Below are 72089 nucleotides of genomic sequence, written 5' to 3'. Positions count from 1 at the left end.
TATCGTTTCAACTTGGAGATATAAAGCCATATACAGGATCTGTTGGAATGTTACTTAGAAATAGAAAGTTCACAATTGGGAACGTGAAATCATCTTTGTCGTTAATATTGGTTTCAACCGACCATCGTTGTCAATTTAACATTACTACAAAAAATGACTTCAGAACGCTAATAGTTCAATATTTGATAAAGAGCCAGAGTCATTTTCCCGTGAATTCTTTTCATTCGATAAGATATGTAAATCATTGTTTTTGTAACAGATTAGTGTTAACCTGTTCCCGTTGCCAAAAGTTTTCCCAGGTTCCCTAATAAAATGACGAATATGAGGGTATAGATGTTTATTCTGTGCTGTTAAGTTTACATGTATTTTTATAGTTCACATTATCAATATGATATAAATATTCGGAATACGAACCAAGAAAACTAGATAAAGTACAAAAGGCATATGACAGAGAGAAACTTCGTAACATAAGGTATCTGCATACAAGGTATGGAACATGAAGGTCGTCTACCTTCCGAAATATAAAGCTGAACGATTTACGTTAACGTTAAACAATGCAAAATTAATTGAAAATGCTGGTTTCAATTTCAGGTATTAGTGATAAAAAAAAATTGAAATGTTAGATACAATGTATGTTGTTTTAAATACTTTGCATAAGAACAAAAAAACTATTATTTTCTATTTTATCATCAGATCATTTACTTTCAAATAGTCATTCATTTACAATAATAGGAATTGCAAAATAATGCAATAATAATATATATTTATTCTTTTTATTATTGACACATTTATTATCACTGTGAAAATCTCTACAATTTTAATCGTATGGCTTTTTTTTTTTTTTTTATCTTCCTCTACTTTATATAAATTTTATGCAATTGCTTTTGACATGCACTAGTTGTCACGATCATTGAAATTTACACCCCCTGTAATTCACCCCGTGTCTTCTGTTGGTGTGGTATCGTCTGTTCAGAAACAATTAACAAAGCTCATCTAACTATCTCATGGCACCCAAAACACTTGCGTTACCGAATTAGACTATTTACCGACTTTGTAATAACATAAGCAACACGACGGGTAGCACATGTGGACCGGGATCTGCTTGGCTTTCAGAAGCACCTGAGATCACCCCTGGTTTTTGATAAGGTTCGTGTTGCTGTTGTACTCCTATTTGTGTCATTTTTACCTATTGTGTCTGTTGGTTTGTTTACACATCGTTTGTATATAATTTGATGCGACTGTCATACAAGTGAGAGGTTAGGCTTTAAACCCAGGTTTAATTCCCCTTGTTCTACATAAGAAAATTCCTGTACCAAGATAGGAATATGACAGTTGTTATCCATTCGTTTGATGTGTTTGAGCTTTTGATTTTGACATTTGATTAAGGACTTCCCGTTTCAAATTTTCCTCGGAGTTCAGTATTTTTGTGATTATACTTTTTCGTTAGGTATGTATAAACAAGTTTTCATATGTACAGAAATAAATAACTATAGGTATTCCAATTGGTACTTATTTTGCATATTAACCTTTTGGCTTATTTCAGTAAAATTGAAATTTCAAATGACACTACCGAACCAATCAGGTCTGCTTACTTTTCTACATTGGCTAGAGGTATAGGGGGGTTGAGATCTCACAAACATGTTTAACTCCGCCGCATTTTTGCGCCTGTCCCAAGTCAGGAGCCTCTGGCCTTTGTTAGTCTTGTATTATTTTAATTTTAGTTTCTTGTGTACAATTTGGAAATTAGTATGGCGTTCATTATCACTGAACTAGTATATATTTGTTTAGGGGCCAGCTAAAGGACGCCTCTGGGTGCGGGAATTTCTGCTGTTGTTTTTTTTCTATGGTCGGGTTGTTGACTCTTTGGCACATTCCCCATTTCCATTCTCAATTTTATCAATCTGTGCCGCGGTATCGACACAGCAGGGTGACTTAAAGCTATAATTGGTTACAAAGTAGGTGATTTCAACTTTCCAAATGTCATGTGTCCATTGTATGATGTTTATGATCTCTATTAAAACATTCAGTTGTACATTCTGAAACTGTTGCACTTCTTTAACAAGGGTGTTCTACTTAAAATTAACCTTTTCCCAAAGAGTATTTAGAAAAAAACGAATGAAATTGGCCCTACATAACTTTGACGGTCACCACTACAAATGTGTTGCCTTATACGCAGTGTCTGTATCTAGAATAATTTTCCGCATCATTTTGCGGACTTATTTACCAGAAGAATATAATCGTCTTGTCAGTTTATTAACTGATTGTGACATTTTAAATGAAAAAAACTATAAACGGTTCCATTTTTACGAAAATTAATTTCGACAATTTAAATCCCATCAAAGATGATCGCTGCCAAAATATTCGAGAGTCAAAAAATTTAAAGAAATTAATTCAGATCTTATAAAACAAAAAAGAACAAATAGAATAGATCGTGGAGGATGCACAATACTTCAGAGCAGATTAGCAGATAGCGCTTACCCTGGCGGAGCATCCAGTCTCGTTCCATGCAATTACCACAGTTTTGTTTACTTTAATTTGAGCATTTTAATGGGTCTATGAGATTCCAACATCGGTAGATCTTCACATCAAATACATTAGATGTTAGATGTGACCTGATTGGTATTTTAGCTTTAGATACATGATTTTTCATAAATTGCTATCAGCTTTGCACTAGCTGTCAATAACTGCGAGTACTCGGAACGTTTTTGTTATTAGTATATATGAATACACTGCGAAAACTAGTCTATGTTTTAGTTACTGGTTTTTCTGCTTTCTAGCAATCCCCTTTCAATAAATTTGCCGATACATAATGTAGGAGTCTTTAATTCACAAGTTGTCGTTTGTAATTTTTTTTTTGCAGCATTCCAGATTTTTTCGTTTACTGTTGTGTAAATTTATCAGACTGTTATATTTCTTGTTTTAATTGTTTATCATTTGTCATTTCGGTATGAGTTTGGCTCAATATTGAAGACTGTACGGTTGCATAGTTGTAAGCTACTTTGACAGTTGGTCTCTGGTGGAGAGTTTTCTTATAGGCAGTCATACAATATTTTTTTCATTTTATAAACCTACTTTTAACGACGCGTTTACGTAGACCTTATTCGAGATAATTAACTTTTTTCTTTCATTGATTACATCATTGATTTTAAAAGACATATCCATATCAGAATGTTGCACATGCGCGATTCAAAAATATTTTTACCAGGCATTTTAAAACAAGTAGTTAGATTGATATAAAAAGTTTTGTTTATATCCTAAAATGTTGTTTCATTCTGGATACAAATGAATTTCAAAAAGAATTAAAAACCAATTGTTCAGAGAACAATTGATGGTCTTTCCACCAGTAAGGATCTTTTTTATATGAAAATATTAAAATTCGGTTTTAAATGTCAATTTTAGCGTCAAATGACAGCTTATTGAACGCTGATTCCAAAAATGTATGGTTTCTATACAAAAACATATAAATAAGGAGATCATTTTTTACTTCCGGTTTAAAAGATGTTACTTTCGGTATGTTTTGATAGTTTACTTGACACTGATTCCAAAAATAGATGGTTCTATATACTTTTACATTAAATTAGTACAAAAAATGTATACTTCCGGTTTACAAAAGGTCACTTCCGGTTGGATTTTTCAAGGTCACATTGTTTGCAACTTTTTGACAAAAGTCCCATGGCTTTTATCATGTATATATAAGAGGAAAAAGCAAAGGTCAAAATCTAAAACGTTAAATTTACCTATGACCTTGAGCTCAATTTCAAGGTCATCAACCAAGGACCTCAAATCAAAAGATTCTAGGCCTCTACTTTATATTGTTAATGAGTTATATTACCATTCAACTAATATTAGATATAAAAAGGGGCAAAACTCGCATTAAATGTTACGTACCCTTTTAAGTAAAATTTACATGTTACGACATGTCGCAACTAACAATTGTCTGAAAATATTTTGTCGATATCTTGTATGATTTCTGAAAATAAGAGATAACAAGCCAAAATAAAAAATTTGAACATGACCTTGACCTCATTTTCATACTTTTTTACCAAGGGCCTCAAATCAAAAGACCCTAGGCCTCTATCACTTATGGTTTTCCAGTTACAAATATATTTCATTTATTTCAATATAAAAGGGGAAATAACTCTCATATGGAGTCTTCGTAAAGCTTCGGTCAAAATAAAAACTAACATTCTGAGGATATAACGAGCAATTTAGAAAAATAAATTTGTCGGTTTCTTTTACGGTTGCGGAGGAGATCTGATAACAAGAAAAACAGTGTTTGGGGAGATAACTCTTACAAAGAAAAGTGTTCGGTTAAACAGGGTGAGTTTCAAAAGCCTATAAACTGTATGATATCATATACAAAAAAACTAAGCGACATCTTTTGAAACTTTTTTACACCGCAAGAAAAAAATTAGGCGGAAGAAAAAAAAAATAATCAGAACAAATTCAATAGGTCTTTCCACCAGGAAAGGTGGAAAGACCTAAATATATATATATATTTATAGCCTTTAACAACAACGCTATTTAAAATCACACAGGTAAGCATTAATTTTAAGATTCGTCACGAGGAAAGTGCAAATATGGCCGTGCTTGTCGCCAAGTGTATAATCTGACTGTCGATAAACATGTAATTTGGAACCGTGTACAAAGATTGATAGACAATGGTGCTTAAGATTATAAGCACTGTGTGTTTCAGACAACTAACAAAAAATAATTTTGTTGGAAAATAACCCCTACCCCCCAAAAAATATACTTCAATTTTCAGCCTAAATCCATAGTGTTCTGTAGATGTATATAATTCCTCTATTGTCCATGTCTTTAAATACCATTTGTACAATAAATACATGCGGAACAGTCTCATTTTTTACAACATAGTTTATTATTACATCTGTTGCAAAAATAAATATGCACATGAAGATATTCAATTTTCTGAAAGTACAATAAAACATTTCATAAAATAGATATATGTCGAGTCATGTTTTGAAACTTTATCTGTAGTCAGAATTGTATCCTTCAGATAGGTCTAGCTACAATTTACACTTGCAAAGTAAATACATCCAGAGTTTATTAGAATTAATATAGAATGAAAGTTGGATAACATTTGTAACAATCGAAAGATTGTTGTTGAACTATTTTGAGTATTTAGCTGCGCATATTTAAAAACACATGTGTATTTAGGTGTGTAAACGAAGGAATACAGATCAAAAATATTAAATACCTTTAAATTCATGTCTATTCATGCATGGTATTCAATTGTGTATAATATAGTGAGCTGTGTGAATTTACTACTACAGTTTAATTAAATGAACTTCATTGCAATTGTGAAACAAGCAATATTTTTTTTCAGTATTTAGAAAATGATGTGATAATGTACTTTTATAAGAAATTTGTTCACACGTTATGGAAATGTCTGTATGAATTGAATAGTACTTCAATTGACGTTTGATCAGCCTTTCCCGTGCCTTCATAATATGAATATCAAAGAAATTTCATCATATATCATATCAATTCAAACATTAAGTGAAATAATATATATTTAGGAATATATTAACTGTAATGTCATTTCAAAATTTAGACATCAAGGCGATAAATCATTACAATAAGTTTCTTTGCTTTTTTGTGTGTTATTTTTATGTTGTGCATGTACTGATTTTGTGTCATGTATGGTTACCTCATAATCTTTTTTTCCGTTAAAAATGATTTTAACTGAATAAATAAAGCACGGATATAATTGAAACTGAAAAAGTCAATGTCACAAAATATACAATGGTCAAAAGAAGGCAAAATGTAATGTTTTCATATCAGCAAATATGATGAACATTCTAAAATAAACTTTTCATGATTTTGATGATATATATTCAATAAAATTTTATAAATGTCATCTCAGAATCAGGCTGTCTTATAAGTTATTTTGATATCAAAATTTATATAATATCTTATATAAAAAATCTAGCATTGTGCTGGTCGATTCAATTATTGATAGCTTCGTAGAACATTATTTATACATTGCAATTTGCTTTTAAATAGCTACCAGTAACTACAACAACTCTTATTTCCATGCATGACGTATATTAATTTTATGTTTGTTGTTTTCGGTGTCACGGAGCGATCTTTTGATTAAAGTTTTTAAAGTTTTTCTTACGATTTACTATTACACCTCTGGCCGAGGTAAGTAGATGGTTGAGGGCTCATTAATAGTTATCCCATAAGGACGCGGTGTGTCAGTATAAGATCATCCCGATGGCCGGAGGCCAGATGGTGATCTTACACAAACACACCAAGTCCGAATGGGATAACTATTTTACATCCCAGCTGTTTTAGATTAGACGAAAAACCATTTACAATTCATAAAATCTAGTTTAGAACGCCACACAACCATTATAATGTACTTTATATATTGCTATATGATGTATACCCTTTATGACCCCCGAACACGATGAGTAGATATCAAATAATGTCAACTCGCCCCACTGGCTAATCGGTCCACACTATATCGCCACTTTATGAAAAATTGCCCCACTCTTGTAACCGACTCGCCCAACTTTAAAAAAGTGTAAAATCAAATTGAACAATCAGTCTGACAACTCATTTATTTAACGAAAAGGGTTTAAACCCCACTGAGGAAAGGTCTGCCAACTCGCCCCAGTTATAAAATTATCTTGCTTCCTTTAAGTATGTTAAATTTCTGATAGTTCGTATCCAGTCGTCCTGGTGAAGTGGTATGTGTTTTTGCTTGATATGCTAAAGGTCTTGAGTTCGAATCCCAGCATATACACTGGATTTTTTCTAAGTGATTTTGATAGATAGTCTTCTCCATATAATTAATTATAAGTTTTATACTGGATTTCACATTCCCTCCAAAATGTTACAGAACAAAGGAAAGCATGCATAACAAAGAAACTTAAACTGGGGTGATCTGGTTGGGGTGATCCGGCTCAGATCACCCCTGTTAGAACAAAGGAGCTGGGATGTAACTAAAATGTTCAACCCTGTCATATTCTTTATGTGCCTGTCCCAGGACAGAATACTGTAGCTCAGGTGTTGTCGTAAGTTAATATCTATTAAATTATTGTTCGATAATGTTTTGCTTTAAAGAAGATCGGTAGTTTTCTCGTTTAAATTGTTTCACATTTGTCATAGCCGACTATACGGTATGGTTTTTCTGACTGTCGAAGTGCGTACGGTTGCTTTTATCTACACACAGAAGTGTTATTCACCTTGTATATATGCTTTTCTAACATTATATTTGAATCAAACAAAACTGTGTTCTCCACAATATAGATTTGTATACAAACCATAAGCAAGAAGAACAAATTGTTTCAATATTATGTAATAAAAGTTCTAAAGAAAATTCAAAACATTTGTTAAATGGAAAACATAAGATTTTAATCACAACAACTACGGTTTGAAAAAAATCAATAACTAAGTTCGGAAATGTAGGAATCAACCCAATTTCTATTTTAATAAAGGCAGACATTATAAAAATAGTCCAGTCGATTTGTGCAGATTTTTGAAAAATTGCTCAGATTGTGGAAAAAGCATGAAATTTGGCATAGTAGTAGTATATGTCATGGACAACATTTCAAGCTATGGACCCAATCTGAAAATCGAAATTGGCGGAAGAGGCGGCCATTCTAAAATGGCGGCCGTTTGATCTCAATAGATTAATAATAGAAAATCATGAAAATGATATTAGAGAAGAAATTGACATGCAATCTGGTTGATAGAATAACAGTGGTGAATCCAATTGTCTTGTAGAACAAAAGTTTTGGAAATATTACCCATATTGAATGGTGGCCATGTTGAAAAATCTTTTTTTTTAAGCCAAAAAATATTTTTTATTCGATATAATAAAAAAAAATGCATTGTGGAAGATATATACAAATGTATTTGTTTGAGCTATATAAACAGGACAAAAAGCTAGCCTATCCCCCTCCCCCGAGTTATTCTTCTGTTTTGTATTGGGTACAAAAGCATTAAAACGCGGACACGAAGAGGATCATAAAATGAACTATTACTCTGAAAGCAATATTCGTGAAACCGCTTGTTCAACATAGAATAACAGGAGAATTTTATTTTATATGTAGAAATAAAGCAAGAAAATATTTGTATACCTGTCGTTTATAATAGTTGGCTGATTACTGGATAATTCGTTTTGTTGATATTGTTCATTTAAAACAACTTTCAAAAACCTTGATTGCAGACATCATGAATGTTATATCATACAAGTAATGTTATAAGAACATCAACTGCTCAAATGTTCTCAATTGACGTTAACAATATCTAACAATTAATGAAATGTACATGTACATGTTTTGTCAAACCACACTCTGTTTATCATATTCTATCACATTGTCCTCCACATTAACATAGAGTAGTACAACTTAATACTGCCTTTACACATTTGCAATTCCTTAGTAACCGTGTTCACTTTGACTTACAAGTTAAGCGCTTGCTGCAGGAAATTATTATATAGTCATATGGTATATTCATCACAATTGACAAGGACTGTCATCTGAGGACTTGATATATATTGATCTTTTGGTAGCCATCTTGAATGATGGCCATTTTGAAAACATGATTTCCAATATATCATTATTCGCTAATCTTATTAATTCACTGTTTGCATTCATACTTTTTTTACTAATTTATATTGGATATTCACAAAGAGGTCAGATAAGGCATGCACATGTTTACAAAATTAAGATATCAGTATCAAAATTACACGTTTGCCTAAGTAACTTTTTAAAACATAAATTACGTATATTTAATATAATTTATGACCGAAAGTTTTTTTTTTGGAAAAGATCAAAATTGTAGATTTCGAAAACACTGGAACTAGATATAAGAAAAACATAATGGGCAATTATACTGGAAGGAATGTGTGAAACGGCAAGAGAGGACACGTAAGGGTTTGCAATGCCAGGCAGATACAAACAGAACAGTCATAGACATTTGAACTGGCAATCACTCTTTTGATGCAAGCATATGAATATGTTGGGTCTTGAATTGGTTTTCCTTTCGCTCAATTCGAAACAGTTGAATGAGGGCTATGGAACTGCAGAAGCACTCCAGAATCACAAGGCAAAATGGCACAAACCATGTCAAACAAATTTTCAGACCTCAAAATATTTCATCAGAAAAAGGGAAAACATACTTCTGATGTTGAAGATAAGTTGCCAATTGAAATGAAACAATAAGTAACCAGACACTGTAAAGTGGAACTGGATAAAAAATAACAATGACTGCAATGTATTTTTTCTGTTGTAATGTATCTAAAGATCTCCATGATACATCGACATTTTCAAATCGACAAAAATAGGGCATGACTGTGAACTTGTACTACGAGACATATTCCCTGCCAAAGTAAGAGCTGGAGATGTCAAATCACTATTACCATGCTTGATGATTGATGAAACTTGGCAACATAGCAAATAGGCTAAATAAAAGACACAGAAAGAAAGCTAGGAATCTTTTATCCTTGGAGTTGTGCTTTCCTAAATAATGAAATACATTGATGGCACACGGTCTGGAAGAAGTATTGTACCAATCTTCAAGCTTGCAAATCACGCTAAATTGTACAGTAAACGCCTGGAAGATCTTGGGGTTATCATGGAAGGAAGAACTTATACAACGCAGTTAACAAAATTGGAATGTAGCTGCTATAGGATATCTTTAAGCATACAAGCAAGATAAATTAGTGCTCTTGATTTTCAACAAATGTAATCGTGAAGCTCTGAAACAGACCTAATAAAAAAGGTAAAAATGAAGGCATCACCATAGCCATAGCAGGCAAAATATATATGCTTGATACTAAGAATAACTTTACAGGGACACTCAATAACAGCTGTTGACACAAAACAGTTCAACAGACATAATAAGTAAGTTAGTAAGAATGATACAGAATGGCCAAACATCAAGACACAGTCCAGAAATATCGTTGAGTGGCAGACAAGACTTACCATTTCTCAGCTATAATAGTTCAATTGTGCAACTCGTCGTTGAAAGGATACAACTGCAACTTATCAGTCCTCAGATAGAGAGTAAGATGTCTCAAAGATTAAGGAACTGATTCATTTGGAAAGCCTACATTGAATGTCCCTGTAAACCTTTTTATAGTAACAAGCTTAACTCTTCAAACTTTTCTAGTTACTTTGACTATGAAGAGGCCTTCATCATCACGACTAAAAGACATGGCCTGTTTCAGAACTTCCCCAACATATTCGTTAAAATCCGGAGAAAGACGCAACTTTTCATGTGTGCTTGCATATCATCTATGGCAGCTAGTATTCAATTTTTCAGAAGTGTTGTATTAATCATTCCTTTCATGACAACCCATATTTACTAAGAACGTTTACCGTGCAAAACAATATCTGTTCCATAGTGTGAGCCGTCACTGTTGTCTATCAATTTGGTGAGCCCCATTCCATGGATAACAGTTTCTTGACTTTTTGTCTGTGTCTCGAATTCTGTCTTATTGCCCTGTCGTGCAGTTTTAACAAACATTTAGCATGATATCTTCTCCTGAAATATTAATCTCCAGCACTGAGTCTTGCTAAAAGAACAATGGTTAGTAGTTCAAGTGACAGTCACATACTCTATTGTCGATCATAATTGTCGAGGCTTTATGATGATAGTCAGATACCTCATCACAATGAAAGAAAAAAATTCCTGCAATCATATTGGTCTTGTTAATTCATCACAACCGTGGCTGGTTATTTTACTGGTATTTTCATTCCGTGACTCGTCTTAGACTTTTTCGTTTTTCCTGACAAAATATATTTTGATCTTAAGATTTGCTTTGACAGGATAAGTACCTTTTGCCTTGTGATTCTCCCATTACATTGCCTTCATCAACTTGGAACAGTTGTATGCTTACAGAAAATGACTGATTACCAGCTCAAATGTCTATGTCTGCTCTTTTTGTATTTGATTGACATTGTAAATCCTCATGTGTCCTCTCTTGGCGTTACGGATTTTTTTCCAGTCTATTTATTATTTTTTCAGCTCCATTGACTTAATACCTACGTATTATTCCTTTTCAACATACAGTGGTCATAACTTATATTGTATATACGCATTTTTGGTGGTAAAAAAGTAACTAAGCCCTACATGCTAAACTGCAATTAAAAGAATTTACGCATATTTTTTAAATACATTTATTAGTTAACATATGTATGCCTTATTTCAGCACTTAGTGAATATATCCTATATGAATAGCAACAGCCATATAAATAATTTATAAGAAAAACTAAATGCATATAAAACTTAGTATTAATTCCAAAAACAATTTAGGATAGCGAATAATGATATATTTGAAATTAACGTTTCCAAAATGGCCACCATTCAAGATGGCCACCTAATACTTCAATAGTCCTCAGTTGATATCCTTTGTCATAAAATAGACGAAAGTTTATCAAAATTGGTAAAGTAATATATTTTTCATATTTTTTTTAATAATTTTTATTAATTTTTTGGACATGATTTCAAAACGGCCGCCCAGAGCCGCCATTTTGATTTTCTGAATTGGGTCCATAGCTATAAATGTTAGTTATGACATCAACTAATACTCTGCCAAATTTTATGCTTTTACCACAATCTGAGCAATTGTTTCACAAATCGATTGGACAAAAATCTATATAAATCAGAGACAGTTGTGCAATACATTAGAAGGCGAAAGTCTTTTCGTTTTAGATTGACCAAATATATATATAAAACACATACTAAAAAGTTATATAATGTCTTACGTTTTGTTGCATTAATTGAAAAAAGCTTCCTATATTATTCTTACAACAATAAAACCACAAATCTCATATAAGATTTTACTAAAGTTTTTTTTAGAAAGGAGTCATTTGAACTGATGTCATGTGACTAACTTTACATATAATGACGTTTATCATTAATAAGCTATGTATACAACTGTATATACATATAATTTTTGTTGTATTTTATATTATTTGTTTTTAATATTTTTGTATCTATAAATGTTAATAAAAAAAATCCACACGGCAATACTTTTTTCGCCACTAGGTGCAAAGTGATTCTAAGTTGCTAAGGTATACTTGAGAGAAAAAAATCACAATTAAATGTATAAATTGTCAAACGCACGAAATTAAACTGAGATACTTTATTAAATGCTATTTTATGACATCACGTAATGCAATCATTACTTCCCTTTACCATTTGCTGTGGATTCTATTGAAACCTTATGTTCTTATCAAACTGCAAATCGGATAGGTCTATAATAGTTTTGATATCTTGTCTGGTAATAGCTTTACTTTAGTCTTTTTTTGGTTTATTCAGCTCCTCAAATTTTACTTAGGCATTACTGAAAAAACTTTCATTGTCGAAATGCACATCAAGTACAACACAAATGTAATAATAAATTCTAAATAAAGGCAACAGTAGTATACCGCTGTTCAATAAAGGCAACAGTAGTATACCGCTATTCAAAACTCATAAATCCATGGACAAAAAACAAAATCGGGGTAACAAACTAAAACTGAGGGAAACGCATTAAATATAGGAGGATAACAACGACACAACATTTAAATGTAGCACACACAGAAACGGACTAAGCATTAGACAAAATCCTATGAGAATAACAAATATAACATCAAAACCAAATACATGAATTTGGGATAGATAAGTACCGTGACAAATAAAAGGTGATAAATAATTTTACGATCATTAAAAATAAATCAGACATATTGATGATACAAGTGGCAGAATATTGTTTATTTGAATCAGAGTAGTATTTACAATGTATGATCCCTTCTCAAAAAAGTATATGTATACATCATTGTTATTTAAGACATATCTATATCAAAAAGTTGCACATGCGCGATTCAAAAATGTTCTTATCAGGCATTATAAAACAAGTAGTTATATTGATAGAATATGTTTTGTTTATGATCTAAAATGTTGTATCATTCTGGATACAAATGAAATTAAAAAAAAATGTATTGATAGCCTTTAACAACAACGCTATTTAAGCGCACACAGGTAAGAATTAATTTTAAGATTCGTCATGAAGAAATATCAAATATGGCTGTGCTTTTCCTCACAATATTTAATCCGACTGTCGATAACCTGTTATTTGAAAGGAAATCAAGATATTTCTGGACCATGGTGCTTTAGATCATATGCACTGTGTGTTTCAGACAACTAACAAAAATGACTTTGTTGAAAAAAAAACCCACCCGAAATATACTCTAATTTACAGTCTGAACCACATAGTGTTGTTGATATATATTTATAGTACCTCCATCGTCAATGTCATTCAATAACATTTTTACATTAAATACATGAGGGAAATATGTTTTTAAAGTTATCTATAGTCTAGATATGAACCTTGAGATAGGTCTAGCTACAATTTACACTTACAAAGTAATTAAACCCAGAGTTTATTAAATATCAAATGTAACCACAAGTTTAATCACATGTGTATTTAGATGTGTAAACGCAGGAATAAAGAAAAAAATTTAAATACCATTAAATTCATGTCTCATGATGCATGGTATTCAATTGTGTATAATATAGTGAACTACACGTCTTTAGTGTGTGAATTTACTACTACAGTTGAATGAAATGAACTTCATTGCAATTCTGAAACAATCAGTTTTTTTTCAGTATTTAGAAAATGATATGATTATGCATTCTTATATGAAATTTGTTCACACACTATGAAAATGTTTATATGAATTAAATACTTCGATTGACGTTTGATCAACCTTTCCCGTGCCTTCATAATATGAATATCAAAGAAATTTCATCATATATCATATCAATTCAAACATTAAGTGAAATAATATATATTTAGGAATATATTAACTGTAATGTCATTTCAAAATTTAGACATCAAGGCGATAAATCATTACAATAAGTTTCTTTGCTTTTTTGTGTGTTATTTTTATGTTGTGCATGTACTGATTTTGTGTCATGTATGGTTACCTCATAATCTTTTTTTCCGTTAAAAATGATTTTAACTGAATAAATAAAGCACGGATATAATTGAAACTGAAAAAGTCAATGTCACAAAATATACAATGGTCAAAAGAAGGCAAAATGTAATGTTTTCAAATCAGCAAATATGATGAACATTCTATAATAAATTTGTCATGATCATGATGATGTATATTCAATAAAATTTTAGAAATGTCATCTCAAAATCAGGCTTTCTTATAAGTTATTTTGATATTTTTTTTCTAACATTTTGCTGGTCGATTCAATTATTGATAGCTTCGGAGAACTTGACTTATTTATACATTGTAATTTGCTTTTAAATAGCTATCAGTTACTACAACAACTCTTATTTCCATGCATGACGTATATTAATTTTATGTTTGTTGTTTTTGGTGTCACGTACCGATCTTTTGATTTAAAGTATTTAAAGTTTTTCTTACGATGTACTATTACACCTCTGGCCGAGGTTAGGAGATGGTTGAGGGCTCACTAAAATGTTCAACCCTGTCATATTCTTTATGTGCCTGTCCCAGGACAGAATACTGTAGCTCAGGTGTTGTCGTAAGTTAATAACTATTAAATTATTGTTCGATAATGTTTTGCTATAAAGAAGATCGGTAGTTTTCTCGTTTAACTTGTTTCACATTTGTCATAGCCGACTATACGGTATGGTTTTTCTGACTGTCGAAGTGAGTACGGTTGCCTTTATCTACACCCAGAAGTGTTATTCACCTTGTATATATGCTTTTCTATCATTATATTTGAATCAAACAAAACTGTGTTCTCCACAATATAGATTTGTATACAAACCATAAGCAAGAAGAACAGATTGTTTGAATATTATCTAATAAAAGTTCTAAAGAAAATTCAAAACAACCCAATTTCTAATTCAATAAAGGCAGACATTATAAGAATCTATATAAATCAGAGACAGCAAGTTGTGCAATACATTAGAAGGTGAAAGTCTTTTCGTTTTAGATTGACCAAATATATATATAAAACACATACTAACTAAGTTATATAATGTCTTACGTTTTGTTGCATTAATTGAAAAAAGCTTCCTATATTATTCTTACAACAATAAAACCCACAAATCTCATATAAGATTTTACTAAAGTTTTTTTAGAAAGGAGTCATTTGAACTGATGTCATGTGACTAACTTTACATATAATGACGTTTATCATTAATAAGCTATGTATACAACTGTATATACATATAATTTTTGTTGTATTTTATATTATTTGTTTTTAATATTTTTGTATCTATAAATGTTAATAAAAAAAATCCACACGGCAATACTTTTTTCGCCACTAGGTGCAAAGTGATTCTAAGTTGCTAAGGTATACTTGAGAGAAAAAAATCACAATTAAATGTATAAATTGTCAAACGCACGAAATTAAACTGAGATACTTTATTAAATGCTATTTTATGACATCACGTAATGCAATCATTACTTCCCTTTACCATTTGCTGTGGATTCTATTGAAACCTTATGTTCTTATCAAACTGCAAATCGGATAGGTCTATAATAGTTTTGATATCTTGTCTAGTAATAGCTTTACTTTAGTCTTTTTTTGGTTTATTCAGCTCCTCAAATTTTACTTAGGCATTACTGAAAAAACTTTCATTGTCGAAATGCACATCAAGTACAACACAAATGTAATAATAAATTCTAAATAAAGGCAACAGTAGTATACCGCTGTTCAATAAAGGCAACAGTAGTATACCGCTATTCAAAACTCATAAATCCATGGACAAAAAACAAAATCGGGGTAACAAACTAAAACTGAGGGTAACGCATTTAATATAGGAGGATAACAACGACACAACATTTAAATGTAGCACACACAGAAACGGACTAAGCATTAGCCAAAATCCTATGAGAATAACAAATATAACATCAAAACCAAATACATGAATTTGGGATAGATAAGTACCGTGACAAATAAAAGGTGATAAATAATTTTACGATCATTAAAAATAAATCAGACATATTGATGATACAAGTGGCAGAATATTGTTTATTTGAATCAGAGTAGTATTTACAATGTATGATCCCTTCTCAAAAAAGTATATGTATACATCATTGTTATTTAAGACATATCTATATCAAAAAGTTGCACATGCGCGATTCAAAAATGTTCTTATCAGGCATTATAAAACAAGTAGTTATATTGATAGAATATGTTTATGATCTAAAATGTTGTATCATTCTGGATACAAATGAAATTTAAAAAAAATGTATTGATAGCCTTTAACAACAACGCTATTTAAGCGCACACAGGTAAGAATTAATTTTAAGATTCGTCATGAAGAAATATCAAATATGGCTGTGCTTTTCCTCACAATATTTAATCCGACTGTCGATAACCTGTTATTTGAAAGGAAATCAAGATATTTCTGGACCATGGTGCTTTAGATCATATGCACTGTGTGTTTCAGACAACTAACAAAAATGACTTTGTTGAAAAAAAAACCCACCCGAAATATACTCCAATTTACAGTCTGAACCACATAGTGTTGTTGATATATATTTATAGTACCTCCATCGTCAATGTCATTCAATAACATTTTTACATTAAATACATGAGGGAAATATGTTTTTAAAGTTATCTATAGTCTAGATATGAACCTTGAGATAGGTCTAGCTACAATTTACACTTGCAAAGTAATTAAACCCAGAGTTTATTAAATATCAAATGTAACCACAAGTTTAATCACATGTGTATTTAGGTGTGTAAACGCAGGAATAAAGAAAAAAATTTAAATACCATTAAATTCATGTCTCATGATGCATGGTATTCAATTGTGTATAATATAGTGAACTACACGTCTTTAGTGTGTGAATTTACTACTACAATTGAATGAAATGAACTTCATTGCAATTCTGAAACAATCATTTTTTTTTCAGTATTTAGAAAATGATATGATTATGCATTCTTATATGAAATTTGTTCACACACTATGAAAATGTTTATATGAATTAAATACTTCAATTGACGTTTGATCAACCTTTCCCGTGCCTTCATAATATGAATATCAAAGAAATTTCATCATATATCATATCAATTCAAACATTAAGTGAAATAATATATATTTAGGAATATATTAACTGTAATGTCATTTCAAAATTTAGACATCAAGGCGATAAATCATTACAATAAGTTTCTTTGCTTTTTTGTGTGTTATTTTTATGTTGTGCATGTACTGATTTTGTGTCATGTATGGTTACCTCATAATCTTTTTTTCCGTTAAAAATGATTTTAACAGAATAAATAAAGCACGGATATAATTGAAACTGAAAACGTCAATGTCACAAAATATACAATGGTCAAACAGAAGGCAAAATGTAATGTTTTCAAATCAGCAAATATGATGAACATTCTAAAATAAACTTTTCATGATTTTGATGATATATATTCAATAAAATTTTAGAAATGTCATCTCAAAATCAGGCTTTCTTATAAGTTATTTTGATATTTTTTTTCTAACATTTTGCTGGTCGATTCAATTATTGATAGCTTCGGAGAACTTGACTTATTTATACATTGTGATTTGCTTTTAAATAGCTATCAGTTACTACAACAACTCTTATTTCCATGCATGACGTATATTAATTTTATGTTTGTTGTTTTCGGTGTCACGTACCGATCTTTTGATTTAAAGTATTTAAAGTTTCTCTTACGATGTACTATTACACCTCTGGCCGAGGTTAGGAGATGGTTGAGGGCTCACTAAAATGTTCAACCCTGTCATATTCTTTATGTGCCTGTCCCAGGACAGAATACTGTAGCTCAGGTGTTGTCGTAAGTTAATATCTATTAAATTATTGTTCGATAATGTTTTGCTATAAAGAAGATCGGTAGTTTTCTCGTTTAACTTGTTTCACATTTGTCATAGCCGACTATACGGTATGGTTTTTCTGACTGTCGAAGTGAGTACGGTTGCCTTATCTACACCCAGAAGTGTTATTCACCTTATATATATGCTTTTCTAACATTATATTTGAATCAAACAAAACTGTGTTCTCCACAATATAGATTTGTATACAAACCATAAGCAAGAAGAACAGATTGTTTGAATATTATCTAATCAAAGTTCTAAAGAAAATTCAAAACAACCCAATTTCTAATTCAATAAAGGCAGACATTATAGGAATCTATATAAATCAGAGACAGCAAGTTGTGCAATACATTAGAAGGTGAAAGTCTTTTCGTTTTAGATTGACCAAATATATATATAAAACACATACTAACTAAGTTATATAATGTCTTACGTTTTGTTGCATTAATTGAAAAAAGCTTCCTATATTATTCTTACAACAATAAAACCCACAAATCTCATATAAGATTTTACTAAAGTTTTTTTAGAAAGGAGTCATTTGAACTGATGTCATGTGACTAGCTTTACATATAATGACTTTTATCATTAATAAGCTATGTATACAACTGTATATACATATAAGTTTTGTTGTATTTTATGTTATTTGTTTTTAATATTTTTGTATCTATAAATGTTAATAAAAAAAATCCGCACGGCAATACTTTTTTCGCCACTAGGTGCAAAGTGATTCTGAGTTGCTAAGGTCTACTTGAGGAAAACAAATCACAATTAAATGTATAAATTGTCAAACGCACGAAATTAACCTGAGATACTTTATTAAATGCTATTTTATGACATCACGTTTTGCAATCATTACTTCCCTGTACCATTTGCTGATGATTCTATTGAAACCTTATGTTCTTATCAAACTGCAAATCGGATAGGTCTATTATAGTTTTGATTTCTTGTCTGGTAATAGCTTTACTTTAGTCCTTTTTTTGGTTAATTCAGCTCCACAAATTTTTCTTAGGCATTACTGAAAAAACTTTAATTGTCAAAATGCACATCAAGTACAACACAAATGTAATAATAAATTCTAAATAAAGGCAACAGTAGTATACCGCTATTCAAAACTCATAAATCCATGGACAAAAAACAAAATCGAAGAAACAAACTAAAACTGAGGGAAACGCATTAAATATAAGGGGAGAACAACGACAAAATATTAAAATGTAACACACACACAGAAACGGACTAAGCATTAGACAAAATATTTACAAAATATAACAAATATAACATCAAAACTAAGTACATGAATTTGGGATAGATAAGTACCGTGACAAATAAAAGATGATAAATAATTTTACTATCATTAAAAATAAATCAAACATATTGATGATATAATTTGCAGAATATTGTTTATTTGAATCAGAGAAGTATTTACAATGTATGATCCCTTTCCAAAAAAAGTATATGTACTTACGTACAACATTTCCCCCCATACAGATATGAAAGGTTCTTAGTAACATATGGGTCTTTGAAGATTGACGTTGCATGAGTGTTCACAATGCCATCTTATTATCTCAAAAAAGTAAAGAAAAATAAAATCATCAGAGAAACCAGGCTTTTCGTTTTAAAAATATCCCTTTTCAAAAACCAAATATATATTGGAATTTAGTTTCATTTTCTTCACCTTTCGAACAAATGTAAATATTTGTGTTTCATGTCGTCTTTCAATACAAATTCTTGCAAAAACATGTAAAACCTGCAACAATCACTCAACAACTTTTATTGCGTTGCATATCATTTTTTTTCTGTAGAGGTAGTAGGAAAAGATAACCTTAGCTATATTTTTCAAAACCTTTCGGAACTTTAGGTCCTCAGTACTATTCGACTTCGTACCTGATTTGGCCTTTTTAGCGTGTTCATCTGAGCTCCTGATGAGTCTTTTGTAGAGAAATGCACGTCTTGCATACACAATTTCAATCCTAGTATCTTTGAGCGAGCTAACATTGGTAGTACTTAGTAGCTTAGTAGTTAACAACTGTAACGTCATTGTAGTAAATCCGTAAAAAGGACATCGACTTGAGAACAATAAAAAGACGTCGATTCCTATTATTAGGTATAGTCTATGAATCTTATTTTATTGACGTCATATTTTGGACGTCGACTTGAGGAACGGACGGGACCGGGATTCAATCTCAGTCTAACACATATATATATCTGATATAGATTTCTAGTCTAAAAATGAAAACAACAAGTTATGGACTGTAGGCATCCGAATCGCTTTTCTAGATTTACATTAATCAGGAACACTCATCGTCGTTGAAATGATTTAAAAGTAAATTGTTTTGTTTAACCGTGTTCATTTAGCAGTAAAGATACAACTCATTAATGAAATATACTGAACGTCAAATTGATTGGACCTGTTAGATACAATCATTTACGAAGAAATAAAACTGTAAAGATAGAGTATCCAAGAGATATCTTTCTCTCGAATATATTTTAGTTGTTTAACGTTTGTTCAAAAGAAAACCATCTAAGTACATTTATAATGTAATTTCTTACGTACTTACGTTTGGATTAGTAACTATATACACTATAATACACTATTGATGTTCATTTCAGGAAAATGGCAGAATCACGCACTGCTGATTTGATGTTCGGTACTAAAAAAAAAAACTTCGATAGGTTGATGTCACTGTTCCGCACTGGTACAGAAATTAAGCAACGATTACTTGAATATTACATCAGTAAAAAAGAGTTAAATTTGATTGATTGGCTTTCTGTTCTAAGCAACAACTTTCTACAATTTGAAGATGTAAAACGAGCGCATAGAAGATCATCAACTGTACAATCGATAGATCTTGGAGATAATACTATCAATACCGTTTTCATGTGTTACTGTTTTGACATTTTCTGGGATTGTTGTTTGTTTGATACTTGTCTTGAAGGTTTTCTTAATATCCACAAGGATGAGTTATACAGAAGTTATGTAAATTCACAAAAGCAGACCGAATTACCTTCAGTGTCATCAGCACCTTATAGCACATGCTCAACAGAAAATAGTATCCCAATCATAACAAAAGACCAGTGGGAGTTTCTCTATAAAAATGACGAAAACGAAAAATGTCTTTTAGCATCTAAAGGAATAACAGTATCCTGTTTAGACAGTTATCAGAATATTTTCATTCTAAGCATAGTATGCTCATTGTTCAAAGCACTAAAAGCTGTCTCAGAGTGCCAAATTGAGATATCGAAAATCGCAGCCCTGCAATGTTTCTTAACTAGCAATAAGTTTGAAGAAATATGGACAAAAATGAAGAAACACGTAGTGACTATAGGTGAAAACTGCGCAAATTCCGATATTTTCCAGGGTAAATGCGAACGAATAAGAGAAACTACCTATAACAGAAGTTTAGTGCAAGAGAATCGAAAATATATTTTACAAGAAGCGTTGAATAATCCACATTTTATAAGGGTAAGATTTTAACATTCAGTGCAACGTGTGCAGATATGTGATGGTAATCTTACAACAATGAAACAAGTTTTAACCTTTTTTATATCTTTACCATGGTTGAGTCATCAATTTTAGTAAGTTTATACATTGAGCTTCTTCTTTCGGTCTTATGATATTCTTATGTTTATTACCTTTTTGCTATAATTTATCATTCGACTAACCTTTACAAATATACTTGAAAATGTGCAATCAAGTACGAGACCTACCTAAAAAATCCTATGTTCACATTTGTATCTGTTGTTCATTATAACAACAATATAAACCAAACAATTTAAAATTTCTTTACTTAATTCAAAACTTATTAGCTGTAGATGAAACTTTGAAAGTGCCTCCACAACAATTTTTCTCAGAGGGACAGTTAGACGGGGAAAAAATATATCAGACATATTACTGACATATGAAAACAATTTATTCGATTACCTTGACTTAAATTAAAACTCATAAAAAAAATTAGTTACTGATACTAAACTAACAGAAGGTATAACGGTATTGTTGATGATCGTTTAACTCCACCAAGTTTCACATCTTCCCTGAGTTAATTACAACAGTAATACTTACTCTTAATATAGAAATAATGGATAATGTATGATAACCAACTAGACAACTTCCTACAAGAAACCAATGAAACGGAATGGTTGTAAAAAAAATTATTTTACTTAGGTGTTTCCACTTTTCTGTGGAAAGACCTATTGTATTTGTTATGATTATTATTAAAAAAAATTCGCATGTTACCTTCAATTTGCACCCAAGGTCAAAGGTCACCGAATGCAAAAAAAAACAACAAATTACGCTCCAATTTCAAATTTGCATATTAAGAAAACGATAAGAGTTTCATGACTGTATACAATGTTGGGTTTTTTTTACGAGCACTTCATTTGATACATTAAGCTAAATATGTCCGACCATCTGTTCAAAAGTTAAAACAACATAATTCTCAAAACTGTTATAACATGTGTATATCTTTAAAAGGTAAAGGTAAAATGATCAGTACTTCAAGACCTTCAGTTTAAGGTCAATGTCAGGTCATAATGACATTTAACCTTGACCTTCAAAGTGTACTTTGACCGTGACATTTGAAAGGTCATGTGGTCTGAGTTAAATGGTGGTAGTCTCATGTCTCAATGACTTACGGTGTTCAAGTTTGGTATTGCATCATATATTTGATTATTCATTGTGAGCTTGATTACCCTTGCTTGGAATCGTCCAATAATCAGCAGATTAGAGATATCTTAGTTTGAAGTTTTGCTAGCTGAGGCATGTATTTTAAAAGCAACAACAGGTTACCACCTGATATTAAATGAAGTTGGAGAGTTTAATATGGTTATATGTTTGACCAAATACAGAACATTCAATGTAAAAAAAAATAATAATTTGAAATGTTTATGTTTTGCATTGACTTTGTAAATTTCATAAGTTCTAATTATATATTTATATATATAATTGCTATTTTACATTTGGGAACTTTGCCGAATGGGGTCATTTGGTATAGCAAATTGAAGGTCTCTACTCAAAAATGAAAAAAGAAATCCAAAAAGGCTCCTGTACAGGCCGTTTCTAACATGCAATCAGTGAAGGTAAAGAAAACACCTGCTCTAAGAGAATAGAAAATTTTCCCAAGTGCCTGAAAAGTAATAGGAAGACGTGGTTTTGGATTATGCTCTCCTTGTATACGTTTGACGGCGCGCATTATCATGAGGAGTCTATGGAGTGTCGATTCATTTGTATAATCAAACTGATGGTCACAGTTACTTTGGATATAATAAAACCGAATTCCACATACATACAATTTAATGGTTGTATGTAAAAGTCTCAAGTTTTTGTAACAATGTGCGACAAAATAAATAAAAATATCCTCAGAAATCAGAGGCATGGGTTTACCTAACCAGACAGCTTCGTTATTAGCCAGAAATGCAGTATAAGCTCGATATCCAACTTTATACGTCTCTGAGATGATCTTGTTGATAACACATCTCGCCATACATCCGACACTGTAAACTTTAATGCCACATTACTCGTGAGACTGGCGGTCACTTGTGAGGTACTTTGTCCGCTAAAGGTGCAAGTCTCTTGAAACGTTCTAGCTGTAAACGAGAAAAATATTCCACTTCTGATCGGAAATTTAACAGAAGTTGTCATAGGATTAAGGGGTTCAATGAATTCTAACACCAATAGGAATAATTCTACTTCTTCTTTATCAGCGGATTTTTTCGGGAATATACAAAATACAAGACGAAATAGATTTCAACAAGTACTCACAGAGGATGTTTCTCCTAGTGAGAGCAATTGCGTGATAAATCCCACCCTTAACACTTCTACAGCTACTATTAACGGAGTGCCATCACCATCTGTTCCCTTTTTGGATATCATTTCACCAGCGCTTAAAAAGCAAATTATTGAAGGTAGGGACGTTAATCTAGCCGGATTAGTTATGAAAGATTATGAATCCGTTCAGGCAGCTAGTCCTTTGCTTACTAGCAGTGGTCCTGAAATTAATTTGCCAGGGAAAAAGGATATCCGGCTTCATAGAACGCTCACTATTCGTATGCGCTTTTGACAAATATAAGCGCATCATGTGTAGGGTTTTTCCTCAACGCAGCGAAGAATTAGATTGTTACTTAGCTAACATTTTACCTATTGAATCAAGCAACGGTGAAAATTTTTACGAATATCATAAGCTTTTTGCTCCTAAAGCTGCAACTGCACTTCGCGATTTCAAAGCTAAATTTGACTGGGGAGTAAATAAACCCATCATAGATAAAAGACAATGACATTTTTACGCTTTTAGCTCCTCATGGAAGGCCAGAGATTTGTAGACTTTGTTATGCTATTGATCACGGAACAAATTTTTTCCCTCTTTCTTCTCAATCAGTGGAATGTAGTACTTATTCTAAGAATAGTCCATCTTCCGATTGCGTCGATAGGAGGGGCAGAACACGAATTTTGCACGATGGGAAAGAGGTCTGCAATAACTATAACACGACAAGGGGTGTGCCAGACCGGGTTGTTCTTTGGCTTATATTTGCAGTTCTTGTTTCGGTTTTCATTCTGCCTTTAATTGCAACAAAGACACTCAAAGGAACAAATCTTCTAGAGGGTCGACTTCAAGCAACGAAGATAAAAACATCATTAGTTACAATTCCTGTTATCGAAAATTCACCTTTCAATGTTAATTTGTTACGTGATTTATTGCAAACGCATCCAGATATAAATTTTGTCAATTATCTTTGTGGTGGGATTAACAAGGGGTAAACTATGATTAAATGAACTGAATTACCGACACTTGAATGCAAGAATAACTTTTCAGCTTTGCTCTCAACCTATATCCGTGCGGGAGCTTATTAACAAAGAATGTGAAAAAGGTTTCTTGTCAGGTCCGTATAAAATTCCACCGTTTAACTATCATCGAGTCAGCCCTTTGGGACTTGCTGTGGGAAAGTACTCCGGAAAAAAAAGCGGCTTATATTAGATTTATCAGCCCCACATGATGATGATGATGATGATGATAATTGTAGTATTAATGACTTGATCAGTAAGAAAGATTGTTCAATGACGTATGTCAGAATAGACGATGCGATCACAGTTATACGAAAATTAGGTCGTTTTTCATTGTGTTCAAAGTTCGATATAGAGGCCGCTTTCAAACAATTAGGTATTAGAAAGGACCAGTGGCATTTATTTTGCATTAAATGGTGTAAAGAATACTTTTTCTTTAATAGTAGAGTTTGGTTGTAGGAGCTCGCCAATTATTTTCGATAACTTCTCAAGAGCGATTTGTTGGATTGCTACTAATATCTACAAAATTGAATATATATTTCATCTTTTAGACGATTTCTTGACTATAGATAAACTCGATTCTTGCGCAGAGACAACTATGGCATTAAAGACTACTCTTTTTAAAAGACTTAATATTCCACTGGCTAAACACAAGGTTGTAGGCCCTTGTACAGTTATTAAATATTTGGGTATTATACTTGATACTTTTAACGGCTATGGTCTGACCGCTATCTGACTGCTAAGCTATATATATAATTTTCGACGAGACACAGAAACAAAAACACACACCCGAAAGTCGTTATGGATCATTAAGAGAAGAACTTCTCAAACGAGCAATAAAATGCAGCTTTCTAAACAATTATAAACCAAATTATATGCTCTATATTCAAATGATATAACAACATTACAAAAACATGACTTTTACAGGAAAGACCTTTCAATTGTTTACAAACAACTAAGACAATAGTTTGATTTTGTTTTGATAGAGGTTATCAATGCAAGTTTTTTTTAAATTTTTTTTATATATTTTAAAATATCTGTTTTACAGGATAGGGATTTTTGCGAATGCGTGCGGAAGGAACTTGACCTGATAACAGATGAAGAAAATTTAAATCTTGCTCGAAAACTGTGTGGTACGTTTATTTGAAAACAAAACATAACAAATTGGTTTTAGCTGATTTACTGTCATTTTGATCATCTTTTATACCTTCTTTAAAAAGAAGGAGAAATAACAAGCAGGGCAATCAAAATAAATCTGAAAAAGAAAAACCCCATGACAAAAAAGATAATACACGAAAGGATTAAAAAATAAATTATATCACCCTGCACAGAAAACTAAAGATTGAACCCATGTTACATGTACCATGTAGGGTTCTGTGTCTTTTTCTACTTAGTTTTTTGTCATGTAGTTTTCCCTTTATCTCGATTTTTGAGTGTCACCTCAATATCTTCCGGTTTTTCTTTTTTTTAATCAATCATATGGATTGGTGTAAATAAAAACAACATGCAGCTGACCTGGTATGTGATTACTAGAACACCCAACGGAGATTCTAATGAAATATAAACATAGATTTAAGGAGATATGGTATGAGTTATGCCTGATATACTATATACAATGTATATCAAAATACATCTAACATGTCTAATGCAAGATAAGGCAGTATAGTATGATTGCCAACAGATTCAAAATTATATTAATTTAAGCAAATGATTGTCACTGTACGGCCTTCAACAATAGGCAATACACATCCCATTTAGTCAGTTGTAAAAGGCCTTGACATGACTGCAAATTTATACGATTATAAAATTATACGATCCTGGCTAAGAAAAGACTAATATCAAATATGATGGTTAATTGTATGTATGAGCATTCAATCCACCCTTAATAGGGGACAGTCGTGTAACAGCAAAACATACGAAAATATGCAAACAGAATGCGAATCTATGACTTGTCTTTTAGTAGTTGGGGTAATATGTTGTGGTCAAGCATTTTCTATTTAACATGCGTTACGAATTCTTTCAACATGGTAATCACTAATTATATTTATTTCAGGTAGTGACATATCTGTTACACTTATTGACGGAAAGTATAGAAAAGGTGCATACTCATTGAGTGTAATAGAAAATGCAGGTAAATGAACATAGAAATATTTAATTTTTGTACTGAATTTTCTTGATTTACATCATTATCCATTTTATCATAGGATGCACATGTGCATTGTTTGTTTTTAAAAATCGCTTTTCGTTATAAATGCAGCATACTATTTTATCTGAGTGAAGTGGTGATGATAAAAAGATGTAGGTATTTAACTACAATATCACAATACCAGCCCACAGCTTGTTTCAAATTAATCAAACATAATTGTTTTTCCTTGTATATTTTATAAGTTTTTACATGATTTTTAATGAATACCTTTTGTGGTGTAACCTGTGTCGAGTAAAATGAAATAGAAAATCAACACAGTGACCAAATAGCAGAGTGAGACTTTGTATAATATTTGTAATAATGCATTAATTTCATGTAAGACTATTGGTCGGGGTTTCTTCCTCTACTTGTTATAAAATTGTTGGATGGATTGGCTATTTCTTTCGGTCGCTTTATGGTGTGTCTTTCATTACTAGCACTTCAATTATAACAGTATCGGTGTCATTATAGTCTTCCTCTTCAAAACATCAAGCGTCGTTAATGACCAGATTTTAGAAAGTTCCAATTGCTTAGGAAAGATGACCTTCGTATATGGCTATAATTGCACGGTCTTTTTTATATTCAGTTCCTGACATGTTAAACTATTCATTATTCTTTCTTCTGAAATTTTTAGTTTTCCTGGTTATGGTAATTAAAGAACAAAAATAAGGACCCACGCAATTTATGAAGTGATATTTCCATTGTATAAAATAACCTTATGTAACTTTTAATTTTTAGAAAATGATCTGGAGAAAATCACCTCTGTTTGCAGAAAACCGGTAAGTATAAGACATGACAAAGATTAAATTCCCCATAATTTCCAAACTTTTATTGGGACAAATTGCAGATAGAGCAAATTATATAAACTGGCTAAATCTCACAAGTACATTTTCAAACACTTTTTGATTCGAGCGTCACTGATGAGTCTTTTGTAGACGAAACGTGCGTCTGGCGTAATTGTAAAATTTTAGTCCTGGTATCTATGATGAGTTTAATTAGTAAATTTATGTCTTGGTATAGATAATTGACGATTTACTCAAAAAATTTTGTCTTTTAGTATTCATGCAGATTTCCTAGATGGTTAGTTTGTAAGATCAGAAAAAGAGTTTAGCTAGATATACTGCATTCATCGTTTCCTGTTAAATTTTAGATTTTAACATCAACTTAACGTCGCTATGATAATACAATATGTGTTATCCCTCGTTTTACAAATATCAAAAGAAAATGGCTTCAATGATAATGCCATGCCCTTTTGTGCTTATACATGAATACAAGATAATATATAAAAAAAGATAATTATAGAATAACTAATTGAAGATTTAAAATAGAGAAAAATATTCAACGAGTGAACGAACAACGCATTTATTCCCGAATACGCATAGCACGTGAGTTAATTATCAGTGTTGTTTGGTCACGAGTTGATTATTTTTCGATTTTTGAAATTCTTTATTAGTTATTCTTTTTATTACATTAGCAAATGGCTTTTCTATGAAATAAAAGTAGAAAATGTAAGGAACTATAGCTTTTTTTCCGCATTTACAATTTGTTTTGTTCCGACATTTTCGACGTCTTGACAACTCTTATTATTGTATGACGTCAGAGGACTGAAATAACCACGTTTATTTCGGTTTTTATGTCATTGGGAAATAAATTTAATTCATTGCAACCCAAGGTAATAGTAGTTATTTTTCTGGAAATGAAACCAACAATAAAAAAATCACAAAATTTTAAAAACATGTTACAGTGTTAAAAGCTATTAAAAAATGCACTAAATTATATTGTATCCGAAAAATCATAAAAAGTACAATTAAATCCACGTTCAGTCAACCATCTGCTTCTACCGGTGTTTGATTCCCTTTCAGGTCGATGTACATAAAGGGTAAGAAATCCCTTTTAAAGTGAATCAATTTAAGGCTAGGTTTGAGTTATTCTTTCATTTACATAAGAAGAAAGTAACTTATTATTTACATTTATCTCTTAACCAAAGAACTGCACAGAGCATAATAACGTTTTCAAAGATTTACGTACTTATTTCAAGTGCAACTATATTCTCAAACGTAGAGACGACATCAAAGGTTCAATGGTATATAAAAAGAAATTAATGCATATAGTTTTTTTCACTACCCTCTGTATCCCCCGATCCCCCACCCCACCCCTCTTAACTTAATTTGGGGGGGGAATGATTGACCAATAAGGATATATATACAATCGATGTCAATTAAACAAAACTTGCAGCAATTTTGACCCCCCCCCCCCAAACTATTTGATTTAAGTTTTTTTTCCTTCATTGATTTTTTTATGTGGTCACTTAAATATCTAATTGCAATCAACCTATTACATTCGGTATTCCAAGCTTCTATCAGACCAATTTAAAAACCAAGTTATCCCCAATACCGTCGTCTCCACAATTTCTTATTGTGTATTACCAATAAAGCAATTCTACAAGTGATTAACATATATCCCACTGATTATATTCTAATTATTATCCGAAGATTATGATTTCAATGATGATAGTTATATAAGTATATATTTATATGCCTACGTATAAAAACACAGAATATAATTTAAAACTGGAATACTTTCTTGTCTCTGTTTCTGTCTGGTCAGCACAAACAAGTTCGGAATGCTAATTTCGGATTGACCTTCAAAGGTCCACTGAATTCTGTGGAGCAAAGGTGTTTATAGAATATTGTACGATTTATATTGTCATTAATCAATATACAAAAGCATTTATAAGATTAGTCAAGCATTAGACATATACTAAAAGCATTGTAGCCTGATAATAACATTTCAAAATGAAAATCATGAAATAAAATCAAAATATCATAAAATAAATGGGTTCAAAGTGAGCTGTTCTAAAATTTATGTTGATTTAACGATTAAGCCGTTTGCTATACAAATGATATAATTATAGAAAGAAAGTAAAAAATGATATATTTCATTTTGTTTAGGTTGTAAGAACATCCAAAACAGAAACAGAAGAGAAAACACAAACAGACGGTAATTGTTTCCATAATGTAGACTGTATTTAGAAGAGTTATTGTATATCCATTTGTGAAGATATTTCTATTATGCTCAATACTTAATTCTTTTTTCTATTGTACAGATGAGCAAAAACAGGGTATCTCGACTGCAAAGATTTTCGGTGGTTTTTTTCTAGAAGAGACATCCGATTTATTGACATTTATTAAAACTTTAAACAAAATCTTTAAGTATTTTCAGTCCAATCAGATCCTTTTCTTGGGGTCAAGGTCAAAGGTCAAGGTCAGATTCTAATTTGATGTTTTTGCTAAATATTGCTTCTTTTCAGCAACCGTATAAGATTTGACTACATATTTTTTTCTAAACTGATATTTGCGACATGTCGTAACATATTCATTTTGGTCAAAATGGTGTGTTGACATTTTTCTCCTCTCTTATACTCAAAATAAGCTGTATTGGGATATAACTTATTCTCCATACATAGAAGAGACTAAGGTAGCAATACATTGTTAGAAGTTTAGTTTCGTTATATGGCCATGGTGAATATTTTAAATATGAAAGTGTTTTATACAATAAAATTTATTTTTAGATAGTTGAAGAATAATATAGCCTTCTAAGTGGGTTTATATGATCATTTATATTGATTTTAGCATGTTTTATAGGTCTTTTTTTTACAGTCCGTATTTTGCTATCCGTACTGCCCGAAATTATTGGAATGTTCTTCAACAGGGATTTTAAGCTCGATCTTGTCAATTCAATTTTATGGAAAACGAGCAGAAATCCATATGATTTTTTTAGACCTCTTGATAGAAAGATGTCTATGGTTTCAGGAAAGTAAGCACTTCAATTCATTGGAACTTTCCTTTGAACCAAATTTTGGAAACTTTTGTCACATTTTCACCCCCATTTTTTGCAATATTTTGTTTCAAATAAATGCTTATTGTTGTCATGGATACACCAACAAGAGATTATATTTCACCAATAATACTATTGGAAATCAATTTTATGGACGATTCTCTTTCATAAATATACACATGCATATGTCAGAAAGGAAGGGAAAGAGGGTTGTTAAAAATTATCAGTGTCAATTTCAGTTTTTCCCCCTAACTGTGTATTGCTACCTAAAGGAAATTTGATATCAGATCATTGCTTTATGAACTTGAAATTTAGTTCAAGGTCAAAGGTAAAATTGACGTTCTAGATTTTGACATTTGCTGTAGATTCATATCTTTACATGATACCTTTTGCATTAGGTTAGTAGACATATGACCTTGAAAATGTATACCAGAAGTGAACTTTTTTACCGGAAGTAGTAATTTATCTCCATAATTCAAGCAGTTTATAGAAACTTTATATTTAAAGAATAAAAGTACAGTAAGCTATTATTTGACACCGGAAGTAACTTTGATGTTACTGGAAGTGGCTAACTATCTCCCTTCATTGATGAAAAAGTGCTTAAAACATTGTATTTTCAAAATCAGAGTGTGGTAAGCTATCATTTAAGCCGGGAAATTTTGTATTTTATCAAAGATTTTTTTATCTAAAGTTCATGTCAGTGGAAAGACCTTCAATTGTTTTCTGAACAATTAGTTTTTAATTTATAAAATACTTTCTTCTCAGCTTTTTCTGGCTGTCTGTTTCTAAACTTGGTCATGCAATTAAAAGTATTGCAAACAAAAATATTTGATCTCAATGTGTTGCATACTGGATGATACATATTTAGCCAAAAGTTTTTTGCCTAGGAAATATGTTCTCGTCCGTTTCTAAACTTGGTCATGCAATTTTAAGTATTGCAAACAAAAATATTTCATCTCACTGTGTTGCATACTCGATGATACATATTTAGCCAAAAGTTTTTGCCTAGGAAATCTGTTATCTATGGATTTTCAAATGACAATAAAGTTCAAATGTTCTCAAAATTCAGGACTCGGAGCTTTAATTTATTTTGCTTTTTAAGTTTTTTAATATACTATCTTTACAACAGTCTTTTTAAAAGATTGTTATTTGAAATAGAGTAGTGAACATCTTTAAGATTTGTAAGATAGAACAACTTGTGTCTCTTTATTTTACTAGTATTTCTAAATACAATATATTTCACCAACCAATCTATAATCAATCAAGTGCATGTAAAACGGTAACGCTAGGATTTTTAAAAAGGTAATGACATGTTAAATAATGTTTATTACTCGTTTCATTCTTAAGGGAGTTGGCTTCTCAGTTTCAAAGTAATTAACTTTTCAAACCACTAGCATATATTGATAGGGTTTTGATAAAGGAATCAAAAAAGCAACAAAAAAATATATAGGTAACCGCGCTTGTTTTCGAGATATTAGTCATTGAAATTTTGGCTGGAAAATCTTCTCTCTTGACATTTCATTGCTTTATCATTGACAAGTTTAAGTCCTCAAAAACTATTAAAAAATAATCAACATTTTATAAGACTTTAACAGACAGCTTATCATTATACATGTAAAAGAATTATAAAAAGAAAAATGGAGGTCACCGGGCAAAATTTGTTAAGACATTCAAACAAACTGATAAAACTAGAGGATTCCGAAAATCTGACCAAAATTCCAAAACATGACAAGCGAGCTTCATTAATAAAATGCCATACAAAGCATTTCACTTATTGGACAACACATATTTACGTGATGTTTTACCTAAATATACCAATTGTTAGTATTTTTAGAAATATAGCAACAAGTTCGATAAATCTTTGACTTTAGATATGTTTTGTGTCTTTACTTTGCATTTGAAAATGAAAATAATAATGATATCATTATGTCTATATTAGATTTACAAGAGCGAATCAACAAACACAACTATTTGAAGTTAGTACAGCTGATTACACATATTGCTAAAAATGTTCTTGTTGACGTTTTGAAACGGAGACTACCAGCAACTAATTTAGGAATCGCGTTAAATGGAATGAAAAATAGAATCCTACCACTGTTGAATAATCAGGAACGTCAAGTTTTATACCCTGACAACTCAAACTACAAAGGCGACTTATCAGATCTTGATATTAGTTTAATTTATACCATTTTAAGGAACCTAAATACTGTATGTCCGCACAAGACCAGTTGGGGCAACATGCCGAAAGATGATGATAGAGATATGTCTGCAAATATCGAAAGAATTCGTATCTTCAAAAATAAATATGTTTCCCACCACCCAACATATTCGTTAAATGCAGAAACCTTTGAAAAAACCTGGACAGAAATTAGTGCATGCATCATCGAGTTAGGAGGCACCGAATTCAGCAGAAAAATTGACTATTTGTTCACATCAGAAATTAATCCGGTGATGGAAAAGGAACTTTTCAACACTCTTGAGCGAGTCAAAGAAGCTGACAGACAACACCAAACACACATGGTTAAATTTAAAGGTATTTATGACCGAGTACAATAATATCATTAGGTTATTTTACTTAATGTTACATGAATAAAAGTAAACGAGCATCAAATGATCAATCCCCGCTAGACAAGTGTAAGGTCTGAATAGCTTACAGAGTACACTGTTGGTGGACGTGTCGTTCACGAGGGTATCACCAGCCCAGTAGTCAGCACTTCGGTGTTGACATGAATTATATATAATTCATTTGTTTAAATTTCCAGTTTACAAAACTTTGAATTTGTCGAAATACTAAGGATTTTCTTATCCCAGGAATAGATTACCTTAGCCGTATTTTGCACAACTTTTTGAAATTTTAGGTCATCAATGCTCTTCAAATTTGTATTTATTTGGCTTTATAACTTTTTTATCTGATCGTCACTGATAAGTCTTGTGTAGACGAACCGCGCGTCTGGCGTATTAAATTATAATTCTGGTACCTTTGATGTTTTACCACTTTATCTTTATCGCACCATAAATGCATCTGACAACTATAGATTGACAATATCATATGGCTTTTCCAATATCTCGAGCAGAGATTGTGGGATTATATTAGGTCTGGGGTTGATACGGTGTGTCATATTATTTACACTTTATTATATATATGTTTTTAATGTTACATGACGTCGTACAGATAAGAGGTTTCACATGACGTCATACAGAGTAGAGGTTTGACATGACGTCATACAGAGTAGACGTTTTACATGACGTCACACAGATTAAAGGTTAATAAAGTCTTTGTAACCGTGCTGATATCGATATCATCAAGGGTAGCTATTACAGCTTGATTGCCGTTGACCGTATTACACATGCAGTTTATATGCATTCACTACTAAGTATAAAATAAATACAATTATTATTCAAATCATAACATTATCGAATTACTAATAACATGAATTACTGGCAACTGGTTTGATATAAAGTAAAACCACAAAAATACCGAAATCCGAGGAAAATTCAAATGTTATCCTTTGTAAATGGTACCCTACCAGAAGCTGTTTTTATTGGTTTTTTTTTCATTAAAAAAAATCGCTTAATACATATTTCTAAGATAATCGATTTTAGCAGGTTCGAAATCGGAGGTATTTAAACACACATTCAAATATCTTCTAAGAATCTTAATGAAAGATATAATTCAAATTTCACTTCTGATATCGAAATTTATTTATTTTTATTTGTGTTCTCTTTTTCTTTTTACACATACATATCACAAGGATACTTCTTTATTATATCAACACATGCCGATTGTGATCTTAGGATATAACATGTTCGAACATTGTAAAAAACAAATAAAATGAATGGAACTTATAAGATTTAAAATGACAATCTTTGATCAGTAAATATGAAGTATTTGTACATCACTTTTAAAATCAACAGAACACTTGTAAGGAGTATAACACAAAAAATCAGAAAACTAATAGAATATAATACTCGGCGTATCGATTTCATTTTGTACATGTATACCCATGATTTTTTACAATCTATCTGAAGATACATCAAGAACAATTCAGTGGAATAAATTATTTATATTAAAAGAAGTAGTTTAGTATTGCACTTGGTCACCTAGTCACCTAATTTGCGGATGGTTTTATATGTGCTCATATGTTTTCTGTTGGAATATTTTATTTATTGATTAATTGTTGGCGTTTTAACGTCACTTTTATAGCGCCACGTTTTGGGCTATTTCGTGGCGGCAAGTTTTTGTTGGTCGGAGAAGCAGGGAAAACCAGTGACCTTACGATAGGAAAACTGACAATCCTAGTCAATTAAGATTGAAGTCGAGTGCACCTACACGAGCAGGGTTCGAACTCACAACCTCAGTGTTGACTGACTAGGATTACAGAGCACTTGACCACCGAGGCCCCTTGAATATTTTTAGGTTGCACTTCTGAAAAAAAAACTTCTCGAAATGTATATTGTCCCTAGAAAGTGTTCCATAGAAAAAAATCTTAAATTTTACCAAACTGGCCATTAATAAGAAATGTCCAATACCTTATTGATATAAAATATATGAAATCAACAAAAAGTTGTTCACCCGAATGCAATTTAATGTTGAACCAGATAAAAAAAAACAATCAAAGTTCAAAACGGAAAGTCCATAATCAAATGACAAAATCAAATGATAAAACACATCAAACGAATGGACACATACTGTCATATTCATTTCTTGGTACAGTAATATATGTATTCCAATCAATAGGACGTTACCCTCCCCTATACAGTGATTGTCCCTAATTATTATCACAATATTTATAACTGATTTTGTACTCTTTTTCGCATACCAGACAGCTGTATTTATGTGAAAATTCTTCGTTAGAACAGACAGCAACGATTATCTTAAGTAAAATTTTCACAAATTTTGTAAATCTTTACAAAATTTTTTCCACTGTAACTACTGGGCCAAATTTATTATAGATAGAGATAATTGTAAGCAGCAAGAATTTCAGTAAAGTAAGAGCAACAAACATATCACCATCACAAAAACACAATTTTGTCATGAATCCATATGTGTCCTTTGTTTAATATGCACATAGGCCAAGGTGAGCGACACAGGTTCTTTACAGCCTCTAGTTAGTCATTACAAATATTATATGACTTTTCAAACTTCCTTTTTTCACTCTATTCTTTTTACCTATGATAGTATTTAGTCCTTATCATTCGACTGATACACATTTAGAAAGAAGTGTATCTCTTTTCTGATAACTATGTAAAAAACGGTGTTTACACATTGTCGCCATAAAATAAATAACTTATTTAAAGTTTACGTACTGAATTGTCTTTGAATAAAAAAGTTTTAAAATGTATATATTAATGTTTCTCATATTTGTACATCCCCGGCTTTGAAATATGAGGGTACATCTAGCAAAAAAAAAATTACAAACTTTTGTTTTCATTCTTGGTTGCAGACTCTATTGTAGGTTTAAGTCTTGTAGATGTTTTTTTAGTTTTTTATTTGAGTTTTTGTATTTTTCTGTGTTCAAGCACTATCAAAATGAATATTGTTGGTGTTGAAATGGCTTTATATAATTTATATCTTACATTCTACATAATTGTCATTATCATCAAGAAGTAATTGATCTACCTAATTTAATTTGCAACTTTAGGAATTGAATTATTGAAGTCTTGTTAAATTTTCATTCATTATATTTAATAAACCTTTGTACCCATAAATTCTATAGCTTTTGAGTATAAAAAAAAATTTCAAGTTATATTACTTCAGATATATATTTTAAAATATACTCACAAACATAATGTGACTTTTTTAGCTGATCTTGACGAAATTAAACAGCAACTAAATGGAATCACTCGGAGCTGTGCAACCCATCAGGAATCTTCAGGTAGGATGTTTATCAGGATATGATATTTTATCAAATAAATAAAATCTTTAATCGTGTATAATGCAACAGTTAGCGGTACATTGTTGCGTGTGAAGTTATTCGTGGTCTGTGTTTTACGTCAGTGGGTCAAGTAACCATTAGTTTACAGATGTTCAAATCTCATAAATTAATAAAGAAGACAAATCAAGAAAAAACAAAAAACATAATTTGAGCCAAATGCATGAACTATAGAATTATAGATAAAAAAAATTATCGAACGATTATAAAACATACTGAATAGTTATAATGAGAAGCGTACAAACCATCAAAAAGTTTGGTAATGTAAAATGTGGTATTCATAATTTATTCATCATATAGTTAATTATTGTATATATAATTCATAGTTATAGCACATTGAAATACATTTCAGTATATTCTTTATAAACGATCCGCAAAATATTTGAAAAAAAAGTGATTAATTTACCATGACTTAATGAAAAAAGGTTAGATTTTGTTTTTCAAATTGGATAATATATTATAATGCTTGTTTAAAATCATTTTATATTATGTGACTTCTACTTATATCATACTGATGAAGGATATATTTAATATTTGTTCATGCTTTTATTATTTTAGGTTCTGTTGTACATTTTTAGGATTGTTAGATACGAAAATAACACTTCACAAATAGCTTTCGTATTTGAAACTTAATTTCAATCATTAAATCATCATGATTAGAACCTCAATTACGACATACCTTATTGACAACTTTTCGTGCGACTTCGATATAAATCCCATCGAAAATGTGATCATAGATTTTTATTAAATCAAATCGAGATAAATATCAAAATAAAAAAAAAACAACGCAAATACGATAGCTGAACGGTTTTTCGAGCCAAACATTCATAATTAAACCATACATTTCATATTACCTGAAGATTCGGCATTATTAACCCGGAGTAAATGTCACCAAACGAATAGTAAAGTTCCATGCCATTCCTAGCGCAAAAATGATCCCTCTTGTTATCATTATATAAGCGTTGATATAGGGCGTTGTTAAGGCTACCTTTGTACCCTGCCGAAATGTATATAGTGGCGGTCAACTCCGATTGTTAATTAATTTATGATTTTTCATATCATCAGGGTTATGTTTATTTTCGTGACAAATACATTTTTTAATATTATTAATACTTTATCAACCCATCAACTTTTGTAATTGTAACTAGCACTTAATAAAAAAAAATATAACGAATACTTTAATGTTATTGAATGGTTGTTTCTGTATTGTCCCTGTTATAGATTCGAGGTAAGCTGTATTGGACTCGAAACTCCAAGAGTCGATGGCCAATACAGCTGATCGAGAATCTATAACAGAGCCAATACATAAACAGCAGTTCTTAACTTTTATTGAATGATTTTAATTTTTTTAATTGGAATAAACCGAGAAACATACATAGAAGAAGATACCGAATTTCATATCTGAAATTGTCTTTTCGCATTCATCATTTCATGTCAATGGATTTTTTGTCAAAATTGTCAGATGTAATTTCTGATTTCCTGTCCAAGAACTTATTATTATGCTATAACAATGCATTTTATCTAGCAAATATAAAGTAGTTGGGGAAAATAAATCAGATAGTTTAACTATTCTTACTTTTTGATCGTCTGCGTTCTGTGATTGATCAACGGAAATGAAACAGTGTCAATTATCTGTACTCGAAAACGCTGTGAAATATTTTCGTTTCAAGACATCAAGACGTTACATAACACTTACCATCATTTAAACTTTTTAGTTTATGATTTTAAGTTAAACAAATTATAATACAAATGTTTTTTATGCATAACCATACGTTCATAGTTAAGTAAGGTGTAATAAAATTGAAACCGGAAGCCATGGACCAATACGGTTTTTTTCGTAGCACTGTTTTTTTTTATGTCATATTGGCCGAAAAGCAATATAAAGTCTCGATGTATATCGACAGAAAAACGTCATCAGTATTGCACATGTTGATTTATACGTATTAGGGCTAATTTGCTGATATCATTTAACGAAGCACAATATTTCCCTTTATTCATTTAGCTATGGTACCATTGAAATTAAAGATAGAAGGAGAGGATATCCCCTCAGTTCAGGAAATTGAAAAACGTGCCAAAACATTTTCACCAGAATATGCGCTCATAAAGTCTATACAAGAAGGGTCTATCATCATTTGTTTGGATGTAGCGTCATCAGCTCTTTCTTCCCTCGGCCTTTTTCTTGAAGTTATTGAATCTTTACTGTCAATTGTACTACAACGAAAGCACAAGTATGATGATGGTAGCAATTCTTTTGTTATCATTTCTTTAGACTTTATGGACAAAAATAATGGTGAGTTTTGTTTTGTTTATATACCGTAGCTTCTTGACGTTTAAGATTGTTATTCCGTAAAAAATGTAGTGAATAAGTCCATGTTCCATATCTACTGTTTGTCATCGTTTTGTTTTTTCAGCGTTTCTACGCTTGAAATTGGTCTTAGAACAAACAACTTTTGATCAAAATATGTTTCCTTGTTTATTTAATTGACAAAATTGGCATAAACGAATGTAAGGGATACTTGTATATTCGGGATTTAACAATAGTAAATAGAAATCTTGAAAAATCACTTGATTTATTAAAATACATGGTTATCTTATTTCATTACCTAACATTTATTTGATATCGACGACAGGTGCGTTGTATGGTTTTATAATTATTGAAATTCTCAGTTATAAACTTGTGCAATCTATAAACAAATTCATAAGTTGGCAGTGACCGGACCCATAAGGTTCGTACTTCGAGTTACAAACGTCTGTAATTTAATTGAAAATGTCTCGTAAAAATGTCTGATTGCGGAACTTTATATCGTAAAGCATTCTAATTAACAAGTCAGCCTTGCAAAAAAAAGATTAAATATGTGTATACATATATATATATATATATATATATATATATATATATATATATATATATATATATATATATATATATATATATATATGAGTCTGAAAGATTGTGTAACAATACCGATAAATAGATGGAAAACAAAACACTAAAAAGTGTTGAATATCATTGCACAAAGATGGAAAAACTGAACAGATGATATAAATGATACAATAATTGCAAATATTTCGGCTCAACAAATGGCCTTCTTCGGTGACAAAAGTTTTAACAATAATGAGATATAATGTATAAGGTGTAAACATAGATCACTAATAATACAGGTAAGTTTTGGTCGATTGATTTTAATCCAAAATCCTGAATATAATAATATAAACACTAGACTGTAAATTTAATTATTTCTTTCTATTGATTCCATCTGGATGGAGGACACCCAGTGTTTTTATCCAAAACCTCTCCCGATTTTCTCTTTGCCTATGTTGCCATGTACAATCCTGTTCGATCACAAGGATCTTCATGTGATCAAAATCTTTCAGATTGTGATCTGGTAACCTGAAATGTTGGCTGACAGGAATATACGGTTTTTTTGTGAGGTCACTCCTGTGGCCATTGAGGCGTTTGTGAAATGGCTGCATAGATTCACCAACATATTGGAGACCACATCTAGGACACTCAAGAACGTAAATCACGTTTGAGCTTTTGCAGTTGACATTGCAGAAGATCTTGTATGTCTTTTCTGTGGTCTTACTGTGAAATGTTGATGAATGCTGCAATTGGTTGCAACATTTGCAGCGCTTATCCCCACAAGGCTGACAATTACCTACAGTATGGTTAGGTTTGGAAAGGTCAGCACGGACAAGTATATTTCTCAGGCTGTTAGGTTGTTTGAAGGCAATCATGGGAGGCTCAGGAAAGATTTTGGATAACTTCGAATGTTTCTCGATTGCTGTCCAATGATCACGAATGGTCTTGAAACTATTTCTCAGGCATGGATGGTAGGTGAGCACACATGGGATTCTTTTACTTTTCTGTTTATCTTTGTAAGTTAGCAGACTGCTTCTGGGGATGGATTCCGCTTTTCGAAAACTATTTTTGATGTTTTTGTGTTTATATCCCCTTCTTTTCAAATGTCCTTTAAGCTGCCCCAGACGTTGTTTTGCAGTGTCTTCAGAGGAGCAGATTCGCCTTATTCTTAGAGCTTGGCTGTATGGAATGCTCTTCGTGCAGTGTGGAGGATGGCAACTTTCAGGCGACAAGTATTGATGAGTATCTGTAGGTTTAGAGTATATATCTGTGTTTATTATACCTACAGAGAGGGTGCTAGATGTATCAAGGAAGTTTATGGTGGAATTAGATGTTTCATGGGTGAATTTGATGGTAGGGTGTTGATTGTTAGCATTTGTTATAAAAGTTTGTAATTTTTGGTCTCCCTTGTCCCATTTCATGTCAACGTCATCAATAAATCGATACCAGGAAAGCGGTTTTTCGATGGAGCACTCCAGCAGTTGCTTTTCAAATTTACCCATGAATATATTGGCATAAGATGGAGCCATTTTTGTACCCATAGCAGTGCCATTTGTCTGTAAATAGTGTTCTCCTTGGAATGTGAAGTTGTTCTTTTTCAAGACCATAGTAAGCATTTCAACTAAGCAATCAGTAGGTGGAATTTTAAGAGATCGAGAGTCCCAAACTTCTCTACATGCTTCAATACCATCCGCATGGGGAATATTCGTATAGAGAGAGGTGACATCCATAGTGACAAGAGTAGTATTGGCAGGTAGAGGGTTTAAATCCTGCATCTTTAGTAAGTAATCTGTAGAATCTTTAATAAAAGATGGCAAGTTTTCTACATGAGGTCGAAGATAGTAATCAACGAATTCGGATATTTTTTCTGTGGGATGACCATTAGCTGAGACGATTGGTCTACCTGGGTTACCAGGTTTATGAATTTTAGGGAGCAGGTAGAATCGCCCAGGTTTTGAATTTTCAGGTTTTAAATATTTGAAAGTATCTATATCAATGATGTTATTGTCACACATTTCCTTTAAACATTCTGTTATTTCCTCGCTGAATTGGAGGGTGGGGTCCGAATTAAGTTTTCTGTAAAACCGGTCATCATCTAATTGTTTTTCCATCTTTGTGCAATGATATTCAACACTTTTTAGTGTTTTGTTTTCCATCTATTTATCGGTATTGTTACACAATCTTTCAGACTCATATAATTTTTCCTGTTTGTGTAGTATTGTCAATTTTGATGATCCAATACCTATTAAGTTTACTGGTTGGTAGATTCGTATAGACTCTATATATATATATATGTTCATCCTATATTGACTCTTAAAATTCAAGAGTTTATCTAAAAATGAGGGTACTTTTTATATGGCCTTCCAAATACCGTTTCGATCCCTAACATCACTGAAGAGACATTTATTGTCGAAATTCGGATCTGGTGTACAAAAAAAGTATTGACACCTTAAGTTTGTGGCATAACATCGTGGCCACATGTTAATTGTTTTCTGTTTAGTATTAAATTTATATTAAGATCCATTTTGTTACATCTTGTGATCAATTTTATTTGGCAATCGCCAATGGCAGTCAGCAGGGTTAAAGAACATCAGTTGTTCGACCTGTTAGTCAAATGCGTTTTGTTTAAATATCCTTTTCACTTTTTTGGTCTTTTGGAAAATGTTGTTTGTGCTGTTTTTAGACCCTTCTACAACGAAATTTGTTTTACATGCACACGTATAAAAATTGCGGTTTTTATCCAACGCAATCATGGGTTTGAACGTAGTTTTATATATATATATATATATATATATATATATAATGTCTAAAAATAGCAACAATCAACATTCAATCTAATTAAGCGTGGATCAGTTTGTGAAAATAAACTGATACAGTTACTGAATTAAAATTATATAAATGTCTAAGAATATAACTAAAACACACTAATTGATACATTAAAAAGTTCTATTAGATGTTAAATAGAAATACGCAATATTTCGCTAAACAAATTAGCTTCATCAGGCGTGTGCATCTCTCAAGGTGAAATCGGATGCATGACAGAAAAATATTTTTGTAGCTTAATCTATACAAGATTTGAGGGATGGGTGTAACATATTAATTCGGTCATAAAATATGTTTGTAGCTACAACTACATGAAGTTGGAATAAAAGTTTAACACATTTATAGATGTTCGATTAATTGTATGAATTTTTATAAATTAATTTGTATGATTTCAAGATAACTATGGTTTTGATTTGCTTTGAAATCTTTTTTCGTCTCTCTCATTGAGTCCATCAGGTTCAAGAGTTCGTAACTGGTGCATCCAAAATCTCTCTCTTTTTTGTCTTCCTTGTGTATCCCAATTTTGATTTTTCTCAATGATTTGAAATGTGATGTTTTCAAAATCATGTCCTGCTCTTAAAAGGTGTCTTGTAATTGGGCAGTTCCTTTCTTTTGTATAAAATGACCGTAAATGATGTTAACATCCGACTAAATAACCATCGGTCATTTTATACAAAAGAAAGGAACTGCCCAATTACAAGACACCTTTTAAGAGCAGGACATGATTTTGAAAACATCACATTTCAAATCATTGAGAAAAATCAAAATTGGGATACACAAGGAAGACAAAAAAGAGAGAGATTTTGGATGCACCAGTTACGAACTCTTGAACCTGATGGACTCAATGAGAGAGACGAAAAAAGATTTCAAAGCAAATCAAAACCATAGTTATCTTGAAATCATACAAATTAATTTATAAAAATTCATACAATTAATCGAACATCTATAAATGTGTTAAACTTTTATTCCAACTTCATGTAGTTGTAGCTACAAACATATTTTATGACCGAATTAATATGTTACACCCATCCCTCAAATCTTGTATAGATTAAGCTACAAAAATATTTTTCTGTCATGCATCCGATTTCACCTTGAGAGATGCACACGCCTGATGAAGCTAATTTGTTTAGCGAAATATTGCGTATTTCTATTTAACATCTAATAGAACTTTTTAATGTATCAATTAGTGTGTTTTAGTTATATTCTTAGACATTTATATATATATATATATATATATATATATATATATATATATATATATATATATATATATATATATATATATATAAAGCAAATTTACAGTTGATGTTTAGACGAGTTGTATATATATATATATATATATATATATATATATATATATATATACAACTCGTCTAAATGTTTAGACGAGTTGTATATATATATATATATATACAACTCGTCTAAACATCAACCCAACATTGTTAGATCTGTAAATTTGCTTTTGCAAACTTTTTGTTCTTCCCTATATAAGTTTCTAAGAATGTTACTGTAACACACCAATGAGTGTTATAAAATTAGTTGTTATATTTTATATAATTCACGCAATATTTTGCTAAACAAATTTGTTTTAATCGGGCGCGTGCATCTATCTAGGTGAAATCGGATGCATGACAAAAAACATTTTTGTAGCTTGAGCTTCACAAAATTCGTGTTAAAGTTTAACATATTGATGATTGATGGTCTATATAAAACATATTTTTGTCGTTTATTGTACATAACAATTTTTAAATCTAAACAAATAGTTGTTTTAATTAAATAGAATGAAATTGATGATTTATTCCTTTGGTTTTGGGTAAAACTGTTTTTCATCCCTCTCAATAAGTCCATCAGGTTCAAGAGTACGTAGCTGATGCATCCAGAACCTTTTTCTCTGTTTTCTCCTTTCGGAGTCCCAATTTTGGTTTACCTCAATTATTTAAAAGGAGTATATCCTGTTTTTAAAAGGTGTCTCGTAATTGGACAGTTTTTGTCGAGCCTGCAACTTTTGTTGCAGAAAGCTCGACATAGGGATAGTGATCCGGCGGCGGCGGTGTTAGCTAACTTCTTAAAAGCTTTATATTTTAGAAGGTGGAAGACCTGGATGCTTCATACTTTGTATATAGATGCCTCATGTTACGAAGTTTCCGTCAGTCACATGTCCAATGTCCTTGACCTCATTTTCATGGTTCAGTGACCACTTGAAAAAAAAGTTCAGATTTTTTGTAATGTTGAATTCTCTCTTATTATAAGTAATAGGATAACTATATTTGATATGTGCGTACCTTGAAAGGTCCTCATGTCTGTCAGACAGTTTTCACTTGACCTCGACCTCATTTCATGGATCAGTGAACAAGATTAAGTTTTGGTGGTCAAGTCCATATCTCAGATACTACAAGCAATAGGGCTAGTATATTCGGTGTATGGAAGGACTGTAAGGTGTACATGTCCAACTGGCAGGTGTCGTCTGACCTTGACCTCATTTTCATGGTTCAGTGGTTATAGTTAAATTTTTGTGTTTTGGTCTGTTTTTCTCATATTATATGCAATAGGTCTACTATATTTGTTGTATGGAATGATTGTAAGGTGTACCTATCTAGCGGGCAGATGTCATGTGAACTTGACCTCATTTTCATGGTTCAGTGGTCAAAGTTAAGTTTTTGAGTTTTGGTCTTTTTATCTAATACTATATGCCATAGGTCATCTATATTTGGTGTATGGAAATATTTTATGATCTTTATGTCAGTCGCGCAGGTTTTATTTGACCGTGACCTCATTTTCACGGTTCATTGCACAGTGTTAAGTTTTTGTGTTTTGGTCTATTTTTCTTAAACTATAAGTAATAGGTCAACTATATATGTTGTATAGAAGCATTGTTAGCTGTACATGTCTGACTGGCATGGTTCATCTGACCTTGACCTCATTTTCAAGGTTCATTGGTCTTAGTTTAGTTATCTTGGTTAATGTTTAGTTTATGTGACAGTTGTATTAAAGCTTAGCTTTATACTTAGGACTATCAACATAATATCAATGATTAGTATAGAAGGCGAGACATTTCAGCGTGTGCACTCTTGTTTCCTATTGTATAGAACGACCGGTGATTGTTAAGTCTGATGTTGAATTTAGTTTCTGTTTCACCAACATACTGCAGCTTGCAAGTTCCATAAGTAAGAATATAAATAGATGTCACAAAGATGTTGTATCGCTGCTTTGTTACTGTGCTGCTGAAAGAGTGGTCAGTGTTGGCGGCTTTACAGCTCTTACAATTGCTTCTACCGCATTGTTTGTAACACCCAAATTTAGAAGTTTCTTGTTTCTTTACTTTTGATGTCACAAGTATGTCTTTGAGATTTTTGGGTCTGCGATAGGCAATAACAGGAGGTGATGGAAAAATTTCTTTTAAGGAAGAGTCATTTTCGATAAGACGCCAGTGCTTTCGGATAGTAGATGAAATATTTGTCAAATCGGGATGGTAGGTTACAACAAACGGAATTCTATCTGCACGGGTCGTCTTATCTTTGTATTCCATAAGGCTAGCTCGATCTTTTTCTTGGGCTTTATCAAAAGCGTCTGTGATGTTTTTAGTTTTGTATCCACTTGATTTCAGCTGTGTTTTTAGTTGTCCCAAACGATAGTTAAGTTTGGATTCCGTGGAGCAAACTCGCTTAAGTCTGATGACTTGACTGTAAGGAGCAGTGTTTCGGGTGACAACTTTTTGGAGAAAGGAACTGGTGTTTATCAGTTTTCTTTGTGTGGAGATCAGTTGTCATGACCCCGTTTTTTACAAATGTGGTGGTGTCGAGAAAAGCAATTTTCTCGCTTGAAGATTCAGATGTAAATTTTATTGAGTGATGGATCTGATTACAATTATCTAAGAAATCTTGCAAATGTTCTGCAGTATCGTCCATTTCATGTCAATATCATCAATAAAACGGAGCCATGACAAGGGTTTGTATGGCACACTCAAAAGGATGCGTTCTTCGAGACCCCCCATAAAAATGATGGCAAAAGAAGGTGCCATTTTTGTTCCCATACTAGTTCCGTCAATCTGTAAAAAGTGCTTGTCGTTGAAAATAAGTTGTTATTTTCAAGCAAGCACTAGCTTGAGCAATTGAACTAGACAGTCAGTTTGGGGATGTTTATCTTTTCGAGTATTCCATACTTTTTCACACGCGGCTATTCCTTCATCTTTTGGAATATTTGTGTATAAAGAACACACATCCATTGAAACTAAAATTGTGAGATTTTACAACTACTGCATGTATAGCAGTCCTTAAATAAAAAAAAACCAAAAATGCCTTAACTGATCCAAATTGGTATAATACTTCAAATTTGACAACGGTAGTGCAATTGCAACAGAAACTACATATTTAAGCCTCCCAAACGAATAGCAGTTTAATAAGTAACGTGGCTACGTACTTATACATCCATCCCCAATGAATAGAGCCCTGTAATTTAAACTGGTATGATTATTAAAATTTAAACTGTAAATCCAGTGCGGAAGCCGGAGTTACTGGAAACAAGTGTTATTAGGTAAACAATGATGGAGGTATACAACGTTACTTGCAAAACCCAGAATTTGGATACCTCCTTCAGTGTCGATGTGGCCTGCAGTATGTTGGCGAGACAGAGCAACCATTCAACAACCGCATGAATGGTCATCGAAGTGACTACACTTGCAAGCCCGACCTACCCGTAAGTCGTCATTTGAGATCACATGGGCACGCCAAAGCTGATCTCAAAAACCTTACCATCACAATCAGTTTCCCCAGAGGGCATAAATGAAAAAAACGTAGAATGAGTCATTCATTTTCCTCTCATCACTTTTTTTTCAAAAATTGTTTACCTACTATCACTTGTTTCCAGTAACTTCGGCTTCCGCACTGGATTTACAGTTTAAATTTGTAAAAAATCATACCAGTTTAAATTACAGGGCTCCATTCATTTGGGATGGATGTATAAGTACGTAGCCACGTTCAATTATTTTGCCACATTATTAAAGAAGAGGGACATTAAACTGCTATTCTATCCATGCAGTAGTTGTAAAATCTCAACTGCCACCACCTTTGGAAGTTTAGAGTTGTGTCAGTTCACATCGCAAATAACTATTTTTATTTAGGCATATCTTTGTAATCATTGGGTCGTGTTTGGAACTTTTAAAATTGTACCAGCGTCTGTGATGTTCGCTTAACCCTCTTGCTGCCAGAGGGACACATTTGTCCACACCGGCAGTGTCGGAGGGACACATATGTCCATGGTTAAATTCATGCAAGCTTCTCTTCAATGCTGTATCCCTTTCAATTAAAAGACCGAAGATTAAACAGTGTTATGTTTTTCTCCAATGGGTCCCAAATGAAACAGTCATTATGTCGTGACGCCATATATCGAATGACGTCGTTGTTGGTAACATCACAGACGTCGAGCTGTCGTATTTTCCGGCATATAAAATGCAACCTTGAAAAACGGTCGGCAGCAAGAGGGTTAAGTTGTATATATTTCAAGATCTAGATAGTGTCTCAGTTTGAATATATTGACATGATCCATTTGACATCGTGTTATTATTGAAGAAAGATATCTGTTATCCGAAATATCTAATAATTGTTCATTTTATAGTTATTATATGGCGATGTTGTACCCTTTTTGACTTGTAATATATTATATTGTGTAGTGTACAGTATCATTATACATGATCCATCGCCCTGTAAGATTAATCGTTGACTATTTATTCAGTCATTATATATATATTACAACTATTGATAGCGCTTTCGAAAGAGCAAACAAAACTAGTCGCCAAGAACTTCTTGAGTACAAAGATAGGAATAAAGCAGCTAACAGAACACCCCTTGTACTCACTTACCATCCTGATTTCAAAAATGTGTCATCCATTGTTCAGAAGCATTGGAAAATTATAGAAAATGATTTAAATCTAAAAAAAGTATTTTCTTCACCACCAGTCATGACCTTCAGAAGACCTAAAAACATCCGTGACAAATTAGTGACATCTGTATTAGCAAAGCAGCCTAATCCATCGCCCGGTTGCTACAAACAATGTGGTCGAAGGAATTGTTTGTGTTGTAAAGCTGCCAATACAAGCAGTTATTTCATCAGCTCCGTTACTAAACAAAATTATACCATCTACTCTAATTCCAACTGTAAAACGGAGAACTCAATTTATATATTAACATGTGACACTTGTGGCATTCAGTATGTGGGAGAAACAATGGACAAATTTAATATTCGGCTCAATAACCATCGTTCATCGTACAAAACCAACAAAAACTGTCCTCTCACAAGACATCTTCGTTCAACGAAACATCCTTTTGATAATGTCACTTTCCAAATTATAGAAGTCAACACCGAATGGGACACCACGGCGAGAAGGAGAAGAGAAAACTTTTGGATTCACCAACTCCACACTTTAGAACCTGATGGTCTTAACGAAAAAGACGAAAAAAGATACAGGAAAGATAAAGAATAATTTAAAACAAAGCATCGTCCTTTTTATCCCGTAATATTGGCCAATGGACGTTGCTAACTTCAACTACCAATTATGTATTTTTAAGGTAGCTAAATCCAAGTGCAACATGTACATTGAGCTGCAAAATTTTCTTATTTTCAAAGCAGCTAAATGCAAGAGCTCATAGACATTGAGCTGCAAAATTTTCTTATTTTAAAGGCAGTTCAGTGCAACATAGACGTTGAGCTGCAAAAGTTTCTTATCATCTACATCCGATTTTACCTGGATAGATGCACGCTTGATAAAGCTAGTTGGTCTAGCGAAATATAATAATAAAAATAATACATGGCAAAATCCGTATCATATGTCGTTTCATCCCGAGACACCAATATCAGCCCAAGGGCCTTTAGGCCCAAGGGATGATATTGGTCGAGGGTGATACGGCATATATATATTACATGGCATTTTTCATATCGCATGTATTATCAGCCCTAGGTTCAATATCAGCCCAAGAGACGCATGGCTTGAGGCTGATATTGACCGAGGGCTGATAATACATGCGATATGAAAAATGACATGTTATGATCTTTTTATTATTTGCTTCAACAATGGAGAAAAATAACAGATTCATATACGTGGTTCCCAAATAGAAGTTTAAAGAGTGAAAAGTTTACGGACGTCGGAACCCAAATTTAGTACATACGATATGAAATCTTTCTATCATATGCCTCAACAAAGAAGAAACATATTTTAATATGGACGAATCGACAAAAATATACATAATGAACACTGTTTGGAAAAGTCAACTTTTTTAAAGTTACTTTCTAAATTATGTTTGAAACTTTTAAAAATGCATTTATTTAATAATTTGTTTGTTAGTTTCTTTTAGTTTTTTTTATTATTATTTTACACAATATACTTACCAGGATCCAAATAATTGTTTTGTACACTACTTTGTAAATAAACTCATCATAGATACCAGGACTAAATTTTATATATACGTCAGACGCGCGTTTCGTCTACAAAAGACTCATCAGTGACGCTCGAATCCCAAAAAGTTGAAAATAGCCAAATAAAGTACGAAGCTGAAGAGCATTGAGATCCAAAATTCCTAAAAGTGTTGCCAAATACAGCTAAGGTAATCTATGCCTGAGGTAGAAAAGCCTTAGTATTTCAAAAAATTCAAAATTTTGTAAACAGTTAATTTATAGATATAACAAATCAATGATAATTCATGTCAGCACAAAAAGTGCTGACTACTGGGCTTGTGATACCCTCGGGGAAATAAATCTCCACCAGCAGTGGCATCGACCCAGTGGTTGTAAATAAACTCATCATAGATACCAGGACTAAATTTTATATATACTCCAGACGCGCGTTTCGTCTACAAAAGACTCATCAGTGACGCTCGAATCCCCAAAAGTTGAAAAATGCTTTCCATAGAAATCGTAGCATTGAGGTGTATTTTCCGGAATTTGCCGAGTATCACCGAAATGCCATGCGATAACGTTACGGAAAGGCATGTGATAACAATCGAAGCATGTGATAATATCAGATTATTACATGGCATTTTTCATATCGCATGTATTATCATCCCTAGATTCAATATTAGCCCAAGAGCCGCATGGCTCGAGGGCTGATATTGACAGAGGGCTGATAATACATGCGATATGAAAAATGACATGTTATGATCTTTTTATCATATGCTTCAACAATGGAGAAAAATAACAGATTCATATATTGGTCCTTTTACGTGGTTCCCAAATAGAAGTTCAAAGATTGAAAAGTTCACGGACGTCGGACCCAAATTTTGTACATTCGATATCAAATCTTTCTACCATATGCCTCAACAGAGGAGAAAACATTTTCAATATGGACGACTCGACAAACAAACAAAAAAAAAAACCAACCCAACAATATACATAATGAACACTGTTTGGAAAAGTCAACCTTTTCAAAGTAACTTTCTAAATTGTGTTTGAAACTTATAAAGAATGCATTTATTTAATAATTATTTTTTTTTATTTTTATTTTTTTATTTTATTTTTTTTGGTTATTATTTTACAGAATATACTTTTCAGTATCTAAATAATTGTTTTGTACACTATTTCGTAATGTTTTTCCACTGAAAACGTAGCATTGAGGTGTATTTTCGGAATTTGCCAAGTATCACCGGAATGCCATGTGATAACGTTACGGAACCGCAAGTGATAAACTTTTCATATCAGCCCGCTAAGCACTAATTCGAAAAATATGGAATTTACGTTAATTTAATGCTATCATCATACAGTAAAAATCGGCATTGCAGAAGGTCATTTTTCTTTGACTGTTAATGGCGTCTTCTCACTATATCCAATTGATGTAAATTGTGTTTTGATTGATATTTTAGTCTTAGTCACATGATTTTTTATAAGTTGTTTTATGCTTTTGAACTAGTTTTCAGTAGCTGTGATTACTGTCATATCTGTGCAGCAGTTTATGTAGTGTTTTTTTTCACAAATTCCCAGAAGTATTAGACAAAATTAACTATCTGATTAAAAATTGAAAACAACACGTTTAATAATGTCATGCGTTCGAAGCGCTTTTCTGGATTTACCTTCATCAGGAACGATTAAAGCCATACATTTGAAATCCACGGTGGTATCAGTACCGAAACCGTTGAAGAGCTATATGACAAAAATACCTATAAAACAAACATCCAAATTCATTTAAGGTCAACTTTGTCTGATGGAGTTGCAATCTTAGTTTCTTTATTATTTTAAAATTTATATATAAAAACTGTCAAACAAAAGTGATATTTAAAAGATTGTAAACACATGTTTTTATTTTAAGAATACTAAGACTTTGCATTTCCATACATTCTCCTTTACGAAATTAATTCAATATATGTTTTATGTTTGATATTAGAGCCGCTAGTCTATCGTAAACCGTCGGTGGGCATGGTCGAGCTAATGGCACCTGAAACGGTACGTCAAAATGTTTAACTATATAAAAAAAAACATAATTACTGTTTATGAAAAATAAAAAATGCACTCATATTTTCACATTTTGCTAATGTCAACGACATAAGGATGCTATGAACAGATGCAGCTGAGATCACCCCTAGTTTTTGGTGGGGTTCGTGTTGTTTATTCTTTAGTTTTCTATGTTGTGTCATGTGTACTATTGTTTTTCTGTTTGTCTTTTTCATTTTTAGCCATGGCGTTGTCAGTTTGTTTTAGATTTATGAGTTTGACTGTCCCTTTGGTATCTTTCGTCCCTCTTTTAAGTTTTATACGTAGCATAAAAGACATATTTCAATGATTTTATCAAGCACAATAAACATATTTCATCAAACCACACCACAACAGAAGAGTTTAGTTTAAGCAATGACAGGCATAATATAAGCACACCAAAAGTACAATTAGGAATAGTATCGAACGAATCTGAAGCGTTTATAAAATCTGAATTAGTTAATGTTGTGTAAACTTTTATCATATAGGTAAACTCTTAAAATTGTTCTTTCTAATAGTCATTGATTATCTATGAAAATTAAAATATACACCGGGAGTCAAAGCTATTTTGATTTAAATTTATAGTAAACTTGGCCATGTCAACTCTGTAAAGTAGCTCTATTTGTATCCATCTGTTTAGTTCAGCCTTTTTCAATTGATTTTTATAGTTCGTTCTTATGTTGTACAGTTACGCCACTGTCCCAGTTTAGGGAAACTGTTGGGATCCCGCTAACATGTTTAACTCTGCAACATTCTATATGTAAGCGTCTGTCCTAAGTCAAGAGCCTGTAATTCAGTGGTTGTCGTTTTTTGATGGGTTACATATTTGTTTTTCTTTCATTTTTTGTACATAAATTATGCCGCTAGTTTTCTTGTTCGAATTGATTTACATTTGTCAATTCGGTGCCTTTTATAGCTTGCTATGCGGTATATACTTTGCTCATTGTTGGAGGTCGTACGGTGTCCTATAGTTTTAAATGTATGTATCAGTTGATCTCTTTTGGAGAGTTGTCTCATTGGCCATCATACAACATCTTCTTTTTTATATTGAAATGCCGTAGCTTAAAACTACAGAAGCCTATTCGGGAAGCAAAATTTTCTTATTTATCTCGTAATGACGAGATAAATATCTCGTCATTACGAGAAATCTTTCTCGTATTTACGAGATAAAGAACAAAAAATGTGACCCTAATAGGCTTTCGTATAAAACAAATATCATATAGTAAATGAAAGACTAAGCAGTACGAACCGTACCAAAATAGCAAGTGTGATATTAGGTGCTTCAAATTCTGCCCGTCATGTCGAAAAGTCACATTCGTTAACGTTAAATTCAAGAAAGATATGTTTAGTAGGTACGCGGTTGCAAACATTGCAATGTATCCCTGATCATCTATCATTGCATTGGAATTTTAATCAACTGAGATATATATTTATTAGTAGTTCATTCAAATTAATTGCTGCAAAATTGGTGTATAGAAATGAGTTCCAAATTTAGGAACTGAAATCATCTCTGATAAAATATGGATAGGGCTGACATAGGCTTTGCCTTTTGGCCACTCCAATTCAAATTATTTGAATAAAATACTGTTTAAACTAAACTAATTTCATAAAGCTGTTCCCAAACGACCTTCATTGACAATTTTTTGTTCAGCCATGTCCCTTGATTGTATCGTTTTTTGAGACTTCGGTATATTTTTTGCTTTTCTTTCATTACTTTTTGTTACGCTTTGTCGTTTTATTATTGTTTTTGATTTTATCCCTATGGAACTCCTTAAGTTTTTATAATCTGGAACATATTACAGCGACTATCTATACTATTGGAGCAAAGTATCAAAAACAAAATTGTCATAAAATAATATTTCTAATAACTTTCTTTATAATTTTCAGTTATATATCTGTCGAATACCTGTTCTCTAGGATGAATTAAAATCCGCTTTTTAAGACAATCAATTTGTCAGATATGTTCTGACTGGTCCTCCATTTCAGTCAGGAGTCTACTTCGTCAAAATTATCTCCCCATTACGCCAGTTCATTTTCACAATCGTAGAAATGGAAGCCATTGTAGGGATGACGCGCTACCAATATTGCTCTTGGAAACCGATAAATTTATCCACATTGCACCATTACGATCCTTATATATCAGTTGTATTTTAAAAGACAAATGTATCAACTAGCTAATGAGCATCAGTTAATAATCTTGTCTGCATTGATTCAACTTAAAACTATTGTCTGATCGGTTGTAAGGTGGAATTTTCGAAAATTCATAAACATTTAAAAAAATTCTAATTAAAGATTTCGTGGAAGGGCAGACTAGATTTTTTTAGTGTATGAAGATTATAAACCCTAGTAATCACACACAAAAAATTAGAATTTTTCGAAGATATGCATTTTCATCATCCAATTTGAAAGACTGTCGTCAAGTACTTTCAGTAAAAAAAATAGCTATTCGAACGCACCTTCTCTGTTTTTGTGACTCATTAGATAGGTATTTCACTTGACCCCTATATTTCATCTTTTAGTATTGTGATTTTTTTGTGTTATAAAGTCAACCTGTAGCTTTAATATATAAACATGATAGAATCTGAAGCGAGACGATGTATGAAATATTCTTATTTTGTACGATATCAAGACAAAATACTCAACTCAAACACGCCCTAACATAAAAAGGTGCACTCGATTTTCTCTTTTCGATACAATTGTTACCCATTTTTTAGATTTTTTTCTTCAGTCACATAATGGAAGGGCAGACACGAAAATTACAGAACTAATAGATTGATATGTTTTCCGTCCGTGGTAATTTTATCATAAAAATCGGAGGTTATGCATTTTCTTCATCCAACTTGAAAGATACCCATGTCGTCGACTTGATATCTAATTGTTCTGCTTAACTATGTACTAGATAAATTGAAAACTTATGCAAATGGTGTTTTTGAAATAAAACACCTCGTAATTGAGAAGAAAATTACAATTTTGTTTGTTTCTATTAACTTTTTAAAATTTTGTCACTATAGTAAACAATACAGTAAACATTTATCGCCTTCTCTAACAAAGAGCTTCGATTCATGGATTGGAAAACTAGTAAATCCCCAAAAGTTTAGGAAATTAAAAACATTGCCATAGACATGGATTTTTTAAAATCTGCTGAATGGATTTTATAAAAACTGCCATAGACTTGGTATTCATCATATTTACCATCGATTTATAATCTGTCATAAATCTTGAACTCGCCATTGATGTGAGTCCTTCAAAACATAAATATATGTAATGTTGTAATAACTTTTGCAGTTGAATGTAGAGACTGCGAGACGGATTTTCATGTACGATAGCCAGGAATTTAACCTTTGTTTGCATGATCCAGCTCGTTACCTGAACGTTGGTAATAGTCTGGGTATACTGCTAACTGAACACGTTCATGATTCACCTAACAAAAAAAGAGGTAAATTATTAATATATGCATATTTTTCAAATAATAACTTGTTCCTGATTTCAATTATTTGTAATAAAAGTGAGAGGTTAGCTAAAAATAAAACCAGTTTTATTCCACCATTTTCTACATACCTGTAACTAGTCAGGAATATAGCAGTTGTCTTTTATTCATTTGATTTTGCCTTTGACAATGTACTTTTCGTTTTTCATTTCCTGGAAGTTTTTCTTTGTTATTATACTTTTATCAGTTATATAAACATTTTTAGAAGATAACTTTGATTTAGAAGAATTTAAAAGAAAAATATCGTATCATATCTTCTTGAATGATTGAAATTGTCATAAATAGTATAAAAAAACCAATCACATACGTCTTTTTCTTTTAGGAAGAAACAAAGAGGATATAATAACTTTGTCCATCACAAAAAAAATACAAATAGACAGCACAATAAAAAAGATAAAATATGCAGATTGTATATGGAGTAAATCATTTGCTCTGAAATCAATATATTGTTCGAATGGTAGATTTTTATTTAGACTCCACTTATACCTTTTAATTGAGAAACCATATCAAAAAGTCAGATATCAAAAATACCAAACTTCAAGTAAATTGTCCTTTATAAAATGGCAAAATCATAAGCTGTACCCAATGATCCGATCTTAAATCCGAGCTCAAGTAATGCGTTTTTATTTTCAAATGAGTCGGAGTTCCGACAAATAGTTGTTAAATCAAGAAGATCAAAGAAGCAGGTCATTTAATTTCACATTCAGATATATTGATGATGTTCTTTCCATTAACAATTCAAACTTTTCTGATTGGGTTCCATTAATATATCACCCAGAACTAGAAATCAAAGAAACAACAGACAGGGCTTACTCGGCCTCATTATTAGACTTTTTCCTCTTATTTGACATGAACGGTATTCAAGAGCTTAGAGCGGTATTCAGCTGCTTCTCAGACTTTGTAAAACGTCACCAGTGTCTGAGTAGAAAGTTGATGAACCAGTTGTAAGTCAAACAACGTCTCGTCCAATTACAAAAAAAAAAGGTTCATCGGAAAGTACCAAGACCTTGTTAATAAATATTCAGTATCAACTTCACAAATAATGCACGATGGTCTTAAAGTATAGATTCTTGGTACATCTTTTAATTTGGTATAGTATTCTTTCAATCGTCTGTATACTTATTACTTTTACTGTTTAGTCTTTTTTTTGTGATATCCATTTGTTATGGCTCTATACTTATACATCCCGTTGTTGTTTTATGGTAAAATTTTGTATTCTTGGTCTTCCTTTTTGCGTATGTGCTTTATTCATATGCCTTCTAGTGTTTCTTTGTTACATATGACGTGACTCTGTATTTATACTTCGCGTCATTATGTTAGTGTGCTATGGTAAATTCTTATATCTTGTCTTTCCTTTTACCAATGTGCTTTGTCTTTATGTCCTTTCTTACATATTTATTGGGTTTTTTGTTTTTGTTTTATAGTGATTTTGTTTATTAATCAATGTTGATTGCTGTACCCCAAGTTTTGACATTTATAAATTATATGTCTGTTTGTTTTGTTCACACATCGTTGTCAATATAATAGAATTGTATACGACTGTCATACAAGTTAGAGGTTCAGCTAGCTGTAAACAATGGTTAATTCCACCGTTTTCTATATGAGAAAATGCATGTTATAAGAATATAACAGTTGTAATTAATTTGTTTGATGTATTTCAGCTTTTAATTTTGTCATTTGATAATGGACTTTCCGTTTTGAATTTCCCCCTCCGATCAGTAGTTTTGTGATTTTACCTTTTTCATTATATTTTCTTTTCGCTAATTTTTGTGCAAGGTTAAACAGGTGTTTATTCAAATGACTTTAATTATCAGTATATCTAATTTGCAATATATTTTCTACCATCGTGATACTGTTAAAGGTACTCTGTGGATGAAAGTTATCAGGTGGCAAAAAATGATTAGTTTCTGTCTTTATAATGTGAGATGTGACATCTAAGATTCTATTATAACACAATATATCACCCTTATAAACCTCTTAATCTCAATAGGACATTAACTAAAAAAAGACATATGTTCATTTAAACAGATTGTCGATCTTATTAGCAATGCTAAAGAAACCCACAATTGCTTACATATTACCAGTGAAGACCATACGGCCGTCATCTCTGTATTGACAGTAACTTAATGAGTGTATGAACTTATCTTTAGTATAGACAAGTACACACCCGTGATATCGCGGGTCATCTGATAAAGTCATGTCGATTATAAGATACACAGTTTTCTCTGCTTTCAAATCTTTCTGTTTGAACCCGTCGACCTGGAACTTATCAATTATTGGAAATATTAATTATTTGGAAAACAAAAGGTCCAGGCTATCCAGGAATGGGGTATTTTTTAATCAACAACATTGTCCTATATTAGTTATCTTAGAAAGTCTTGCTGATTGCTGAATAAAGCTACAATAGGGAACAATTTGACGATGATTGAATTTAGTAGTGTCAGCCCTTTGATTATGACCCGTGTATATAGCAAAATCCTAAATACACCGTTTGGTGGTGCGCCTGTCAAATGCGGAACGTACAGATAAGGTAATAGCTAACAGGTGAATATACTATTGGTATCGGTATCGGATTAGACCCGGAACTTGTTAATTATTGGCAATATTAATTATGTGGAAAACAAAAGGGTCTGGAGTGGTGTAATTTTTAATCTACACCACTGTCCTATATTAGTTATATATAGAGTTGAATTCTTTGATTTGTCGTTTTTACCCGATGACGGCTGACAAATTGGACCTCGTAATTTTAGTATTATAGATGCTAGATGAAAATATATGCATGCAGGCTTGACAATTCATATCATGGGGCCCGGGCACCTAATCTAATACTATTTTATTCAACTTAGCTAAATCTGCTGAATTGGGGATTAGAACATCATATACTACTCTGTCGATTCTTTCGAAAATGTTGCTTATTGTTTCTTGCAAATATTGTATTTGCATGTTTTTATACATCGAAGTATCATCATAGGCAATAGGAAAACAATTGTTTACTATCTTTTCTTTCTCTTATGGTACAATAAAATCCTTAAGGTCTGGCAAAAAAAATTAAAAATGGAAATGGGGAATGTGTAAAAAAGTAACAACAACCCGACCATAGAGAAGACAACAGCCGAAGGCCACCAATGAGTCTTCAATGTAGCTAAAACCCTCCCGCACTCGTAGTCGTCCTTTAGCTGGCCCCTTAACAAATATGCATACTAGTTCAGTGATAATGGACGGCATACTAAACTCCGAATTATACACAAGAAACTAAAATAAGGTTATTCTATTCGGATCAGAATATTCTTGGCATTTTTTTAGTCCGTTTAAGTTGAATTTTTGAACGATTTTTTGTTGCAAAACTTTTCTTTATGCATCGATAATTAAATGTGTCTGGTAAGTCTTTTTTTATAGTTTGTGTAACTATATATATAGTCTTAAATAGAAATGTTTATTGAGCAGCAAAACGGCACTTTGAGTCCGCCGTACATTTTGAAAACAAATAGGTTTTGAAATTTTTTCAATATTATTGGTATATATATGATAGCTTACTCTATGGAAAATATTATGAAGATTATCAAAGTATGAAGAAAGTCTTGAGAAATGCCGATTTTCCCAATACCCGCATATTCGACGATTTTCAATCGCAAAGCGACACGTTAAGCCTTCCTTATACTAGTATTTCAAAGATATATTTCTATGATATCTCTTTGATTATATCCGTATCTTTACTTATTTTTTAAATGTGATCTCACTGTTCCTTACATTAAAGACATGGTAGGTATCAAAGTTATTTTACGGTCTCCGGTAGACTTTAGGAATGTATTTTAAATATCAAACTGGCATGTTAAGTCCTACCTACTAAAGAGGACAAAGAGTTTCAAAAATGTACTTTTTTGGTTATATCAAAATATATTCAAACATGTTACTATAGTGTTCGTCCGTGTACGAAAACATCATGTTAGAAAGGGACATTAGGGTTTATATTGTTCTTTTATGTGGTTATAATTGTCATACCTTTGTTAAATTTGGGTTATCGAGGACCAGGACAATTGACGATAACTTTTGGAGGTAACAAAACGATTTTCTACATCTCATTTTACTGGCATGAAAATACGGATTTTATTGTGTTATAAAAATTTGCTGTTACAAAATGTTAGAAATTATTATAAATTAAGAAATGTATCTCCAGCATGCAAAGCTCTGATTCCTTTCACGGATTTGGCTATACTTTTTGGACCTTTTGGATTATAGCTCTTCATTTTTTATATAAGCTTTGGATTTCAAATATTTTGGCTACGAGCATCACTGAAGAGACATGTACTGCCGAAATGCGCATCTGGTGCAGGAAAAGTGGTACCGTAAATGTTATTAACTACAACTACCTTTTTTCAGGTTCCCGACTTTTCAGTTTTCTCTCAGTTTTCTGTCAATTTTACTTAATTTGAGTATAAAATTGACTCTTGGAAGCCGGTTTGATTGGATATTGAATATCCAAAAATTGCTTACTTAACATATTTGATGTATTGATTGAAAACTTTTTTTTATCAATAAAATAATCAGATATTCTTCAAGAAGCATCCCAATTATCCTGTTCTTAATCTGATTTTATTTCGATTTGTTTCTTTCGCATGTCAAAGAAAGCAAAATCTGTTCCAACAGCGTCCCAATTCTCCTATATTCAATTCGACAGAGATGTACTTATTACAATTTTGATCGTATTAGAATCTATTTCCGATTTGACAACATAGGTTGAGTTTCTCGAATGTAACGGGACGCACCTTATTGTCTAGAGTGCTAAACCGGCCTTTTCGGGTCATAAACGATCCATGAGACTTAAGTTATGAGAGTTAACGACTAGTTTAATTTAATGCAAAACTGCATTAATTTACAAAATAGCCCCGAATTCATATCAACCAAAATGGAAGTTATACCGGTACCATTAACGTTACAAGTGTAAATAAAAAGATAATGTTTCCGTACTGTCTTAATCCGTGGTTGTTTAAAAATCAAATGAATTGTTTTTCAACTTTATTGTAATTTTTCCGCCTCTATATTTAGTTTTTATATATAAAAGAGTTTTGTATTTTTACAGCTTTTTAAAAGGACTGTCTGTTATAAAAGGGCACTAGCTGTCAAATTCATCTTCACCGATTTGACTCAAATTTTCTATTTGTTTCATAACAATGCATGACATTTATCGAAATGATAAAAAGTCTAAGAATATTTTTTTGAGGATCGAATCAGTCAATCAAACGAATTACCTTTTTTTCACTTTCAATGTTGACATTCTTTTCCTTTAAATTATCAAACAAGCACACAATTCATGCGTTATCCGTCTCTAGCTAAGGGGTTAACATGAAGTTCACATGAATACGGATTCAATGAGGTCAAATTATTCACTTGCAAGTGTATAATTCATCATTAATGTTTCTTGGCTTATTTTCACAAAATTGAACCATACTGGCTGTTAAAAGCGAATTATTATTCCACTATTTCACATTCATTAATGTTCGATATAAAAAAAATCAATTATATTGTTTATGTATCTTGTAGCTAGTGCCCCTTTTAAAATACGTTGCAATAATTCAAACTTAACGTCAATAAAAAGATGTGCATCGTTTGAAAAATCAAAATCAAAAGTGTCATTTAGTGTAAACAATTATTTTATTTTTTTCAAAAGTGCACAAGTTACAAGTATACAATAGAAATACAGGGATTCGGAAACAAGAAAAACTTTATAAAAGTGACTTTTGCTGGTACAGATTTGATAATTTACAAATGCCTGTAACAAATCAGGAATATGACAGTTGTTGTCCATTCGTTTGATGTGTTTTGTCATTTGATTTTGTCATGTGATTAGGGACTTTCCGAATGAATTTCCCTCGGAGTTCAGTATTTTTGTGATGTTACTTTTTAACATAACATTCGACAATTTATTAAAACATTATGTATATAGCTTTAGATTTTGGAGATCCGGAAGATCCTGAAGATTCGGAAGATTCGGAAGATCCGGAAGATTTGAAAGATCTTGAAGATTCGAAAGAATGTTTGTTTATGTGTATTATATGCAAAAAATCTTTTAAGAGTTTGCAAATATTTCAACAGCACAAGGTTAGTTATAAAACTATTAATCTTTATTTATTTTGAACCTTTTTAGTCAATCTTTTTGATGTGAATATAAGATTTTTGTTCATATATATACTACACCAGGGTGAAAAGTCCGAAGAACATACTTCTTGCAAATGTTGTGTATTGTTAGTATGGCAGTTAAGTACTTTTTAAAGAAAAACGGTAATTAATCGCGTATGACAGATTTTGGACAAAAAATATTGATAGTTGCAGTGTAGACAATATGAAATGTATCTGCAACTTGTCAAAATGGGCCATATATCATACATCCGTCAAGTATTATGAAGTAAAATCACAAAAATACTGAACTCCGAGGAAAATTCAAAACGGAAAGACCCTAATCTATTGGCAAAATCAAATGATAAAACACATCAAACGAATGGACAACAACTGTCATATTCCTTTCTTGGTACAGGCATTTTCAAATGTAGAAAATGCTGGATTGAACCTGGTTTTATAGCGCTTAACCTCTCACTTGTATGACGGTCGCATCAAATTCCGTTATTTTAACAACGATGCGTGAACAAAACAGACATAATAGGTAAAATAGTCAAAATATGGTTAGTCAGAAAATGTAAACGTCACTTAGGAAGAAATTTTGTCGTTTAAAGTATTTTTAAAACAAATATAATTTCACATGAGGAATTGTGGTATATCGGATTAAAAAGTCAAAAGTTATGTTAGGACGAATTTCAGAATCAGATCGAGACTTAAAATTAACCAGAAGTCTTTTGATCATGGCAACATTGTATTTACAGAGTTTTTGGCTATCCGATATAGTTCTTAGCAGCAAAGACACTTCAACTTTCTGGTTCTATTTCAAAAAAATCCTGGAGACAGTTGCACTGTGCAAGTTTTCGAAATATTTTTGTTTTTGTTAATACCACCCATCGTTTTGGGTTTTAAAGAGAGGAGGTTCGTGTGTACATAAAACTTGTTTCTGTCCATAGCGGGTTTTTTTTCTGTACAAAGTCGGACTATCTTAATCATGATTAATAATTATTAAAATTCTAACTAGATTTCATTTTTCGACTTCGCAGGATGTAATTAAAGATGTTTATTTTTAGATTATATTTAGTTTGTAAAATATGAAACAAACAACAAGTTTCCAGGAATTTAAACACTAAACGAACTTCATTACTAGGAGTGTTCTACTTACACAAAACCTGTTCAAACAGAGTTATGAGGAAGACCTACCGACTTCGACACTAAAGTAAATATACGGTCACCGTTACCGTCACGAATTTGTTGATTGATACGATTTCTCAACCGACCAACGACTGTTTGGTCTGATTTTCAGTGTTAAATTATCGTTTTAAATATTTTGTTTGTTTACGAAATAAGACTTAATTGTTTCAGTTCACGTCTTTTTGGACTCTAATGAAAAGTTGTCGCATATGCAATCGTACCAAATCACAATATCATCCACATTTAGGTCGTGTTTTTTTCTCTTACGGATGGGAAAACTATTCTATGAAAGCAAACATATAAATCTGTTTCAGTGTTTGTCATATTTGACTCGCATCCTCTTTTCCGCAGTGATTGTTCCGTAGACTTTATATTTTGACGGTAACCGAGCGGTAGAGCCTCAGTGTAATGCTTTAAGAATGTGTTTTTGTAATAAGATACAAATATGATCATAAAGGAACAAAAGTTTACATCCAGTTACTCGTTCTTTGGTAGCGTGGTACTCTGGTATTTCGTATATATCCTTGTATGGTTGATTTCTCTAGAATTGGCTAGAGTTACTTGTCCAGGATAAAATCGTGCTGAAGACTTAATTGAATTTTCAGCCATATACCATTTTGGAAATACCTAAATTAACAAAATCGAGGCGGGTAATTACCAAAATTGTTAAACTTGATTGTCCCTTAATTAAAATAAACAGTATTCCAAATGAAAACACATGGCAAGGATAACAAAAGTGTTAGATTTAATAAAATTGTGAAAGGAAATGGTGAATATGTCAAAGCGACAACAACCCGACCATAGAGCAGACAACAGCCGAAGGCCACCAATGAGGCTTCAATGTAGCGAGAAACTCCCGCACCGGAGGCGTCCTTCAGCTGGCCCCTTAAAAATATGTATACTAGTTCAGTGATAATGGACGTCATACTAAACTCCGAATTATACACAAGAAACTAAAATTAAAAACCATACAAGACTAACAAAGGCCAGAGGCTCCTGACTTGGGACAGGCGCAAAATTGCGGCGGGGTTTAACATTTTTATGAGATATCAACCCTCCCCTTATACCTCTAGCCAATGTAGATAAATAAACGCATAACAATACGCACATTAAAATTCAGTTCAAGAGAAATCCCGAGTCTGATGTCAGAACAATGTTTAAACATGCTTTATATACAAGAAAAAAAAAATAACAAAAGTAATTTATCGGTACGACAACAAACATAATTTTAGGGGAAACAAGTTCAATTTCTGAGAACCAACATGTCGTCACAATATACTAGTATTATAGTGAACCTTTATATTAAATGGTAAAAACATTGCCTATGTCACTCTTGGTTCTATTTCAGAGTAAATGCAGATTCGGTGAGACACTTATTTTCGAATTTTTATAACAAGTTTATAGCATTTTAATGAGCAAACACATTTTTATATGAATCTCCATATTACATATGGAACAGTTCAGTGAACAATAATTGAAGTGTTGATTTCATATTATTTTTTATATTCACAGTATGAATTTATTTCGACTTTATTTCGTATTATAATTTGTGGGGTCGTCGGTTTAAAGATCAACAAAAAGTATGAAAAGACAACAAATACAAAGACTCAACATATTTTCTGAAGTTACTTTTAGTTTTTTCGTACTCTTACACTGTATACTTTCAAAAAGTTTAGGGGCAGCATACTTTTTTTCTATTAAAATAATTAAATAGACAAATGGAATAATATATTACAAATGTATTATCATTATAGAGGCTGCCATGTTTTTTCAAATCTTAAAATCCACACTTTCAAAAGCATATCAACATCTTTTCTCTAAGCATGTAATAAGCAACATTGCACACACGCACAAACCAACAATCAAACACACACTCACCACAAAAGACAAATAAAAACCACAAAAAATCGTACCAGGATGACCTGTCAGTTGTTTTTAGATCAAACGTGGAATTGTAAAATATTCAATCTGACACATTCACGTGACAACAACTTAACCACTTCAGCTTCAGGAATAACTGTGACAAAGTAAAAACGTGTCATAATACATAAGCAACGCGACGGGTGTCAAATGTTGTGCGGGATCTCTTTACACTTGCAGAGCTCATAAGATCACCCACTGTTTCGTGTTCCTCAGTCTTTAAGTATTCTATGTAATGCTGAGTGTACTATTGATTGTCTTTGTTGTTTTTGGCCATGATGTTATTTATTTTCGACTTAGGGAGCTACCATTTGATTTTTATGGGGGGGCTAGGAGGAAAATTTTGTCCTGCATTTTTTTTTAGCTGTTATCTCTGTCCTGCCTTTTTATTTTTCACTCTGTTCAGTCCTGCCTTTTTTTTTTAGTTTATCCTAACTTTTTTTTACCTAAATTGTCGTCCTGACTTTTTTTTTGCAAGTGTCTCATCCTGCCTTTTTTTTTACTCAAAACTCCTGTCCTGCCTATTTTTTTCAAATTTCATCCTAGCCCCCCCCCCCCCCCCCCCCCACATAAAAATCAAATGGTAGCTCCCTTATGCGTTTAAATTTCCCTTTTGGTATCTTTTTCGCCTCCCTCTTTTGATTAACATTTGGCTGGCAATCATAATATTTTATACTTTAATCCATTTAAAAAATGCCTAATAAAGTTTAGAATATACACCTTATTTTTATTAAATGTTTTATTTCAACTTAATATATTGGAAATAAAACATTTACGTTTTGTCTTGTACATATTTCAAAAGCGATAATGTTTTCGTGTGAAATAAACACAAAGGGAACGGTATGAAATTGCCTCTTTGTTTGGCTCCTTAGTTTCAAGTATCAAGGTATTATAAATCTACCAAATAAATATCCTTCAGTTGTTCATCAGACATTATTTTGTTAGCCATACGTACATATATGTTTTTTTTAATTCTGTCGGGTATACCCGTATTTATGGTTCAATTTAGTGCAAGCGTCCTTAATTCTACAAAATAGTCTCATATTGAGATTTATTGATATCTTTTTAGATGTGAGCAAGAGTTTTTCTCAAAAAAAAATTATGCTACTAATGAATTTTCAAAAATGCTTTCGTAAGTGTCGTATTATTGTCAAATAACTAATTGTAAAATGTAAATTTTACCCAAGTTTTCAATTTCAACATACATTGTCATGACAAGGGACTGTTTTGCTCTAAAGTGTCCAGATAATATTTACATATTCCTTTATTGAAAACATTAGAATTATTTTAAAAAGTTTTCGTAATTCTGCTATTATCGCAATTCAGAGACCCAATAAACGTATCATACCTCCACCTTAACAATTATACTCTATTCATATTTCGAGACAAATTTATATCTAGGATACAGAGGAGAAAAGTATGAATGTATCACTTGCCATTTGGTCTAATAACTTATTTATAATGTTATTTCTATATAGACAAAACATTGAAACTGTAAACCATAAGAAAGGTATGAGAAATACTACTTTGGTAGACATTGAAAAATAATATTTACAGTACAAACTTTACTGTTTCAGAAAAATGAAATGCATATTTCTACATTTAATGTCTCTTCAGTGATGGCCAAGGCCAAAATGCCTGAAAATGCATAACCTAATATAAACGTTGAATATAGGTTAAAAAACAAAGAAGGATAAATGTAAGCCAAGCTCTTACAGCGAATCTCGAAATTGTAACAGCAAATTACAAAATAAAAGTATTTGTATTTTCATATCTAGTATCATATCGTAGTAAAGGCTACTAGTCTGGTGATACTCTTGGGGACTAACGGCCAACCACCACAGGTATCAACCCAGTGGCAGTTATAACATTTATGTTACCAGTTTAACGAAAAGAGATGCGCCTTTAAAAATAAAATGTATTTTTCGTGATGCTCGAGGTAGAAATATGAGGAAATCCAAAACCTAAAACTTCTTTTAAAGAATTGCTTAAACCAAATATCACGATCCATGGTCAAGGATCAAAATTATGCATGATAGATGCATTCCTTAATTCAAATGAAATATCGAAATGTAATTAACGCCGTTGGGTAAAAAGAAAAGGTCATCTATTGATCTGGTTTGGACGCATTTATTTTATCGTAATTCGTGGTTGTAAAATAAATCAAATGAATTGTTGTTTCAAAATCTGTTGTATTTTTTTTTCAATGCTTATGGAGTACAGAACTATCAAAAGGGTATAGAAAACACAAAAAGATGTCCAAAACAGAGTATATTTTTCCACCAACTACTGTTGACAAATTTACTTCAGCTGCTGCTAGAATAACCCCTGGTTATAGTGATAAAAGTTTTCATGTACAGGTCCAGCAAGAACAAGAACCTAAGAGTGGTAAGAATCATCTACATGTAGTCTTTATATATAAAATTCTTTTATATTTAAAACAAAAAAACTATTTTAGGTTTTTTTTTTGATACGTTGTAAGATGTTTAAAGGTTAAATGAATTATATGCAAATTTAGATGTGGGTTTGTTCCACTGAGGATTGCAACTGGGAGATATGAAATAATTTTCTTAGAAGACAGAATGTGCCATATATGTGATGGTTTTATTAAAGGCAAATCGCGTGTTTTATTAAGATTTCCTCTTTATGACGATTTTAGAAACCCAATCTAATTAAAAACCGATCTCTCATCGCTCCCGTTTTCTGATATGTCGCGTGGGAGATCTAACGAAAAACGCTTTTTTGTCCTCAGTGGAGCAAACCCACATCTAGATTTGGCGAAAGCACTTCTGTGACTAAAAGACAAAGCTATTTTGCAGTATTCCTCGGGTTCATATTTGTCTTTTAAGTTTGTATGTTCGTAGCTTATTGCCATCTCTATCTTATTTATCGTGCAATTTTGACATAAAAAGATTAACAACACGATTAGTGTCCATATTTTCAGGACAGGATAAATGATTTAAATTTAAGACATGTTAATGTTTACCGTGCCATATGGAGCAACATGGTTAAATGAAATATTCCTTTAGTTATGAACAGTCCGAAACAAAATTATGAACAAACGAAACCCCAATTGTAGTCTAATTCCGTAAGGGTATTGCTACACGAAATAAAGAATCCAAAAAACCATAAAAAAATGAGATACAGTAATTTGTACTTCAGTACAGACTTTGATAATACATTGAACAGTACCAAATTTACTGTGCACTTTGGCAATCCATGTCTCTTCATAGATGCAAGAGACTAAATATTTGATTATCAAACACATAATACAAACTTTTAAGAGCGGCTTAAGCGAAAATAACTAAAAGTAAAACCACACTTGGCCACGGAACCAGATTTATGCAATGAGGAGATGCATTCCTTAATTTGGGATAATAATTGTTTGTATTCGTTTGGGATGTTTCTTCTTGTTTCAATTAGTCATCTTAGTTAATTATTTAAGAATTGAATGCTTCTTTTTGCAACTTCCTTATGCCCGCGTCACACTGTCCCGATTTTTACGCCGATGGCAACACGATAATGGAAATTTTCAAAATCGGGACTGATCGTATCCAGATCGGGCTATTCGTAGTGCCATCTTTAACCATCGTAGAACCATCGGCAACTTTTTCTAGCTTTCGGGGACAACTTCGGGAAGGGTTCTAAATTTTTTAACATGTTAAAAAATCCCCGAAGGTGCGTCCGATGTTGAGGGTTCGTATTGAGTTCGTATCACCATCCTCACCATCGTAATGTCACCGGGAATGCATCTTTGCACATCGTATTGCATTCGTGTTTCCATCGTTTCCATCGGGCAGTTTTGACATAAAGATGTCTACACGAATGAATCACGAAGATACCCGAAGGTCTAACGATGGCAACACGACTTCGTGAAGACCTCGTAATCCCGTCGTGTTGCCATCGAATAAAAGTACGAAGGCGACAAGATGGAACTACGACGGCAATAAATCCAGCTAAATGTAAGTTAATTTTTCGCTAAAATACATTTAAAGTGCCATGCGCGATATGCACTGGTCAGTCTAATACAACAGTTAAGAAAGACGTTCACAAAACATGGAGCTCATATCATATGATTATATGAGAACAAGAAAGGCGACAGCGTTGTTTCTATTAATTCAAATGGAACAAGAAGAGCAGCTATTACAGGTTCAGGATTTACTTTTACAAGTAAAATATTATTTTTTGTCAATTTTTCATATCAAGTAACATAATGAAAATCATAAACGCGCCTCGTACACCAACACTGCAGGTACACGTATATAGGGAAACCAACTTTTTCTTCATTATTCTAATTTTTTATGTATCGTCTGAGTTGTTGTCACACGAATGTTTACTCCATAACCATTTTGTTTTCTATATGTCATATTTTGCCGCATTTGTTGCTTTCCCCACATCCTTCCTTTTGTCTATATTATTATGATATTCTCCTGGAAAGAGCTCTTTTTGAATAAAAGGGATCAACGAACCCATTACCTTACCTTTAAGATAGATCAGTAAACATGGGCATAATTATGGGTGATTATTCAGACTAGTGCACACATTTTACAGTTTAAACAAGGCAATGCCGAGCGTGGCATCCCCTCGTATGTAACATATTGGGGACAAATATGGACACTATATTTGTATATGACACATGCAGAAAATGGTAAATTGAATATGCATATTTGATACATAAACTGTTTTTTAAGAAATTTACCAAAATATTCAGTAACTGGAATACCTTTAATATTGTCTTTAGAACCAGCAGGTAAAAAAATGAGCAACCAATTTCCTATGTATTATGCTATTTCAAGGAGAAAAAACAAGTCCATCTGCATGACCTTGACCTTTGGCCTTGAACGTAAAAAATGTCAGATCATTACAAGGAGGAACAATATACCAAATGTGGTTAAAATCTTTTGAAGCATATTGGTTTTAGAGTGTCCACAAGGGTGATATTGCCTTGTATTACAACTGCCACTGTGACATTGACCTTTGAACTTTAAAGTCAATAGCGCTTAAGATATTCTTAACGAGTAACACCAAACCAAGTTTTGAGCATTTTGGTTCTAGAGTGTCCATAACAATTTTATCTACACGCAACTTACATGTAGTAGGCGAGGGGATAATAAACTAAGTTTTATAAGAATTAGACAAAAAGATCGATTTCCCGCCATGCATGGCAGACTTGTACAGAAACGATATGTTGTCGAAATTCTGCTCGTATCTTTTAGACATCGTATGGCCATCGCGCCATCATCGTAATCCATCGTGCAGCCTTCGTAATCCATCGTGTAGCCTGTCGGGAATTTAGCGCGAATATATACATGTTAACGTTGCTACTTGACTTATGTATTTATGACGTTACTTATATAGCAATGGCTAGACGTTAGAATAAACACGATCTATACACAACGCATTTTATCTACTTTACACAACATTTATGGTGCCGTGACTGTCGGAAACAATGGAATCGAAGTTAAAAGCAGTACGTAGAGGACACAGAGGGCAAGTTACAAAGTTATTCAAGAAATTCGATGAGATTGAAAATTATTCGGACTTAGACAAAGACGATGTGAAATTAATTTCGGATGCAATTGACCAGAAACAGAGGACTATCGTGGATTTGAATGAAAAGATACTGGATTTAACGTCGGAGGAGGATGTAGCAGAGGAAATTCAAGAGTCTGATGAGTATATGTTTAATTTAGGGTCCAAACTTCGAAAAATTAGAAAAATTACACATTCTGATTATATTTCTCAAAATGTAGCATCAACGTCTCTAGATCCAAATGCAAACAGTTTTAATCCACCTTACCCCACAAATTCATCGCTTACCAATGCCAATGTTATACGCAGCAATGAAACTGAAATTAATGTACAGCTAACCAATTTTGATAACTTCCGCTCCATGCAAAATACCCATCGTGACTTGCAGTCTACAAATAACTTGTACAACCAAGGCTTTTCTTCTGTATCAAATAGCAGGCAAAACCACAGATTACCAAAACTAGATTTACCGCACTTTGATGGGGAAATTTTACAATGGCAAACCTTTTGGGATTCCTATGAATCAACTATTCATTTCAACAGTACTTTGACCGAGATACAGAAATTTAGTTACTTGAAGGCCCAACTCCATGGCCATGCCGCCCAAACTATTGAAGGTTTCGCACTGACAAATGCCAATTACACTACAGCCGTCAATTTACTCAAAGAGCGTTTTGGATCGCCCCACAAGATAATTCATGCCCACATGAAAGCTTTAATGGAACTTCCTTCGCCGTCAAATGATTTAAACAGCCTAAGAAGGTATGGAGACCACCTAGAAACGTACGTAAGAGGTCTTGAATGTTTGGGTCAAATACAAGAAATGTATGGCGCGCTACTAGTACCTATAATTATTAGTAAACTACCAGTAGAAACGAGAAAAAGTATTGCCCTTGAATATGATAGCGATCATATAACTCTAAACAACCTCAGAAAAGCCATCACAAAAGAAGCGAGAATTCTTGAAGCGGGACAATTTACCGACCGCGAAGGTTTACATACTACCGCAACATTTCTGACCGAAGCTCGTAATAAAACTCAGCGAAATTTCAATACAAACAATCCACGTTTCAATGACAAAACAAAAAACGTCCATGCATCTACTGTACTGGTGTACATTTTCCGGGAGATTGCACGACAATTTCTGACGTGAATGAAAGACTGAACATCGTAAAGCAAAAGAAAAAATGTTTCAACTGTCTAGGAAACCACGGTGTTTCCGAGTGTAAATCACGTAACCGATGTAAGAAATGCAACAAGAAATATCACACCAGTATTTGCGGGGAACAAGCTACAGATGGAAAAGGACAGGACAGCAAGGAGAAATCAACCGTTGTAAGCTTGGTAAAAACAGAAGAACCAGAAACCGCAGTAATGTATACCTCACAACACACAAGCGTTTTATTGAAAACAGCTATCGCACCAATATCATATGGGAAACAGATCACTGAAGCTAGTATTTTATTTGACGAAGGTGCCCAACGTTCATTCATCACTCAGAGCATAGCCGAAAAATTACAGATAAGACCAAGCGGAAGGGACACAATTGAACTGTCAGCTTTTGGAGACAAGGAAAAGAATATACGCCATTTAAATACAGCAACCGTTCAACTACAAACTGACAAAGGTGAGATTGTAAACATTAATGCATTGATTGTTCCAGATATTGCAGTCCCACTTCAAAACCTGACGAAATACCTTACACGCAATTTGCCATACTTGAAAGATTTAAAGCTCGCACATCCTGCAAATAACACTGATGGCTTTGAAATTTCACTCTTGATAGGAGCCGATTATTATTGGGGTATAGTTCAAGATCACGTGAAAAGAGGGAATGGACCTACAGCCGTAGCATCAAAAATTGGTTACTTGTTATCTGGACCCGTAATAAAAAACGGAAAGAAATCATTAACTTCATCAGTTCTTTTGAATGTTACTTCACACCATGCAGAGGAAAGCGAGATCGAAAAATTCTGGAATCTAGAATCGTTAGGAATACGTTTACCACAACAGGACGATGAGGAGAGTTTTGTAAAGACTTATCAACAAGACTGTATCAAATTTGAAAACGAACGTTATTCTGCCTAGTTGCCATGGAAACTTGATCATCCGGACTTACCTTCAAACATCATGATCGCTAAAACAAGGACAGAAAGCACAATTAGAAGACTAAGTCGTG

At 32.3% G+C, this 72089-nt stretch overlaps 3 protein-coding genes across 3 annotated transcripts in view; 2 read left to right on the top strand and 1 right to left on the bottom strand.

The window, feature by feature from the left end:
- Positions 1–20420: 20420 nt before the first annotated feature.
- LOC139521377 (uncharacterized) lies at positions 20421–37114 on the top strand. The gene is made up of 8 exons (XM_071314856.1): positions 20421–21269; positions 25630–25714; positions 26635–26712; positions 27505–27545; positions 29718–29766; positions 32543–33136; positions 36408–36479; positions 37095–37114. Exons 1-8 carry the CDS (start codon positions 20421–20423, stop codon positions 37112–37114), a joined length of 1788 nt encoding a protein of 595 aa, XP_071170957.1.
- A 637-nt stretch (positions 37115–37751) lies between these two features.
- LOC139521376 (uncharacterized) lies at positions 37752–41510 on the bottom strand. The gene is made up of 2 exons (XM_071314855.1): positions 40686–41510; positions 37752–37823 (listed from the first exon to the last, which is right to left on the bottom strand). Exons 1-2 carry the CDS (start codon positions 41508–41510, stop codon positions 37752–37754), a joined length of 897 nt encoding a protein of 298 aa, XP_071170956.1.
- Positions 41511–61087: 19577 nt separating this feature from the next.
- Positions 61088–72089, top strand: part of LOC139521375 (uncharacterized) — a 15241-nt gene continuing 4239 nt past the window's right edge. The window contains exons 1-3 of the mRNA XM_071314854.1: positions 61088–61252; positions 63807–63822; positions 66602–66766. Of these exons, the coding sequence (XP_071170955.1) occupies positions 61088–61252; positions 63807–63822; positions 66602–66766 (346 nt within the window). The remainder of the gene's footprint in view (positions 61253–63806; positions 63823–66601; positions 66767–72089) is intronic.

Source organism: Mytilus edulis, chromosome 4, assembly GCF_963676685.1.
Source record: "Mytilus edulis chromosome 4, xbMytEdul2.2, whole genome shotgun sequence".
NCBI lineage: Eukaryota > Metazoa > Mollusca > Bivalvia > Mytilida > Mytilidae > Mytilus > Mytilus edulis.
The sequence above is the reverse complement of the archived record's forward strand: the minus strand, read 5'-3'. Positions and strand labels throughout refer to the sequence as shown.

Coding starts and splice junctions, on each gene's coding strand:
- LOC139521377 (XM_071314856.1), top strand. CDS start 20,421: ATGGCAGAATCACGCACTGCTGATTTGATGTTCGGTACTAAAAAAAAA. Junction 21,270..25,629: donor ATAATCCACATTTTATAAGG/GTAAGATTTTAA, acceptor TCTGTTTTACAG/GATAGGGATTTTTGCGAATG. Junction 36,480..37,094: donor AACCCATCAGGAATCTTCAG/GTAGGATGTTTA, acceptor TTATTATTTTAG/GTTCTGTTGTACATTTTTAG.
- LOC139521376 (XM_071314855.1), bottom strand. CDS start 41,510: ATGGAAAAACAATTAGATGATGACCGGTTTTACAGAAAACTTAATTCG. Junction 37,824..40,685: donor ATACATCTAGCACCCTCTCT/GTAGGTATAATA, acceptor GCTCTGTTATAG/ATTCTCGATCAGCTGTATTG.